The 72,089-nt window shown below is 37.5% G+C and overlaps 2 protein-coding genes across 2 annotated transcripts in view; one reads left to right on the forward strand and one right to left on the reverse strand.

Moving 5' to 3' along the window:
- Positions 1 to 1,642, forward strand: part of LOC140138057 (calcyclin-binding protein-like) — a 19,737-nt gene extending 18,095 nt beyond the window's left edge. The window contains exon 6 of the mRNA XM_072159902.1: positions 1 to 1,642. This exon is cut by the window's left edge and continues 2,119 nt beyond it. The gene's annotated coding sequence lies outside the window, so the exon portion shown is untranslated.
- Positions 1,643 to 30,859: 29,217 nt separating this feature from the next.
- LOC140137327 (squalene monooxygenase-like) lies at positions 30,860 to 40,374 on the reverse strand. Its single transcript, XM_072158970.1, has 5 exons — positions 40,176 to 40,374; positions 39,714 to 39,932; positions 34,977 to 35,093; positions 34,478 to 34,583; positions 30,860 to 32,429 (listed from the first exon to the last, which is right to left on the reverse strand). Exons 1-5 carry the CDS (start codon positions 40,372 to 40,374, stop codon positions 32,258 to 32,260), a joined length of 813 nt encoding a protein of 270 aa, XP_072015071.1. The 3' UTR covers positions 30,860 to 32,257.
- Positions 40,375 to 72,089: the final 31,715 nt, after the last annotated feature.

A 72,089-nucleotide genomic window follows, 5' to 3' on the forward strand; every position in this document is an offset into this window, starting at 1 on the left:
GTCACTCGTCAGTATGTGTAGGGTTATGTGTATGTGCTAATGTGGTTAAAGTTTGAGTAAAATAGATGACATTCCAAAAGTTTTACCACTAGTGAACTCAAACCTGGGAACAATGATCATTGGGTAGGGGACTTACAGTGATGTGAAAGATGTTGCGTCAAGGGTCATTGTGGGGTAGAATAAGGTATGTACAGAAACTAAAATGCAATTTGTACCCCTAGAAGTAATATTTAGATCATTACCAAAGTTGGTCAAAATACTTGGGAAATAATGGGAAGGGTCAAGTGGGGCATCAAGGACACTAAAATCAAACATTTTAGGGGTTATATATGAAATTCAGAAAATGCTGGAAAATACTAGCTGGAAATAAATTTGAAGGTTTATAGATATGATATGATATAACCAGGGCTAGAGGTCCTCCAAGGTCAGTGTAGACTGATTTGTATGAGGCAAATTCTTTCTTTTGATTGGTTAAAATGCCTGAATGGGCAACTCCATTTGAAATTGGGGTTATCTGCATAGGCGAGTCCATTTGAAATCTATATCCTCTGTGTGGGTTCATGTCTTCCATAGGGGGTGTATGGATTTCAAATGAAATAGCCCATTTGCTGTAGCAGCTCCTGCTTTACTAAGAAAGTATCATGTTGTAATTCAATTGACCTGCTCCCTATTCTAGAAAAATACTGCACTATATTTTGGGGATTAAAACTATGTTGTCCTGTTTTGCCAAATGAAACGTCTAAATCCTAATCCTTTAGTTTGTTCTAACTGGCAGTAAAAGTCAAATCTGAATATTTTTACAATTTGAGAGGTCAAAAACCAGGCAATTTTGCTTGTTTTCTTACAACAAAATTCAAAGACTTTGCACAAGTCTAAGCATTCAAAATCTTGAGTATAGGCTTAGAGTTAGCTCAAAATTATAATGTTTGATGTTATTTTTGAATAATTAATTGGTTATGAAAAAGATTAGAAAATATTTTTTCCAAAAATTAGAATGCATAACTTGAAATTAGTCTTTGAAAAAGTCTTTCAGCTTGATTATCATAGCATACCAAAAACACCCTAAAATGTGTTTTTGGCCCTTTTTTCCAAAAATTGACCAAAAATTTAAATTTGACTTAATAATGCCAATTGATCAATACTGTAAAAGTCAATATTTTTGCGAGAAGATATTTTCGTGATTTTGAAGATTTTGTCAATTGCGCAAGAATTAAATTTCACGGTTTGGATATTGATACAATAGAAACCTAATGCAAAAGGTTATTTTCGCAAGTTTTTATTTTCGCGATTTTATGTCCACTCGCGAAATTCACGAAAATAAAAACCTCGCGAAAATGTCTACTTTTACAGTATGCGAAGCAGCTATTCTATGATCAGCTCATAATAGGTCCAAATTATTAATGCGTGCATCAATTAAATCCTGTAAAAGCGCACATCAGTCATACAATATGCAAAAGTGCAGTTCCCAAAAGTGCTGCAAGTCTGCACCCAGCTGCATGTGCACCATTCTATATAAAAATACATCAATGTAATGATAGCTTGATTTTATCAAGAAGTCAGGATTTTGTAACTCTGTGACTTTACATCTGTCAGGTTTGTCAACTTGGCAACTTATTTTATATAATAAACATTTCATGTAAAATTTTGTATGGATGTACTTTATTTAGAGGTTAATAAATGCGCATCGGTTATTTGGAGGGCATTGTGAAAAATCTAAACATTTTGCCTTTGGAACCGAGGAATATATACCGAGGTCCAAAGCAAAATGATTAGATTTTTCACAATACCCGACATATTACCGATGCAAAGTTATTAACCTCATTCATAACCGTCACTTTGATCTCTTCACTTACAAAATAATACAAAATATTTGCTCAAAAGTTTGTAAAAATAGATGATTTTTACATCTTCCCTTTCCAAAAATCGATCAGGCTTAAACAGGACGACCAATAACAGAAGTGCGTATCACAATCTGTGCGAATGTGGAAGCGCGCAATCCAAATACGGCAGCCAGTGTGCGTGCAGTTTGTTCGATGCACGCTCGCGGAGGTCACTAATATGCGCTTTTGAACTATTACACATTTTGTGGTCAATTGTGAGATATTAATGACCTCGATTTGTGTTCGCGTTTTCACAAATAACTGTGATTGGCTCGCACGCATCGCGTTTATTAATGAAGTTATGAATTGGTATTATGCACTTTTGACCACAACAAATTTTTGATTTATTATGGAGAGGTGAGGTGGGTCAGAGGGGAGCATGACCTTACAGCGTTTGCACTCAAATATTGAGACAAATAAAGCTGACACACAAGAGAAATGATATGGGTTCTTTAAAGGAGATCCTAATGCTTGTGGTGTCATTTCCACCCCATGGATGATTTTTCTTGGGAGGGGGAAAATGTCCAAAGCTTTTGTTTTCAATGTGATTATTGGCTTCCCTGACTCATTTCGTATAATATCAATGTACTAATATTAAGTAGTGCAGTACAATTTTTAGTTATATGACTAAAACTGGAAAAATAGGGCTCCTACCCTCAACCTTGCCCTAAGCAGGGATGTTAAAAAACTCCTAGTGGCTGGCAGAAATGTCAGCTATGTTGATCTAATAGGAAATGAGTCAAGAAAGCCAATAATTGCACTTATATTTATGGGTCTTTCAGCTCTTGAGTTAAGGCCAAATATATGAAAACAAAAGTTTTGGACATTTTCCCCTCCCATAGTAAATGTCAAGCCTTGTCATCTTCATAGAACAACCCATACCATTCCTTTGACCCTCCTTAAGGGAAGTTTTGCACTTAAAAATGTTATTAAATACAGCCATAGCTCCCTTGTGAGAAATAAACTGCACACAAAAAGTATCTTTAGACTTGGGAAAAGAGCCCATTATTTAACTAGAATTACGCAGTTTGTAATTAAGGTGGCCCCCCACACAAAGGTGTGTAAATAACAAAGGTTTGTAAATACAAATAATATGCAAATCAGCTCATTTATATTCAGAAATATGCAAGTAACATGACACAAAACTATGCAGCACATCAGGCCACCATATACTATTACAATACCAAGTTTGAAGTTGATGGGTTATTGTGTTCAAGCTGCTCAGTGGATTAATGAATTTGCTTAAGCCCAGACACACCAACAAACAACCAGGCAGACAGGCAACCAACCAAACAGACAGGCAACCGTCTGGATGATTACATAATGCGGCCCATACACGTTCAACTTATTGATCAATATCAAAGATACAAGAGTGGATACAAAATCTACCATTGTACACACACAATGGTAGATTTTGTATCCACTCCTGCATCTAGGGTCCGCAATATTGATCAATAACATTGATCATGCATGGGCCGCATTAAGCCCCGCATTATATGTGGGTTCAAAAACTAAACAATTTGACTGCTCAGTGCCAGAAGTGGTTAAGTACAATAGTTGCCCTGTGAACATTTGGCAACAGTATATTTTACTCATCCACCCATGGCAGCTACACATGGCAGCTATTGCATTTAACCACTTCTGGCACTGTGCAGTCGAATTATGTTTTCCAATAGGTGCACGATTCACATTTACAATTTAGAAAATAAATAGAACTTATTAAAGTATGTATTGATGTAAATAAATAACGATTGCACATTACATAATTTAAAAATGATAGAACTATTGGACAAGAAAATATGTTGTTCTTCATAACTGACACTACTCCCCATTCCAGGAAAATACAGAACTACTTTTTTTTTAAAAGATTAAAAAATATTATCCTGTTTTGCCAAATGAAACCGCACAATCCTAATCATTCATTTAGTCCTAACTGGAGATAAAAGAAAAAATTCATAATTTTACTAATTTCTTGGAAAAAAGAGCCAAAAACATGCATTTTCGGCATGTTTTCTGACAATCGAGTCACAAAAATCACAGACTTAGAACAAGTCTAAGCATTCAAAATATTGAGTATCTGCCGATTTTGTGCTCTACTTTTCACTTTTTTGTGTTGCTTTAATTAAATGGTTGGTTATAAGAATGATAATATGTCTTTTCCAAAAATTAGAATGCGTAAACTGAAATTAGTCTTTGTACAAGTCTTTGGGCTTGATTGTCACAGCATACGAAAAACACCCTAAAAACGCATGTTTTTGGCCCTTATTTCCACAAATTGGCCAAATATTAAAATTTGACTTTTATTGCTAGTTAGGTCTAACTAAAGGATTAGGATTTAGCTATGTTTCATTTGGCAAAACAGGATAATGTTTTTTTAATCCCCAAAAATTAGTTCTGTATTTTTCTGGAATATGGAGTAGTATCAAATATAGCACAATTCTAATATTAAAAACGACATTTCCATTGGGTAATTGAAAAAAGAATTTTGAACAAAAGCTAGAATTATAACAGGAAGGAAGGAAATGACCTTTGTCACGAATATAGCAAGGATCGATACCACTGAAATCAAAATATTTTACAAATTGTGAATTGATTGAATTTCACGGATAATATTTTGATTAAACATGCCAACAGTTACGATTTTCAAAAAGAATGGTTTTACCATGTTTACGATGAAAAAGTTGCCCAGTTCAGTGGCGTAACTTTGGTTCAGGGTGCCCGGGGCGAAAATAGATCGGTGCCCCTAACCAATGGTGTGCATGGTGCAAAGCCCCCCCACCCGGACAAAAAAATTAAAGAGAAAAGTGCTCTTCCGACAAAAATTGAAAGAGTAAATCGGGAACGCAAAGGAAAAGAAAAGGGACAAGAAGCCCGTTTTCCACCAAAATTCATCCCGATCATGGGCCAAAATAGTGCAAAATACAAAGATTTGCGCGCTGCTCGCGCGCACAATGTCCCTATTCTTTGATCAGCTCGTAATAGGCGGGAAATGTTAGGCTTTTACCACTACGCCAAAAGTAGACCCACGTTAAGAGAGCCATTATTTGACCTGTCCGGCCTATATTTTGTGTGTTAAAGAAAGTAGACAAAGTATAGGACTTGCATTAGTAATTTGTGATGCTTCTGGAGAGGTGTGACAAAACAATTCTCAAAGTAAAATATTTTGATATTAATCCGCGATGTTATAAGGAGCTGATCAAAGTATAAGCCCTTTCCACCCAGATCATGGGCCCAAATAGCGTAAAATACAAACATTTTGCTCGCTACGCCCGCACATTGTCTCAATAAAGCCTTTTGGGGAAGATCAAAGACTTAAATGTACATACACTCTCTAAGAAAACCGGTATATGTATAATTCCCTCTGAAAACCGGGTCAAAATTATGCAAGCGCAAAATTGCTTTCGTTTTTGCCCTCAAATATTACCCCCCCCCCCCCGACCAAGAAAGCTTGCTATGCCATTGATTGAAAGCCATATATACCTACCGAATAACTTTTAAAAAAATAGTGTTTCCGATCAAATTAATTTCATCTTTCAATGAACTTCATGTAAACAAAAAATGTTTTCATCTTCTCCAATGGCTTTACTTTTCAAGATTTATCACTAGCTGCAGTGACGTAGCTAGAGGTTGTGGCGCCCGGGAGCAAGTGTACAAAATACCCCTTCTTCCTAAAACAATGTCAGGCTTAAATACCACTAATTTGGTATAATCAAGTTGAATTTCGGTCTTTCAAATGACAAGTTAAGGTGCACTGCGCGCGAAGCGCGCGAAAATTTTGTGTTGAGGGGGCACCAAATGAAGATTAATTCTCTCCATGGTAGGTAAAGGTGTCCACTTCGTTCCTATAACAAAGCATTATCGTGTCGAAATGCATGTGTATCCAGGCCTGGCCAGGGTGCCCCTTAGCCCGGGTGCCCGGGGGCGCGGCCCCCAGAGCCCATAGGAGTTACGCCACTGGCCCAGTTGTTGTGTATTTATTAGGAATAATTAATTCGGTTGTAAAAAAATCACACACGTATACACCACACCCACACAACCAACCACATTTCGTTGATTATTTCTTATTGGACTCGTGAAGCAAACTACATTATATTATTAAACCAGAGAAGATAAGAGAAGCTTTTCTGCATTAACCTATCTCCTACAAAGGAACATTATATTAAATGCATAAGAAGCAACAATAAGCGATTTTGGAAAACGTGACCATGACAATTACAATGCAACAGAAGAATACAGAAGAGATTTGAAAAGCTCCGGATATTGATTTTGGGCCCTGTATAATAAAGTTGCTAATATTATCATGACCTTTCTTTCAATTATATTTCCATTTCAACAACTGGCTCGCCGATAGATATTAGATTTTCAATGAAATCAAAATATTGCTGATTTTTGAAGTTCTTATGTTTCATAAGATTTCAAACTAGATTTCACACTGTCATTGTCAGTTCTCGATTTATTTTGCGTTATTTGGGTTTTTTTTGCTACGACCAAATACTATTATTGTTTTCCACAGCTTTGTTTTCCAAATCTGTTTCATATTATTTTTGGCCTGCTCAAGTTTGATAAAACACATAATTTCCTTTTCGATTTCCGTATCAAATATAAAAGGGATTTTATCATTTTGATCACTTCTTAATTGTGTCTATAAAGGGATTTTAGCATTTTAATCGCTTCTTGATTGTGCCTTTTTCTTACAGGATCTCCTCTTTTTTTTTACTTCTTCTTTGGGGAGATGGGGAAGGGGAGCCGAGGGGATGGGCAAGCGATTTTGAGCACACATTAATGCAGCGCTTTTTAAATAAAACACCCTAAAAGGCTTGGGAAAACAGTACGAAAATGCTTAAATATGCAAGTTTTCTTGCTCACTGCTCTTGCAATATAATTAATTAGGCCATTTTAGGTTTGCAAATTGGGATCCCAACAAAAATGGCATGTGCAAGGGGGGGGGGGGCAAAGAGTTTTTGGCAGACCGATGGTGGGCCGGGGGGGAGAGGGGAAGGGGCAAGCGATTTTGGCAGGCTGGTTGGAAATTTTGCGAGAGGATATTGTCATTAAGAATTACAATTAAGAAGGGTAGGTGCAATTTCAGTGTTTCATTTATTTTTTTAACCTTATGGTGCACCCCATTTTGAAAGTGTGGGGCAATTTCACCTGATGCAGCGCAATTTGAAGTGCATTCTTAGAACAATCAAAATAAATTTACAATTTTGTAGGACACTTACGTTCAACATGGGCCTAAATATTTAGCACTCCTGTATGAGTGACCCAATATCAGACAAACCCTCTCCAGGGTCTGAGCAGGGTTCATAATTAATGTTTGTAGTTAGTTGAATAAATGTAAGCCTTCAAGACATCCAAATGCTTTTTTAATGTAAATTAATATTCATATTTCAACATTATAACTTTAAAGTAGATTTTCTCCCATTTCTCCATAAAAACAGTCACCCTTTGAACACTGAATACATGCTAATGTTGACAAATTAGTTAAATAAACAATACATGTTAATGTGGTGTAATAGTTGATGCAGTGACCGGAGTATAAGACAAAAAAGTAGTATGCGAGTGAAAAATATGACAACCTTATTTTAGTCCGAAAGGTCCTTTCAGTGCTTCTGAAACTAATTAACTTCATTTGACCCCTTAACGTAAAAAAACCCACAAAATTCAACGTGTTATTGAAGTGCGCATCGCATCCTCGTACATCATTTGATAAATTCCCCTTCTTTTCACAATGTTTGACAGATTGAGGAAAATAGTAATGCACATTCATGGTTAATGGTTTTCATCTTCTAAATTTGTGTCCGTCAAACTTGTCAAACGCGACATATTGATGTAACATTCACATTAGTGTCGTGACTAGATATATAAAATGATAATTATGATCGATAGGGAAAGTTGACAGGGAACACTCCGTTTTAGAATTAGAGAATAAAGGTATTTTGTTTTTAGCTGCTGGAGTGCATCTATCGTTTCATATCATGTATAACACGGGCGACATCATTATTTTAAGTAAAACAACGAGGGAAGCCGAGTTGTTTTACGCCAAAAATAATGATGTGAGACGATAGATGCATGGCAGCAGCTAAAAACAACGCCTTTATTCTCATTCTTAAACACTTCGATTCAAATAAATTAATCATACCAGATTTTTATCAAATTAAATCCTACATTTTACAACGAATTACCTAGGGCTTAGAATCGATCAGTCCCGTTGTTGCTATGCACCTCCGATTGGTTCAAATAGCGCATACGAGTAAGGTGTGTGTGTCATATCACACAGGTAAGAACCAATAAGATTGCAAGAAGATTCTCAAGTGTTTAAGAATGGGGTGTAAAACGTGTTAATAACGTTCCAAAAACATTTTTGAAAACTAGATGAAAAACAGTTTTAAATAATGTTATTAAAGAGTTCACAAAATATTTTGCAAAAATATTTTATAATAACATTCTGACATTATGTTGTTGTAGTGGTTTTTTTTGATATAAAACGTTTAAAACAATTAATGTTATTATGATCTTTATATAAGCCGACATTTGAATGTTATTAAAACGTTTGGAATAACACCAAAACGTGTTTATAACAGGTCTAAGACGTTTATCTAGTAGCCATACTTTTAACCTGAACTCATCACCATTGCACCGTTCGCTTAGCGTACATTACAACAACAATGGCAGTTTGCGTGTTTCTAGCATGGGAAAATGCATTTCATTAATTCAATGCATATTAGTAAACAATGATAAAATCAAAACTAAGTCAATTGTGTTATTTATTCGAAGCACCTACTTTTAAACAAAACAAACGCAAAGTAAATCGAGCAAGACCCAAAATTGCAGCAATTTGAAATTCAAGACAATACCGGCGCCCCAAAAATCAGTGCAGTGAAAATTAAAAATCTGTGCTTATAATAACTTTCGGTATTTTTAGTAATGCTTAGTAGAGCCTTTCTTACGGTCACTTTCATGTATGTAAAAAAATGTCGCGCTTCGGAATCTGATCGCACTCACCACTTCAGAATTCCTTTTCTTGAAAACCTCCTTTCATAGAGCCCAAAGTTTGGGAACCGTTACGGTACCTTTGAGAAAGCGCGTACAAAATTAACTTTTTACACTGGAGATAAAGTTTAGAGTTTAATTCCTTTCTAAATAAAAAGCAAGTACAAATTTGCCACGAATGTTTTGTTTTATATTATCTGAATTTAAGTCCAGTTCAGAGCACATCTTTAGGTAGCTATAAAATTAATTATAATTTTGCAATTGTTACCCTACAGATAAAGCTGTTAGAGCTTGGCTCTTTTTTTGTGCTAAACATTGTCATGTATGAGTGACAATTAAAAACGTATCCGCAGATAATTGCTGCCATAGGAAGTTTTCAACTGATGCCCTACCTGCGTTGAGGCGGGTCAAAACTAATAAGGGACCGTTCACAAACACTTGTTAGGGGGGCTGATGCAAACAAATTTCATTTTCGGGCCTCCTTTTGAGATCTCAAAATTTCAGGGCCCCTTTTGACATGAAAATTATGGATCAACCCCATAGAAAAGTATATAAACTCAATTTTCCCAGGAAAATTTGTGGTCATTTTTTCAGGCCCCCCTTAGGAGGGTCAAAAATTTAAGGGCCCTTTTTGCATCAGGCCCCCATGACAAGTGTTTGTGAACGGTCCCTAATGTATGCCCAAAACCAAAATTAAAATCCTGTTTTGTGAGAGTATGTAAGAAATAATTTCTTACGAAATTTAAAACACGTTTTGCAAGTTAAAGTGGGAGGTAAATTTTTAATATAGGCCTACCGTTCTGAAAGAAACCAATTTGTTAGTATTTTAAAATGTGTCCGCAATGAAAATTCGATACTGATAGATTGTAATATGTCCCATAAAAAGCGTGTTCTAACAAATGTGGTGATATTTTAAAATGTGTTTCCAACCACCATTCGTTATTTACATTATGTGAAAGCCACATCTTTTGGATATAATTTAGATAAATCTAGGGCTCATTTGATAAAACTTTTGCAGATATGACCAGTCAAGGCTGCAAAAAAACATCAGCTGGAAATCGCAGAAGTTTGAGAGTTGTTGGCTAAAGTGAGCGCAACGTTAATGGTCAGTGTTAACGAATCATCTCACTATTACAATTAGCCCGAGCCACTTGGTAGTTTGTTTGTGTAATCGTTAGCCGATAAAACCAGAAGCGGGTTAAATTGACGGACGAATCCAACAATATTCACAGCGACTGTTGTTTGAAATTTGACGTACTTCAAAGTAATTCAAAGAAACAAAAAATTATCCCGTCTACACTTATTGCAATTAGCAGTAGATTACCGATAACGTAGCTATAACTACCAACATGCGATACCACATTTGAAATTGGGGTTGGAAGATACCTTCCCCTAAATAGCAGCTAATAACAGTATTGCGAACCTTCAGCATCCATGGTTCGATGTAGAGAGTCTTTCCTATTCAGAGGAAATATTGCAATTACACACCTTATTGCCTTTTAACATTAACCAATGACACTAGCACGTAATTCCAGTCAAGCACCACTCTTTAATCCTATTGTTGAAGAGGATAATAAGCTTATACTTATGTATAGCATTAGTAAAAAGCTTAAGTCTTTGTTTGCTTTGGCTAAATCCTGTTCAAGTGGTGGGCTAACCAACAATTGACAATGAGAGGACTTTCCTGAACCTCGTTCAGTTGGGGGTGATTTGAAGTGACCGCCAATTATGACCATGTGATATTAATACCAGCAATGTGGAAAAAAAAGAAAAAGTGCCAAAATAATGTACCCTTTTACGGAAGGAGCAAATTTTAAAAAGTTATAACTCCGCTTCTGCAGTACGAATGTCAGCGGCGATTGTCAGGTTATTATTTCCCAGTCTTTAAAAAATTGCAGGCAGAGGTGGGAATCGATCTCGGTACCTCCCGGTAAAAAAGCACTGTGCAAAACCACTAAGCCAACTAAATATCTGTTGTGAGATGCTTGACATTAATCTTTGATATTGCTTAATGGAACAAATCGCGGAATTAAATTCGTAATAAAAGAAGTATATAGATTCTTATTTAGCGGTCAAATTGGATAAAAGGGCAATATTTGTCCCTGCTCTAAAGAAAATATAGGTTAGAAAATTATCAAATAAATTTAAATTAAAAATTGGGATTTTATATTTATTTATTTCACGAGGCGGCATTATCACAGACAAACACTGTATAAGCTAAAAACTCGATCCTCATCACTACATGCTGTCATAGCTCAATGGTAGAGCATCAGACTGCTAATGTCAATATCGTTGGTTCGAGTCCTCCTGCCAGCAATGGTTATATTTATTATTTTAATGCTACGCTACAATTTGTTCATTTTTTTTCGTTTATTTATTTATTTATTTATTTATTTATTTATTTATTTTTGTTTATTTATGTTAATAATTTGATATATTTGAAAGAGGTATTTGAGCAATTGAAATTTTGATTTTATAATCCTATGGGGTCATTTGAACCCCCACCCTCCCAAATTGCCAAACGCACAACACCTATGATTTTGCATCATACATGTCATCATCATAAAAAAACCATTCTATGTATACCTGACGCTGGCAACTAGACTACTACACAAAAAAATAGTATCACATCTTTCCTGCTCAATCAGTATTATAATACTTGCAAATAGATCATAGTTTACTAATCTAATCCTGTAATATAGACCTGTTATATCACCTGTAATATACGCTGGCGAAGTTACGTAATAATCGGATTAACTACCATAGCAATAGGTGAAAACAATTTTTGAATATACCGCGCTGCACTGATATGTTCACGCGGTACCTCTTCATTGAACCATATCATGCTGATTACTTGCACCTGTAAGATTAGTATCTTTCAAAAGACCAGTATTGTATTCAATCTATGATTGGGTTGCAGACATACACAGGTGATGAGTGTAACCTGCTTGTAGTGCAGCGCGGTATGTTCAAAATTGTTTTCACCTATTGCTATGGTAATTAATCCGATTAATTACGTAACTTCGCCAGCGTATAGGTGATCATTGTTTATGGTTTGTTATTGCAGAGATTAGTGTCCCGGATTAGTGTCCGATCTCTGTACTGTAATGTAAATGAAGCATATTGATATGCAGGAAGAATCGACCAGGGCGCTATCTATTAGGGAAAGATAAACACTATTCAAAATATCAATAGACAAGAAGAAAGGGATGTAGAGATTTGTAATTGAGTCATGCATGATTTAACAGAAGGTTCTTTCCAAAACCCAAACGTAATGATACATTCTATTTCCCCATAGATGTAGTCAGATATTGTGCCAGGAATTCCAACAAAGGTAAAAATGTATACGCCAAAAACAAATTGGAAACAATTAAAGTTAGATAAAATACTTGGTTTTAATCGTAGACTGCTTCTTTAAAACAAATGCGATTATAGTCAACAAATTGGCAATGATCATTAGTTTTGACATGCAAAATGATTTTATACCGTGTATAAAAGTGGTCACAGCTTTTTGTGGAAATAGGCGTTTGGTTGTATCAAACAATCTTCTCCAATCAATGCTGGATGTAGATCAGAAAAAACCCAGCTATAGTGCATAACGAAATTTAGCTTTGCGATTTAAACATGAAATAAACCAATAAGACCAGCCAGAAGTGATGTACTGACATGTTGTTGTCACCGATAATGGTATTATTAAACATGCCAACATAGAGAATTGTCGAAATTTTCAACAGGGCGGATTTATTGATAATAAATTCAATAATTTAGCTAACGTAATGATAATGTTGTTGTGGTGCCCGGGTGTGGAGCATAAAAAAGTTCACTAAAACTCATTTGATATAAAAGATTCATATGGAATTTTGAAGAGCTATTTTATGATTCAGTTTTATTGAATTCGTCAAGTAAATTCTAAAGTAAGTTTTAGATTTTGGTCCCTCTACTTAAATCAAACTAACCAATAAAGGGAAAGACCTAGAAATGGTGAAGCGACGGTTATTTCCACCGATAATCAGATAATGATATCTTTGGATGTTATCTAACCAATGCTAATGAAAACTAAATAAATCATGTAAGAACTTGAACTCAATTAAGGAATTTTTACATGTGTGCGAAATCGCCTGCTAACAATCAATCCTTTCTTACAAGTTACAGCACTCAATTACACTGACATGAATTAGGTTCTTTGCAGCATCTTCATCAAGATCGTGTCAAATGTAACTCGATTTTGGTCAAATTCGACACTATTCGGGTTTGACTCGGTTTCTTGTCGCATTTGACTAGAAAGATCGTTTTGAGAATATACGGTCGATGTACTATTTTGCCAAACTACAATAGCTCACGTTAAAGCTAATTAATGCGTCACCCAAAAGTTTCTTTCTGTGATATTTCATAACTTTCTTCAACATATTCAAGAACTACCTACGTTGGTTTGGTGGTTGGCTTTTACATCTTAGCTGTATGGTATTTTTCTGTAGTGATTATGATCATAATGGTATGCCTGTATTTAGTTACAGGGGTTTTAATAAAAATGTTGTTGAAACAGATTCTAAATAAGATTAATGACTTTTCATAATCGAGATGACGGTTAACATGAACTTGTACAACCAAATCAATACCGGTATATGAACTGCTTAATCAACTTGATAACACTTATTATAATTCGTATAGTTTATAAGTGTTTGCGTATCAAACTATGGTTTATTGATTTCATCCGGGGATTTCATATTTTTACATTTTTGACATGTTTGAAGGCGTTCAATTATTTTGGATTTTGCAAGTACTTTTCAGGCCTATACGGGATGTCCCTAAAAGAGCTGTATCGTCGGAAACTTAATTGTTTGGCTATTTTAACGCCACAATTAAACATAACTAAACACATGATGTGGTTGAGCTTTTTGAATTTTGACAATTGACCACACCGTTCTTGAAATATAATTATCTATATATATTTATTATTGTCAACCTTTTTATTATTTTACTTTTAACATGAGCTGCAATTTTTGTAAAATCTAACAGGCAATTTGGCATCTAGGTATACCGATACACGGGTCAAATCTAGCGGACAATTTAGCCTCTAGGTATACCGATACATGGGTAAAATCTAGCGGACAATATGGCCTCTAAGTATACCGATACATGGGTAAAATCTGGCGGACAATTTGGCCTCTAGGTATACCGATACATGGGTAAAATCTAGCTGACAATTGGGCCTCTTGGTATACCTATTCATGGGTAAAATATAGTCGACAATTTGGCCTCTAGGTATACCGATACATGGGTAAAATCTAGCGGACAATTTGGCCTCTAAGTAAACCGATACATGGGTAAAACCTAGCGGACAATTTGGCCTCTATGTATACCGACACATGGGTAAAATCTAGCGGACAATTTGGCCTCTTGGTATACCGATACATGGGTAAAATCTAGCGGACGATTTGGCCTCTAGGTATACCGATAGATGGGTAAAATTTAGCGGACAATTTGGCTTCTAGGAATACCGATACATGGGTAGCGGACAATTTGGCCTCTAGGTATACCGATACATGAGTAAAATCTAGCGGACGATTTGGCATATAGGTATACCGATACATGGGTAATATCTAGTGAACAATTTGGCCTCTTGGTATACCGATACATGGGTAAAATCTAGCTTACAATTTGGCCTCTAGGTATACCTATACATGGGTAAAATCTGGCGGACAATTTGGCCTATAGGTATACCGATACATGGGTAAAATCTAGCTGACAATTTGGCCTCTAGGTATACCGATACATGGGTAAATTTAGCCGACAATTTGGCCTCTGGGTATACCGATACATGGGTAAAATCTAGCGGACTATATGGCCTCTTGGTATACCGATACATGGGTAAAATACCCGGGGTAAAATCTAGCCGACAATTTGGCCTCTACAGGTATACCGATACATGGGTAAAATCAAGCGGACAATTTGACCTCTAGGTATACCGATACATGGGTAAAATCTAGCGGACAATTTGGCCTCTGGGTATACCGATACATGGGTAAAATCTAGCGGATAATTTGGCCTCTAGGTATACCGATACATGGGTAAAATCTAGCGGACAATTTGGCCTCTAGGTATACCGATACATGGGTAAAATCTGGCGGACAATTTGGCCTCTAGGTATACCGATACATGGGTAAAATTTAGCGGACAATTTGGCCTCTAGGTATACCGATACATGTGTAAAATCTAGCGGACAATTTGGCCTCTAGGTATACCGATACATGGGTAAAATGTAGCGGACAATTTGGCATCTTAAGTAGTACCGATACATGGGTAAAATCTAGCGGACAATTTGTCCACTAGGTATACCGATACATGGGTAAAATCTAGCGGACAATTTGGCCTCTAGGTATACCGATACGTGGGTAAAATCTATATCTAGCGGACAATTTGGCCTCTATGTTTACCGACACATGGGTAAAATCTAGCAGAACATTAGGCCTCTTGGTATACCGATACATGGGTAAAATACCCGGGGTAAAATCTAGCCGACAATTTGGCCTCTACAGGTATACCGATACATGGGTAAAATCAAGCGGACAATTTGACCTCTAGGTATACCGATACATGGGTAAAATCTAGCGGACAATTTGGCCTCTGGGTATACCGATACATGGGTAAAATCTAGCGGATAATTTGGCCTCTAGGTATACCGATACATGGGTAAAATCTAGCGGACAATTTGGCCTCTAGGTATACCGATACATGGGTAAAATCTGGCGGACAATTTGGCCTCTAGGTATACCGATACATGGGTAAAATTTAGCGGACAATTTGGCCTCTAGGTATACCGATACATGTGTAAAATCTAGCGGACAATTTGGCCTCTAGGTATACCGATACATGGGTAAAATGTAGCGGACAATTTGGCATCTTAAGTAGTACCGATACATGGGTAAAATCTAGCGGACAATTTGTCCACTAGGTATACCGATACATGGGTAAAATCTAGCGGACAATTTGGCCTCTAGGTATACCGATACGTGGGTAAAATCTATATCTAGCGGACAATTTGGCCTCTATGTTTACCGACACATGGGTAAAATCTAGCAGAAAATTAGGCCTATAGGTATACGGATACATGGGTAAAATCTAGCGGACAATTTGGCCTCTAGGTATACCAATACATGAGTAAAATCTAGCCGACAATTTGGCCTCTAGGTATACCGATACATGTGTAAAATCTAGCGGACAATTTGGCCTCTAGGTATACCGATACATGGGTAAAATCTAGCGGACAATTTGGCCTCTAGGTATACCGATACATGGGTAAAATCTAGCCGACAATTTGGCCTCTAGGTATACCGATACATGGGTAAAATCTAGCGGACAATTTGGCCTCTAGGTATACCGATACATGGGTAAAATCTAGCGGACAATTTGGCCTCTAGGTATACCGATACATGGGTAAAATCTAGCGGACAATTTGGCCTCTAGGTATACCGATACATGGGTAATATCTAGCGGACAATTTGGCCTCTAGGTATACCGATACATGGGTAAAATCTGGCGGACAATTTGGCCTCTAGGTATACCGATACATCATACATGGGTCCTATTTTCTTGGAAAATTGGTATAGCGATGGATCCACCATAGATTTGCGGACGTACCACCCCTACTTAAACCAAACTGAGCTCCCACCCCCACCCCTGCTCTTGCGGGTCAATATGGATGCGGACGGTCAGTTAGAGTTTCATTACAAAATTGTGCCAGACCATCTTTTAAAAGTATGTACTTTTACATTGGACCGTCCTTAATGTTCAAAATCATTGCAGCGTAAGGGAAATTGAATAAAACATCAACTTTTAAAATAATTCGCCATGTTGCGTCGTTTCAATTGAAGACCTCAGAACTAAAAGGGGGTTAGTCACAAAATCATGAAACATTTCATGGTAATAACGTTGTAGAGCATTGAAACTACTCGAAAAGAACAACAACTGGCATAACAACTTTCTTTGCCATTGATCTCGATATGCACTTAATAACTAACCCCTTTTAAGTTCTGAGGTCTTCAATCAATTATATTTTGTTTATATATAAGGTTGGGAAATGTACAGCTTTGGGCTTAGTCTGGCGATCATGACGAAAATTATGCGTTATGAGAAAAAAATACACGCACGCCATACAGTAAGAACTTTAAAAAACAAACATATTCAATGTCAATCAGAAAAACTGTTTTAAGCAATGTCATTACCGCTACACAGCTGTACACACCACCAAACTACGCTGAATATACTACGAAAGCTCCATAAATAAAAAAAAGAAGTTTTTGTTTTTGTTTTGTAGATTTGTATGGCGCTTTCAACTCCTATGGTTATTTGCGCCGCGCCAGTACTCACTCCTTTGTCAAATTGCACCTGTATATCTTCATTCAGTCACAAAAGGTTGTATGGTTCACTGCATTTTAGCTATTTCCTTTCAGCTGCCACGTTGCACATGTTTCTTCGTCATGTTCGTGTAAACTCGTACGGTGATTTCAATGTAATTTCTCAGTCTTGTAATCTTCTTAAAAATCAAACGGTATCTCTTCAGAGCCACACAGGCTGAGTCAGCCGAGGAAGGGCCAGGGCTGTCAACTCTCACGCATTGGCCGTGAGTCTCGCGCATTCGGTCATTTTCTCACGGTCTCACGCCAAGGTAGTATAATCTCACGCCTAGGTAGTAAATCTCACGCAAAGAGCCGTCAAATGAGTAAAATCTCACGCATCGTAAAAATAATTTCGGGTACTCAACTGCTATGTCGTCCCTGTACTAATGTATAGAAGTGAAGCATGGTCAATAACAACAGACATTAAAAGAAGATTGGAGAACTGTGAGATGTGGTTCCTTAGAAGAATGATGAAGATCCCGTGGACTGATAAAGTGTTTAATGACGATGTCTTAAGTAGAGCAAATGTGAACAGGAAGCTGTTACGTGAAATGAGAGTTAAGCAGCTCAAATTCCTTGGTCATATCCTCCGAAAGGATGGTTTCGAGAACCTAGATTTGACAGGAAGGATAGAAGGCACAAGGAGCAGAGGCAGGAAGAGAGTGATGTGGTTATCAAATCTGAAAGAATAGCTAAAAGAAAGGGGAGCTAAACATAAAGCGACAGAGCTTCTGGAGATGGTTTATAACAGAGAATTGTGGCATGACATGATCGCCAACGTCTTAGGATATGGCACCTAGAGAGAGATATGTTTTATATTTTAATATTTAACTTTATAAACCAAATGATATGTACTTAAAGTGTATATAGCTGGGATGAAAAACAAACATCAATTGAAAATTTTGACCATTCAGATTGAAGATATACATTTTTCCCCAAAATACCTACATTCTTTTGGTGTTTTGGGGGAAAATCTATATCTTCAATACGAAGGTCAAAATGTTCATATGATGGACGGCTTTTCATCCCAGCTACATACACCGTAAGTAACAAATAGCATTAGATTTTTAAAACTTACTTCGAGTTACTGTTAAATATGTGAAAACGTCGCTATCCGAGCCCTTAAATGATTGGATTAAAGGCAAATATATAATTAATAATAATAAGTTAGTTACCACTGCTTTTTCCTATATCATTCACAAACTCAGCTTTTATCTGGATTTCCCAAACAAGAATATCCTACAAAAGTATGGATCCCCCATCAACATTCTGCACTGTTACATAACTCCCCTTCCTTCAAGATGATGTCCTCATCATTCGCATAACATTGGGTTGTATGTAACAAGCATTATGCTGTAAAATATTTAAAAAATTACATATTTGTTAAATGATTTAATTTCATTAAGTGAAAAGTTGTGCTTTTCTACTTAATACATTTAAAATACAATTCATTACGTTTGGGTTTTGGAAAGAACCTTCTGTTAAATCTGTTAAATCATGCATGACTCAATTACAAATCTCTACATCCCTTTCTTCTTGTCTATTGATATTTTGAATAGTGTTTATCTTTCCCTAATAGATAGCGCTCTGATCGATTCTTCCTGCATATCAATATGCTTCATTTACATTATATTACAGAGATCGGACACTAATCCCTACCATAACAAACCATGCATAGACTCTACATGCAAATACAGGTGATATAACAGGTCTATATTACAGGATTAGATTAGTAAACTATGATCTATTTGCAAGTATTATATTGATTGAGCAGGAAAGATTTGATACTATTTTTTGTATAGTAGTCTAGTTGCCGGCGTGCGTTATTTCTTTCTGCAACCATAATGGGCCGCAATGCGATAACACATAGTACATACATGTAATTAATAGGCCTATGAGGCTAGATATAACACGAGTTTATTACCATTATTATTTCCTCTTACTTAATAAAATAAAAAGAAATCGATAGAATTAAAATTCTATAACGGTTTACCTGGGGTTCGAACCCACAACCTTTGTATCCATAGTCTAATGCCTACACGACTGTGCTATGATTCGTTGTGCCAGAAAGTTGTTTGTTTATGATACTTATTGATTACGGAATAAACTGCATACACTATTACTACAGTGTGGGCCAAAAACAACTTTACCCAATTTGAAAGGATTATATCTCAAAATTGAAAAGTCTGCTTCAAATTGTTTTCACATATTCGTAAACAACATCTTCTTAAGAGTATTTGGTGAAAAAACTATTCCAAAATGTATTAAAATAAAAACGTGACGCTAGTTTTAAATCAAAGGGTCAAAATTAACTTTGTCCACGCGAAGGCCTACTGGCTGTCGCGTCGCATCACTTGCAATAGCGAGTTAGAGAATGAGAACCACTCAGTATACACACACAAATTTTGTTCAGCAATTTTATATAACACAATCAAATAAATCAAAAATAATGATTTAAATGTCAAGCTACGGTATTTCGTCATGATATGCAGCTTTCATGCTGGAAAGATAATTCTCTTATTATTATGCGTAAAGCAATTGTAAACTCAGACCTCGTTTTTTGTCATTACGAAATGTTATGTACAAGAAAGTTTGACGTTATTGCACTTAATTGTTGGTCAATGACAGGATTGAAGTTCGAGTACATGACAAGTATATGGGGATTAAAATCGATTGTATTTCGTTCATGCATGTAAAGCAATTATCACTTTTCAAAGACAAGCCAAACGTGTTTACCAATTACATGTACTAGCGGTCACCCGTATTTCGCGGTCACTGTGTTTATCGGTTACTGCCTTTTGCAGTACTTATATTTTATATTCTTTTTAATGTACTGGTCAGGTGTAATGGGCAGGTTCAATTGCAGTGTTAGAGTTAATTTTTACACCCCATTTTGAAAGTTAAGGTGTAATTTCACTTGGTGCAGGGCAATTTGAGGTGCAGTCTCGGAATAATCAAAATAAATGTACAATTTTGTAGAACAATACTTTCAACATTGGCAAAGTATTTTGTACAGACACTGATTATGCTGCTAACCTGTGAGTTACGTTGCTAAAAAGTCACCCATTTAACCATCTGTCTCTATGGGACAGGAAATTGTCAAAGTTGGGGATCTTCAAAAGTCACCCATTTGGGCTACTAAATCACAGTTTGGCAACCCTGTTTAATTTGGGTGATTTGGAGACTTTGACCTAATTCAATAAACAAACATTTAACTGTTGACAATAGGTTCTAGTTTGAACACTGACATGATAATGTTGACAAATTAGTTGAATAAACAATGCATGTTAATTACTCAAGTCAGATTCTCCTGTGTAATGGTATGAGTGACCCAATTGATCAGATCAGACATGGGATTTGCGGGTTTCATGTTAAACAGCGTGACTGTATTGTAGTGTATTGTGACTGTTTACTCAGTGTTTACTCAGTGCTTAGCTCGCAGGTTGCTTGCTAGTGCATTTTAAACTAATTAACATTATTTGACACCATTAACGTAAACAAAAACAAAATTGGACGTTTTATTGGGGTGCGGACAACCTTACTCTACGCAGCGCAAAAATCCGTTTTCCGAAATAATGTAAAACGTAGAAGTTTTTAGCCTTACCAATTCGCCAAACTCAGTAATTTATTATAGATGCCTAATGCATCATGCCTTACTCTTATCAATCGGACACATCCCATTGAATTACGTGTGGACAAAGTGATTTTTGACCCTCGGGAGTAAAACTAGCATCATTTTGTTAATTTAGCTTCTTTTGCTTTCATTTCTTCATCATATACTTTTAGAAAGATATACATTTAGAATATGTAACAATATCATGAATAGCTCTTCTACAATTCGAGTAACCACCCTCTGAAACTGGGTAAAGTTGTTTTTGGCCCACACTGTAGTATAATAAATACGAATATAATCCTAACCCTAACCCTAATCCCTAACCCTAACCCTTACCCTAACCCTAACCCTAACCCCCCTAACCCTAACCCTAACCCTAACCCTAAACCCTAACCCCTAACCCCTAACCCTAACCATAAGACCCTAACCCTAAGACCCTAACCCTGACAATAATGAACCTTGCCTCGGACTATGCGGTTAGTGATATATTGCGGCCCATTATGGTTGCAGAAAGAAATTACGCTGCCGGCGTCAGGTATAGATAGAATTTTTTTTATGATGATGACATGTATGATGCAAACTCATAGGTGTTGTGCGTTTGGCAAGTTGGGAAGGGTGGGGGTTCAAAATGACCCCATAGGATTATACAATTGCTCAAATACCTCTTTCAAATATATCAAATTATTTACATAAACAAACAAAAATAAATAAATAAATAAATAAATAAATAAACGAAAAAAATAGAACAAATTGCAGCGTAACATTAAAATCATAAATATCACCATTGCTGGCAGGATGACTCGAACCAACGATATTGACATTAGCAGCCATGACAGCATCTAGTGATGAGGGTCGAGTTTTTAGCTTATACAGTGTTTGTCTGTGATAATACCGCCTCGTGAAAGAAATAAATATAAAATCTCAATTTTTAATTTAAATGTATTTGATAATTTTCTAACCTATATTTTCTTTAGAGCAGGGACAACTATTTCCCCTTTTATCCAATTTGACCGCTAAATAAGAATCTATATACTTCTTTTATTACTAATTTAATTCCGCGATTAAGCAATATCAAAGATTAATGTCAAGCATCGCACAACAGATATTTAGTTAGCTTAGTAGTCTTGCACAGTGCTTTTTAACCGCGAGGTACCGAGATCGATTCCCACCGCTGCCTGCAATTTTTTTAAAGACTGGGAAATAATAACTTGACATTCGCCGCTGACATTCGTACTGCAGAAGCGGAGTTATAACTTGTTAAACTTTGCTCCTTCCATAAAAGGGTACATTATTTTGGCACTACATTATTTCTTTTTTTCCACATTACTGGTATTAAATATCAAATGTCCTCTCTTGAACAGGATTTAGCCAAAGCAAACAAAGACTTATACATACATAAGTATAAGCTTATTATCCTCTTCAATAATAGGATTAAAGATTGGTGCTTGACTGGAATTACGTGCTAGTATCATTGGTTATTGTTAAAAGGTAATAAGGTGTGTAATTGCAATATCTCCTCTGAATAGGAAAGACTCTCTACATCGAACCATGGATGCTGATGGTTCGCAATACTGTTATTAGCTGTTATTTAGGGGAAGGTATCTTCCAACCCCAAATTCAAATGTAAAATAAAGTTAGTTACAATAATACATTTATTTTTATTATAAGGTTTAAATCTTTTTAAAAACATTTTTCAATTTTAACAATCTTTATCAATCTAAAACAGTTTTCATAACTTGTTTCTTTGTTACAATGATTTTTCTACAATGAGTTGTACCAATGTACAATGAGTTGTACCATACCAATAATCCTTCCAGCTGTTATATAATTTCAAGCTGTTGCAATATTTAAAAAAAATGATTTCAACGTTGTCAATGTTGAAGACATTGACAATAAAATACTGAGCATAAAGTCGAAAACCTTTTGAAATCTTGAATTTAAAATCACACTAATCATGTATAGGGGAGAGCGGGGAGTGTTCGCCCTATTTTTTTCTGACCAGCCTAGCGATGTCAATTTTAAGGTTAGGGATGACCTGATTAGCCCATGTGAAAGCTCTATGTCTTAGCTATATACGACCACAATCCCAGAACTATAGGCCTTACAATAGCAACAGGATAGAGCAAACAAAAAAGTTTTGCAAAGTGGCGAACTTGCCCCATATTGGGGCAGGTTCGCCCATATGGTGGGGTAAGTTCACCCTAATCACAAAAAAAGGTTTAAACATTGCATAACAATAACATATTCAATGCAAACATTTAGCAAGAGTATACAGGGCATTCATTCTCTTCTGGGGAGTCACTCAATTTGTTGCAGGGGTCAGGTGAGGGTAAAATGTAGGGGTCCAAAGTGAGCTTAAACTATCATGTTTACAACTTCGGGGAGATTATGGATTAGGACATAAACGGTGGTATGGGTAATATTGATACCACATAACTTTAAAAAACATGCTTTTCAGTAGCTTTACCTTGTTTAATGGTATAATTATCAAAATGTTGCATAATACGCTGACGGGGCAGGTCCGCCCTCCAGTTTGGGGTAAGTCCGCCCGGGGAAGATAGAGGGCGAACATGCCCCATCCTCAAAGGACGAACGTGCCCCTTGTGCACATTTTTGTATTTTCTTCAGGGTATGCAAAATACGAATCGAATAAGGAGTTTATAACTGCATTAAATCTTTGACAAATCCCATATGTTCCAAATACAGATTTCCATTAAAACCATCTGTATTTATGTATCAATGATAATACAACATTATGAATGCAAGAAAAAATTACGTTTTGGTGTAATTTTTTTGTTTTGGCTACAGTTTGATGAACGCGTCCCTATATGTCGCGTAGCTAATATGAGAAGTTTATAATGACCTATGTCACCTAATTTTGCCATCACCAAATTCCCCGATAGCCGTAGTGCTGAGAAACAAGGGGTGGGCGAACCTGCCCCTAGGGCGAACACTCCCCGCTCTCCCCTACCAATTATACCGGTACATAAAATAATCACAATAATTTGGATGTGATTTTGTTTTTAAATAAATAAAAATGTGAAATATCAGAAAAGTACAACTTTTCAAGGCAAGAATGTTGACAAATTTAATATCGAAAATAGATTGAATAATAAATTGAATTGAATAAATATATAAAAAATACTGACATTTTACTAGCATATCGAAATATTGCAACTTCCATTTCTTTAAACCTTTTAAAGCCTTAATGTACGATTTCCGTCAAATTTTGATTTTGTTATTCTTTATTCAAAATGTCGAAATATTATAATTAAAATAATATTAGTTATAACTGACAGGAAGGGTTGCTGTCCATTTTAGGTTGAAATAACAAGGTAAAGTGAAAGAAACCCCACTGGTTATTTTGGGCATTTAACACGTAGTTCTATGGGAGGACATATTATCATAATTTCAAAATTATGATAATATGTCGAACTTTGCTCTGTTGACCTACAAACACCGCAAATTTGGCCGATTCCATTTAGGTACAAGTTGGGACATGTGTAAACATTACAAATATGCAAAAAAATCAGGTTTGAAAAAAATTAACCAAGTTCATATTATAAGATCGTACATTACGGCTTTAACATATCAATGTTCATTTTAATTTCCTTTCAAGTGTACATTGTATATCAAAAACCTTTGTTTTACATATATTTTTTTTATTAGTCAACATCACATTTACATTTACATATAAATTATATTTCACTTTAACACATATACATCACTAGTTTTAAAATTTATTGTTCATTATAATTAAATTCATTAACATTTTCCTCTTTAATGCACACAACATTTTTATGTCAATAAGACATGAATAATTTTTACTACACAGAACATTTGATGTCAAAGACATGAAATAATTTTTATTTTTATTTATTGCATACATTTAATGTCAAAGACATGAAATAATTAATATCGAACAATAAAAAAACATCTATATTTTTGTTTTGTTTTCCCTACATGCTTGAGTTGTGCTTGACTATATAAAGCTTTAGTTATTCTTGAACATAAACTTGAGTTATTCTTGAACATAAACTTTTTTTAAAACATTTGATTCTCATGGATACAACTTAACTTCTACAACATGATTTATTTGAAAGCCTAAAACATAATTTTATTGTATCAATGTATACAAATAAAACTTCACCTCTACACCTTGCATACCAAACACTCTCCAAAAGGAGCAACATCTTCTACCACACCTGCATACAATGAGTACAATATATCTTCCACCTTACACCTCACAACTCACCCAAAAATGAGAAGCGACAAGATAATTTAAAACTCTTGCATGTAGTGATTATCTACCTCAAAACACTCCTCAAAATGAGTAACATAATAATCAAAACCACTCATCAAAATAAGTAACATATTTGGATAAATGACAAAATAATACTCTTCTTATCGATGTATTTGTATTTCAATTCAAATAAATAACAATGTACATGTAACAAAACTTGTATGCTTTAAAACACTGCATCTATTTAACAAAATATCATAACATGTCACAAATATCAGAGCAATTTTTCAAAACTTTAATGTACTTCAAAAATGAGCAAAACTTCCAACTTCACTCACAATAAATTAGCAGATTCAAGATTATAAAAGTGGTACCCATATGGTAACAAACTATTTTAGGCTCTGTCTCATGCAGTGCTGAAGTAAACAGTAATACATTCTAGACACTAAATATAAATTTACAGAGTAATAAACTGTTCAGCTTTTACCATAACATTCACCAGCTTTTTCATCAGCTTTTGCCACAAGATTTATCATTAAAAGCATTTAACAATTGTGAGGTTATTATATTGTCATCGTCTTTGGAATAAAAATTCCTTTAAAAGGAATAGGGTGGGCAAATGAAAAATTGTCAAGAGAAATGAAAGAATGAGTAAGTCAAGTTCACAATAAATAAAAATTCCTTTAAAAGGAATAGGGCGAGCAAATGAATTGTCAAGATAAAGGTGTAGTTCCATATTGATAAGTCCAAGTAAAATAAAAACATGTTTCACGTCCAGGTTTTTGAAAAAAAGGAGCAGGAGGGCCTTTTTATTTTGTATCGCAGAATCGATGTAAATACCCATATTTAGAGCTATTTTAGCGTGCACAATAATGCCTGCAAAAAGGAGGAGGCCTCTTTTTATTTGTTGTTCTGAGGGTAGGCCCCTCTAATGATCTCGAAACCTTCCAAATTGTTTCTTGTATATTGAGAAGGCTATAGAAAGCATCTCAACTCCCTAGACATAATTTTTAAAAGTTATAACTGAATTGCAAAATATAAAAATATAATTGAAGAAACCTCCAAAAAGGAGGGAGGGACGTGAAACATGTTTATTTTTGTATTTGGCCTAATGCAGTATTACTTCGATTATCACTTGTCATCATTAGCAGAGGAGTGAAATTTTGATTGAAAGAATTAAACTAAGGGACGCACCATTTGATACTGAGAGGGGGGAGGAAGTTGGGGTCGGGGAAAGTTTTTATTTTTTATAGTTGGTGGGGAAAGTTTTTTTTTTGCTCAAGAAGTGGGTGAAGTTTTTTTTGTTTGAAAAACTTCCTACCCCACCCTGAGAATCTAATGGTGCATCCCTAAGAAGGTTTGTGTTTGAAGTTATATAAATAACGAACTAAGAGCATTGAATTAGGACAACAAAATAAAAAATAAAAACCCACACCATAGGACTGTACGGTAAAACATGTACCAACAGGCTACTTTTTAGTCACCCACCTTTGTAGGACTACACAACAAAATAGCCCTCCACCATAGGACTTTGCGGTAAAATATTTAGAGGAGTATGCCAATTAAGGCCAAGTAAAAAAAAATGTATATGTCCGGACTTTTTCAAAAATTGGTGAGGGAGGTCCTTATTATTTGTTATCGTGTTATTGTTTTAACATTCATTTCTGTGTAAAATTGCAATGGCAAATGTTTGTCAACACATCATAAAATCGGGGAGGCCCCTAATATTTTTGTTATTTCCCCAAAGCCCTACCCCTAGCTTGAAGAAAGTGTTTGCAATGTGTTTATAAATGATAACCAAGAACTTCTAAACATGTCATTTCATCACAACAATTTTATAAACAAAGTAAGGAAGCAAATAGGAAAAATAACTAAAATATTTGAAAATCTCCAAAAATCGGAGAGGGCGGGGACGATATACACGTTATTTATTTTACTTGGCCTAAACAATGAATCACCACTCATGACTCGAGGTCAAAACCATTATGTAAATAAGATAATGTTTGCATGCGATGTCAAACAAGGAAATGTTGACATAAATTAATTGACTGTTTGGTTTTCACGATGCTATTAATTTAGCCCAAAGATTAGGAAAACTAGCAAAACTGGTGAACTGGTACTGTTCAAATAAAAACATCTGCAAATCTTGCTGCAATTTCCAAATAGTATTTCTATTACTTAAATAATTATTTTTGTTATTTCTTTTAATACAAACACATTACTGCCTATGACGACTTTATCGTATTACTTACATATCAAAATCAAGTAATAATTACAAAACTCGCCGTAAACTATCACCTCTGTGGGTGTTTGGGATATAACCGGCACGAATATTTTCTCAACACTGCGGCATGTGAAAAAGTAGGTCAATAGTCAGAGAATACAGGGTGGGTGCGGCACGCCGCACCCACCCAAAAACACACTATCCGGGTAACCTTTATCATGTTAACCCGGAGAACAAGGTGCTAGCTACGTGACAGATTTGGCTAAAGTGAGCGCAACGTTAATGGTCACTGTTAAAGAATTAGCTCACTGTCACAGAATATAATTAGCCCGAGCCATCTGGTAGTTTGTTTGTGTATTCAAACCGTTAGTCGATAAAAACAAAGAGGCGAAGTTTCATTACAATTCACAGTTGAGAATTCACAATATCAATGATTTTGGTGACACCAATGATATATCTTCGAGCATTTCTTGGTATAAAATTCTCTTATAGTTTTCTGCGTTGCCGAATAAAATACTGGATCAAGAAGCGGGTTAAATTGACCGATAAATCCGACAATCCGTAACCATTGTAATTCGGTAACTGCAGTAAAACAGGAGGGACAGAAGACCCTCGTGAGGAGATAAACACAATAAGGTAACATACTGATACACATTGCCACCACAAGGACTCCAAGAGTAACCGCTGGTTTGATGTATCGATTTCTGGTGACAGAACCCTGTGAGTCTTCCCTGTTATCAGACGCAGATGAGTTTTGATCTACGTTAGTACTCCGTGTACTGTTGACGCGACTGTTTTCTCCGATTTGACCACTTTTCTTCATCCTTCGTCGAAGAAGAGCAAAAAATACCGCACTCAAGATGACAACGACAAACACAGGAAGGCACAAGACGCCCAAAGATAAACCTGTCGTAAACCATTTGATACTTATACGCACAGGAGATACGCAGTAATAATCGTAATTGATTAAAGATGCTATAAAGTTGGTCTTCTTTGCAAATTGCCACAAACCGATTTCCAACATTCCTGGTAAAAATCCTAAACCGTAACATAGACTTATAGTTACATTGACAGCAACTGTCGTTTGAAACTTGACATACTTTGAATAATTCAAAGAAACAAGAAGAACCCTATCTACACTTATTGCAATTAGCAGTAGATTACCGACGACGTAGCTATAACTACCAACATGCGATATCATACATCCTATTTCTCCATAGATGTAGCCAGATATAATGCCAGGAATTCCAATAAAGGTAAAGACGTAAATGCCAAAAAACAGATCAGAAACAGTTAAAGCTAAGATAAAATTGTTGCTAGGTTTTAAACGTAAACTGCGTTCTTTAACAAATGCGATTATAGTTAAAGAATTTGCAATTATCGTTAGAGTTGACATGCAAAACGATTGTATACCGTATATAAAAGCGGTTACAGCCATGGTGGAAATAAACGTTTGGTTGTTCCCTGTTCTATCAAACAATCCTTCTCGATCAGTGCTACATCTTGATTCGAAAAAACCTCGCGCGAGAGGAAATTTATCATTACCTAACGATGACAATATAAACATCAAAACTAACCAATAATGGAAAGGAAAGAGCGGCTAGATATGGTGTAGCGGTTGTTACTCAGCATGATGTGAACGTTATCTAACCAATGCTAACGAGCAATGTCAAATAGAAACGTTCAAAATTTGAACTCAATTAAAGATTTTTACATGTGTGCGCAATCGATCTGGTAACAATAAAAATTTTGCAATACTCAATCACAATAGCATATATGAATTAGGTTGTCTCCGGAACATCTTCATTGCAATCCATCCAATCGTTACAAATTGACCGAAACATATAAATAGTAGAAATATTCATAACCCACATGACATTTGGACTGCCGCACAGTAATTATTAACTCACTTTTGAAATATGAATAAAACACAATATTTACACAAAATAATGTAAACTAGTCAAGCAGAATTTCACTTTTAAGTGACAAAGTGAAGGTTGAACATGTTGAATGATTAAAATCATGTTAAAAATATGTGGTCGATATTACTAGAGTCCTAACAAAATAACATCACATACGATTTTGGACGTTTTGAAAAAAAAAAAGCAAACAGTCGATAATGTTTCGCCCAACTAAAATAGCTGTAACATTAATGATAGGTAATTAACGTGTCCTTGAATGGTTTCAAGGTAGTACAATTGATTGCGTCTTGCGAGGAAGTTAAACTGAGATTTTTCCAACCTCCATGCCATCTCACATAAGAGGGTACTTACATTTTTGTTAATTCGGACATTTAATTTGCCAGTTACGCATTATTACATGTATTACAGTGCCCAATTGTTTTGTAATTTCTGGATTTCGATAGCCGGAATATACAAATTGGGCGATGTAAGAAAGGTTACGCACACAAACATAATGTAGTCATAGGTCAATTCTGATGTTTGTAACTTATTAATTTTGTAAGTGGGGGATGAGGCTATAGATCAAGAAGTGCTTCTTTTTACACCCATGGCTTCACTTTCACAATATATCTTGATGTTCGGTATTAAAGGCTATTGTAGCCAAAAGGCTGGCATCATCTGGATACCTCAAGTTGCGTAGCTGCCATCCTTCGAATGAGAGTCCCCATCGCAGTTGTTAAAGGCACAACCCGTGATCAAATGATGTATTCCGCTTACATATTGAGCAGTGGAGAGAATTCAACCCTGTCAGAAACCCTGCCCAAGACATTACAACAAGTTATCATCATACACTGCCACGAGAGGTTGGTCATGTAAATGAGGATGTACACAATGAGGCTATAGAGGTTGTGCATTTGTCGTATCATACCATAAATATGGCGGACTGCTCAAATGCATTCAGCAAAGGCATGATTGCAATCTACCGCGACAGTTCGTCTCACACACATAACAAAATGCACTACCATTAAATAGGTTGATGACAACATTTGATTGAATGGACTATACTGCGCTGATTAAGGACTTCAAGAGTAATTAACGCTCTTCGCTAATATGTCACTGTGGCTCCTAAGTCCCTAAGGTTGAATAATTATTGAATAATGTTCTTATGACTACGTTTAGAGGGCCGGAGGATTCACTTGATCATAAATAAAGTCGCTTGATAAAGATGGTACGGTCTAGCGTGTTAAACGCCGCCAAAAAGTTGAGCACACATCGTCCACACCAGGTAAATAGTTCTTTTGTGTAGGTAGTAAACGAAATTCGACTTGCATCAAACCACGTGTCTTTATAAACTGCCCACCAGCCGCTGAGAGTAGCTACTAGCCTGCTTTTAAATAAGCTGAACTTATTACTCGCGCTCGGTGATGCACATTCTTGCACATTATGGCATCCCATTAAATCCAATGTTACCTCAAAAGTGAAGTTACAAGCATTCGATTAGACGCAGGTCCAGTCCAGACGAAAAAGTTCCAACAAGCGTAACAAAAAAGGGACAATTGATTTGATTGATTGATTGATTTTTTTTTCACAACTTTATTCCCTGTACTTGTGTCCGGTGGGAGGAGAAAAACATACAAAATGACCACCGGACCCCTCATACAATATGCTTATATATATGCTATATCTAGTTTTACAATGATATTTTTTTGAATAATTAACACTTTTCTTTTCACAGTTATTTTCAATGTGAAAATATCTCAATTTTGAAACTGATTTTTGTATTATAATGCAGTTTATTAATTGTTTTAATATATTATATTAATATAACAACCTCTCCGACAAATCTCCGCTTCAAGATGACGATTTAAATTGTGGGATAGGCTTTTACGACGGGAATTCATAACAATTAGTGGGTTTTTAGCGGGTTCGCCGTCGGACAAGTTTAGAACTGTCAAGCTTTCGTCAGGAGTAGCTCTGACTTCTTCAGGACAAAGTACCTAAGATTGAGACATGTAGACCGCCCTTGTCTACTGATGACTCTGAAAAGAGTCGTTCACTGAAGACTGCCCTTGTCAACAGAGAACAAGCAGATCTCGCCTATCTGCTAATATAAAGGTTTTGGTGGCTCTGAAAAGAGCCGTTTGCTGAAGACTGCCCCTTGTCTACAGAAACAAGCGGATCTCGCCTATCTGCTGATTTTGTAAGTTTTGGTGGCTCTGAAAAGAGCCGTTCACTGAAGACTGTCCCTTGTCTACAGAAAACAAGCAGACCTCGCCTATCTGCTAAATTAAAGGTTTGTTAGCTCTGAGAATTAAAGGTTTGTTAGCTCAGAGCCACCGATCTTTTATAATTCAGTTTCAATTTTCTTTATTTACTTGCCGTAAATCCCTTAAAACCCTTACAATGAATTACCTAATAAACAATGTACTCATCACAATAATATACACCATTATTTACTATTTCTGTTCCACATTAATAAAAATGTAATAAAATATAATTAATGTAATGCATGTGTTCTCCTTACATTTCCATAATATATATTATTTCCTTCTTCATAACCCCACATTCCCCAGTCACCATCCTGACTGCGACCATACAGGGTTCTGAAAAGAAACTCACATAATACAAACACGACCAAGCGAGGTTTTCACCCACTACCATACCATACCATCCATCACCCAACAACCTTACACACCAATCGCGTATGCCGAAAACCGCGCAATCCGAGAACCACTCTAGTTTAGAAAATATCATTGTTAAGGTTTGGTGGAAGCATGGAAATAGTACTATTTCCATGGTGGAAGGAAAGAGGAGGCAAGGTTGATGGAAAGAGGAGGCAAAGTTGATGGATTGATGAAGTATGGCAATTCTTCGAAAATCCCATGCTCTTGCTTGCTGAATGGTATCGCTTCTCAATATAAAAACTTATGGTTTTACTACAAATAAAATACACCACTTGTTCAGAAATTTAAGGTGGGAAATCTTCACCCAGAATAGTACAAAGTTACTAGGTCATTGCTTCCAATTGCACGAAATCACATATGGCCTTCCATTTTCTTCGTACTTGCATAGACTCCCACACCGCATAGAAATATGGTCGGGTCTTATAGATTTCCTTCACAGTACCCTCAATAATACTATCTAGTACACTATGCAACACTTTGGGATCCGTTTGAGTCCTGTACAAACACAACAAAGTACAAATCGATGGTATATGATTAGAAATTCTTAGGTAACATCCAGTGGAATTTCTTTTGAACAAACTTATACGAGAGTGACAGCTGAAAATCACTATGTTGCGAAATAATTCAGGTTGAATAAAAATGCCTTGAACATTTTGATCATCCTTGTATTATAGGGTACCCACCAAGCCAAAAGTGGTCTAAAAAAGGTTGGTTGAACTATACGTAAGATATGGTACATTAAAGATCTGAACGATGTTGTGTGTCAATTTAGAGATGGGTGACCTTATCGACAGCCTCATCTCCCAACTTTTTCCTATCGAAATGGAGATTTTGGCATCTGAAGTTCATATTTTTCTCATTATTCCGGTGAAATTTAAGGCCTAAAATATATTCCATTTAGATGTTATGAATAGCCTCATCCCCAATTGTAGTATATTACACATACCGATCTATGGGCCGTTGTGAAACACGTTTTTTACTTCTAATCAAAACGGCCAGCGCAATAACCTCAAAACTTGGGAATCAGATTATTTTGGTACAAGCCTCAATTTGAGGTACAAAACACAATACAAAAAATCTGACAACCCACCCTTAAGCGCACCTAGTTTTATCAGCTGCATGGAATTTTTAATTTGGGGGAAAGTGGCCAAATCCCAGTTGACCATGTAGCGGAGGACAATCATGTGATCAACTGGGATGACGCGAACATAAAGGACAGAGAGCAAAACATAATTAGAAGACGCATAAAAGAAGCGATTTGGATTCGGAAAAGGGGGCCAACACACTACACACATGAGAGCTTTTGTTACACGCCATTTCAAAAGATCACAGCGTGAAAAACCAAAACATATGCAAAATATATACAAGAAACAATTGAAAAACAAAAGAAAAATGAAGCAAAATGAAGCATGAAGCAAGCAAAATTATGTTTGCGGAAACAGGTGAGTTTTGAGGCCTTTTTTTTTTTAAAGGCAGAGACTGTTTGAACACTTCGCACAGATGACGGTAAATTGTTCCAGATCAGAGGTGCGTATGATCGGCACATTTAAACGTGTGCGATCTGAGGCGGATCTAAGGCCCTCGCGAGGATTCTTAAGTTCCAGACATGATGACAGGTATTCTGGTCCAATGCCGGCAAGGCATTTAAAAACATACAGCATGGATTTGAATGTTATTCTATCCTCTACAGACAACCAGTGGAGCTGATGTAAAAGCGGTGATACACGGTCCGTTTTGCACAAAAGATGATTTTTGCAGCCCAGTTTTGGAGGGTCTGAAGGCGAGCGATATCAGTAGTGTTGGCACCCATGAGGAGAACATTAAACCGGGATGAAGGAAATCACTTCCTGCCGCACATCTATGACCAGTTCCTAAAACCCCAAAAAAGCGCCACCAGCGTCAAGCTCCAACAGGAAGCAGACGAGGTGGACTGGGAGAATTGGTCAATCGATTTGAGGAAACGTCATTGTTAGGTATTTTTGTTTAACAACATTTTACGAAATAATTAATTGGATTTGTTTACATGAAATTTTACAAATGACACGTTTTACATGTTTTGTTTTTTGTCACCGTTAAATGTTAAAACACTTGAAAAAACCTGGACACAATGACCCTTGGGTACAATCACATGTGTGATGGAAAGAGGTCAAAGCCCGCTAGTAAAAATTATAATGCCATAAACGAAAATGCAATTGTATTTGCCGTTGAAATGATGATGCATCAGGATTAACTACCATAGCAATAGGTTTACACAATTTTTGAATATATCGCCCTGCACTACAAGCAGGATGCACTCATCACCTCTGTATGTCTGCAATCATAGATTGAACACAATACCGCTCTTTTCAAAAATACTAATCCTGCAGTGCGATATATGCAAAATTGTTTAAACCTATTGCTATGGTAGTTAGTCCTGTTATATGATCACTTCTACGGCGACATCCTATATGAGCGAACAAAGAGAATTGAAGAAATCGTGTAGGGTGTTTTTGCATGTTCCTAAGGGTGGTACAAACAAACTCTTATATGCATGCATTGCTTACCCCCCATAAATGTTGAACACAGCATCTCTCATCTGTTGTGGTGCCTCTGGATTGGCTAATTCATGAAAAACTTTGATCATTTGTTGCTCAAGAGCCACTGTACGTGCTGTAGAAATATTTCAAATGAAGTAGACTATGTTAATTCAAATAATTTGATTTTTGCATAAACTTGAGAACATAAAGACGCGGTGATGCATCAAAAACATTAAGCAGCTGATAAGGGTGAAATTAAAACTCGTCCGGCGGTCGACCACCGGTGCCGAGCGGTTCCGTCCGGTTTGTGCCGGTTTCTTTTGTTCTAAACAATGGAACGCGGTTATACCGCCGGTTAACCGCCGCGGCGGTCGAGTTTAATTTCATCACTAAGCCAGAAGTTGCGATTTGAGAACATTCTAAAGTTGAGTGCCACCCGGGGGTAGGCCTATATAATATATGGGGGGAGATGTAACAGTTACAGTTAATTGGTTTGTCACGCCAGCTACTGGACGGGAGCACTTACGGTCATGATCACTTATCAGGCGTATGTTAAGTTCAGCGAAAACGTTGATGACATAAGAATACTTCAGTCGTTCTTTTCGAAAAATGAGTTTCTGATGCAGAATGGCTTCATCGTCAGCTACACGAAGAAAAATTAAAATGTACAATTTTTTCATTATTATTTATATCAGACTTATATCGATACAACAAAAGTGTGTATTGTACAGCTTTTGCAAAGTACCCGGATATAATACAATATTGTTTTGAATATGTGATGCGATCAAAAACAATCAGTCTGAAGTAGGCCCATGTCAATTTTGGGATTCTTACACTTCCATTTTTAGCAAAGATCCACATTAGTGAAAACCCCATGTCAATACACTTTTTGGTTACAATTTGTACACCGGTACATTAAAGAGTAAGAAACGGAGAAGTTAGAATACACCTAAAATACATGTAAATACATAGTCAATGCAGCAAATGGTACCTTTGGTTTAAGATATGGATACGAAATGTGGCATAAGAAAACGCTAACTCCGAGCTTCGTTTGGAATAATTTTACGATTTTTGACCATTATTGAAGTTGAATGGAGGTCAAAAAGTCCTTTTTTTAAAACATTTCCCCTCAAATAATATTTTCATGTGAAAGATAAATGTTTCCCTTCCATTTTGCAAAAAAGGAAATTGTGATTTTCCACCCCAACATACATTATTTGGCCCATATCTCAAAACTAGGATTGCCGAGTTCTGGAGTGCCGAGTAACTGATTTTACTTGATCGCATCACATGGGCTATTTTAACGTGCCTCCTGGCATGTTCGTGCAGTGAGATTAAAAATCCGTGCAGTGAGAATTAAAAATCCGTACTTCAAATATTTCTATGTTTCAACCGGTCAAACAGGAAATAGCTGGAAATGAAGTTCTTTCTAATGGAAGAAAAAAATCAATCAATATTAGCCCTGTGTATTTTCCTTTTAAGCTCGAAAAACACCTTGTAACAGACTAAAATTGCAAACTTGCTCGCTTTGCGCGCACTGGCCCATCAAACAACAAAGTTCACCTCATTTGGGGATAAAATAGTCAGAAATTCCTAATTGTTCTTGCGCTTCAAGCGAAAATGTCCCAGTAAAACCGGTACAAAATACGCTCGTTCCCCCTAAATGTTAATGCTTCAGCCGCCACTGGTGTACATCGTCCTATTTTCCGGTTTGATGCCAGAATTTCATATCTCATTTTATAGTTAAAATGGAAATTTTTCGCGCACTTTGGTCACATATGTCCCGCTGAAGTAATTTTACTGTACCCCTGGACCATGTGGACGAGTGTTAAAAGCAATGACGCAGCTTGCAATGCCAGCTGTGCCTGATAATGAGGCAGCTTGATAACTCCTCTGGCCCAATATCGGGATACAATCGACATGATCGACAAAATATGCAGTGCAATAGATCTGAACCTCTTCTTGTAGACCCATTATGACAAAAAACCTTGGTGTGAAAAAGCATTAACCATGGCAAAAACGCGCAAACAATTTCCTTGTAAGACCATATTATAATTATTGAAAAAGTAAGTCTAGACCTGTTAATTTTAGTGCGCGAAATATACTTTATTGCCAAATTGTGGGAAGTTTCGCGTGCTACATGTGCAATTTGTTCAGCATGATTTGTTCAGGAGCAGATTTCGCTGGGCGTGACTTTGCAAGGGGATAGCTTAGCGCATTGAAAAATTGCAGGGTATGAGCTTCCGCCACATGTTTAGACCGGGCTCTAAATACCAGGACAAAAACCAATGTACATCTCCGACGGTCCTTCGGCCCGGTTCTAGACCACAATAATAACCTCATTTCGCCCATTTTAGCATTTTAGCATATTTTCGCGCGCTTCGCTTGCATTTCTCGGGCGCATTTGTCCAGGTAAAGTAATTTTAGATGAAGAATAGCTGGACGATTTGAAAATTTCGCCCCCACACAGTGTCATCGCCCCGATATCTTCATGGCAGAAATCGCCATGGTAGGTTGAATCCACAGCCACGCATGGCTATTTTGTTCCGACCTTTGAGACGCATAATGAGCCGAGGGACATCTGACTAAGGCTACTGACAATAACCTGGTAATTGACCTCTCTGTGTGTGAGTGAGCATAATGGTCATATGCTTTTAGACTGCTTGCACGAGTGAGTGCAGCTAGCCTACGCTGCACTATAGTTCGGCACATATAAAATCAGAATATTTTTGTCAGTTTTTGAGTTCAAGACTCACGCTCTTTTCTCAAGACGCTAGCTAACGACTATCATATCCATTGAACACGTATATTCAAGTGCAAGGAACCAAATCTGGCTTCTTTAGACTAAATCAATTACGGGAGATATTCATCATTTTCTACCCCGGTATCCAAAGATTTATCGTCTAATATCAAATCGTGCATAACACATTCACGTGTATCAATCCCGGGTATTCATTTCAGTGTCAGTGCTGTATAATGTAATTATTAACCGGGCGATGTCGGTGTGCCCCATGCTCACTGCGACAAACGTAACCTACACTTGCCAACGTGCAGTGACCTTTTTCGCCTAAAATAGCCACATATTGTATCATCATCGCGGGTCACATTACCATTATACCTGATCCCTGATAGTACTACATGAGAGGCGCCACTACGCGCCGATCGCAAAACTGAGGACAGTGTGAGCTCGGGACCTTGTGTAAGAGCTGGAGCTCTAAGTGCATCTCCTCTTTCAAATTACCTGTTAAAAATGAATGTGTAGAGTTACCATGTGAGTTTGTTTTTATATTTTTATTACCGATTTAAGCCAGTAATTGACTCGTTGTGCATGGTGAAACTGAAACTGATTGACAGCTGCATGGCGGTGGTACAAAAAGGTGACTCTCAGGCCTGATCACCTTGAGGGCATCCTGTATACACAGTTCACTCATAAGCGCCAATCCGGCTTGAAATGTAGAGGGGGTAGAACAATCGGCGTAAATATTATTATCAAAAAGTGGCTCATGAAAGAAAAAATGGGTATTTTTGCCGAAAGGTGGGAGCGGGGGACACGTTCCCCCTGCACACCCCACCACTCCCTCCCATGAGTACACTGACCTGCACTGTTCGTCGCGTAACAGACGTGACCGCTGTACACTGATCTGCATGCGCACGGTTGTTTGATGGGATCATTTATTAGTTTTTCAAACAAAACTTCATGTACAACCAAATTTTAGACTTAAACAGCTAAATGTGATATCATGCTAATGTATGCAGATGCTTTTGAGTCATTCTCAACTTTAATTTCCCATCTTTTACAAAGTTATTCACTTTTATAGCATTTTTATAGCTTTTTCGGATATAAAATGTATCTATTAATGATAAAATTGGTGGCGCTATTTAATTACTGGAAATTACTCTTTCAAGCTCTTAATACACTTAATTCCTTTTATTGTTTGATAAAATATGTTTATAAAATTTCTCTGTTACTGGTTTCACCTATTCCAGCTATTTTAATGGCAGTATTAATCACCTATCCCTTACAAATAAAGAAATATGATTTACGATAAATAGCGCCATATATAGTTTGCATTTAGTTAATAATGAAGCCAATTCTATATACATCAAACAACCGTGATGCACTGTTCGTCCTCCGTATGCTAGTTGGAGGATAACATGGCGGTACGCAGTTAATATGACGCCATTTTGTGACGGTATTTTGCAGCCCGAATATTTAGGAATATCAGAAAATGCCATTAAAAGATCTATTAAAGTATCTTTTTAATTTAAGTTAATAAAACGTATATGTCTCAATGTATTTGATAATAAACACAGCCCACAAAGAAAGTCCGCACTTATTCATCTTACACCAAAAAACACCGTGTTCTTTCATTCTGGACAAAATTAAGTCCATTTTTTGAAATCTTCAAAGAAAATTTACATTGTGTGGCAAATATGATTTTGAATTTCCAAATCATTGTCCATTCAAAAGGAGCACATTCTACCCCCTTATAGTTAGACTGTATGATTAGGGTTAGGACTAAGGGTAGGATAGGAATTGAGTTAGGATTAGGGTTTGCATGTTAAGGGTATGATTCTAGCCATGTTGTTGTATCTGAATTCCCTCTTTCAAGGGAGAGTCTCCCGCCGGGTGAGCGTATTCTGTGTCCTCCAAGTTCTATACGCTGGCGAAGTGACGCAATAAATCGGATTAACTACCATAGCAATAGGTGAAAACAATTTTTGATATACCGCGCTGCACTACAAGCAGGTTACACATATCACCTGTTCATGTCTGAAATCATAGATTGAATGCAATACCGGTCTTTTCAAAGATACTAATCTTACAGGTGCGAGTGATCAACCTGATATGGATCAATGCAGAGGTACCGCGTGAATGTACCAGCGCAGCGCGGTATATTCCAAAATTGTTTTCACCTATTGTTATGGTAGTTAATCCGATTATTACATCACTTCGCCAGCGTATGGGTATTTTATAGTACAGAGTGTCTTATTGTACCGGCTCACGGGATATTTTTGAAAAAGTAAAACGACGGGGCAATTATTCTGTTTATTTTTGGGTGATACAAGATTATATTATTGTACTTGCTAAAAATATCTTGCGATCCCTCAAAGCTATTAAAAAACCATTTGTTATGGATAAAACATTTCTTTAAGGGGCTTTCACTTTCAGTGTTACAAGTGCTGGTTTTGACTAAGTGAACAATATCTGCGCAAAATGACCAAAAAAAGTATTATATAGTTCTACGATTCAAGCACTTACTGAAATTACGGACTTTTTGGGTGAATACTTTCCACCAAAAAAGGACATCATTCAGAGCTACTGTCTGGCCGGATGCTGTACAAGGGTGACGGGTATTCAGGGCGTCACCTAGGACCAACAGTCCTGGTGTTACGTCAAAATTTGCTGCCATTCTCTGAGCCCTCACAGCACGAGGACTCCCATCGGGGACACTCTCCATCACCGGCTTCTTCATGTGCTCTAAATCAAAATACAATTTCAAACTTTTAAACAAATTGTGTGTTTTTAAATCTTTTTTTTTTTTACAATTATGTGATCTTACACCATTCATGCCCTTTACTGTTTGCAGTATTACAACATGATTCGATACATGGGGTAAAATCTCAACATTAGAAAACATGCCAATCATAGAAGAGGGGCCACGGCTAGTACTACATGGTATCCACAGGCGTGGTATACGAAGTAAAACTATCAATGACATACCTGGCAAATTCGGCCCAACCATTTTCTCGCAGAATTCCTTCAGATTTGACGGTGTTTTCCCGTGAACAAATACAAATGTTCTATCTTCATGGACATTGAGCTTGTAGTTAAGGACTTGTGCTGCAGGATGACCGATGCCATACTCTAGATATTCACCCTCACCCTTCCCAGATTTGAACTTGTAGTTTTTCACAGACATTCCAATGCAGACGTCCGAACTAACAGGTTGATGTGTGGTTCGATACTCGGCAGTCAATTTGGAGTAGTACCCGTCACCTACCACGACGAGGGGAGCGCGGATTTCCTGTAAGTTTGTACCAGAATAATGAGTCTCATTCAGCGTGGTTCAGAGTAAAATTTTACTAAACGCTAGATCAAAATTATAATCCTGGTACCATTCATTTTGTTTGGTTGAGTACTTGACACTTGATAATCTATTATCATGATTCATATTGGTAGTCTGTGAACCTGTCTGTCTGTCCTCTTCTCGAAACTGACAGGTCGTATGGCCCTCAAACTTGGTGGGTAGGTGCGACGTGGTCCCAAGAGTTAGGTCATCCAAGGTCAAAGGTCAGGTCAAATTTAAAGTTGCTCCGATTCGGCTGTAAATCGAGGAAATTAATCCATAACACTCGGGGAGTATGAAACTGCAAAGGTCATCTGAGGTCAAAGGTCAGGTCAAATTTACGGAAAATGATCCTTGACGGAAAATGATCCTTGACAATTGGAGAGTATGAAACCGTAAAGGTCATCCGAGGTCAAAGGCCATGACAAATTTAAAGTTGCTCCGACCAGGCTGCAACTTGCGGAAAATGATCCCTGACACTTGGGGAGTATGACACCGTAAAGGTCATCCCAGGTCAAAGGCTAGGTAGGGCTCAAACTCGGTGACAACAAACCTCATGACCATGGGAACATTTTAGAACATTTTTCAGGGCTCAGACACCTCCAAAACACCAACACGCCCCGGATAGGTTTTGGTCTATGACCACAATTTGGGTCTAGTCCTTAATAATGTTGAGCAATTTGTCAACCTATCCCGGCAACCTATATCCAAAAGGACTTTTTTGCCACCTGCTAAGCCCCAGCACCCCCACGTGTGTTCGTCTCCGAACGTGGACAGTTTATTAACACATTATTACCTGTATGACGTCATCATCCTTTTTCTTATATCTGACACCAACGACACGCTCGTTCTCTTTAATCAGCTCCTTCCCAACAGCTTCAATAGCTGTTACTCTGTAAAGATTTTGAGAAAATAATGTGACTATGAAGCTATTTTTAACTTAGGGATCCTAAATGCTCTATTACGAGCGTGGTACCGGGACAAGTATAAGCCGCTGGGCTTAGACCAAAGTCTTTTTGGTCAATTTTGTACAAAATATGTTGATTTTGGCCCCCTGAAATTCACTTTGACTTTGCCCCACCCCATCGTCCCCGACAAAAATCCTGGTGCCGCTACTGCGCCTGATTTTCAGAAACAGTTCAAGTTGGCTGTTAATGCCAGTGACATAGGTTGTGGCGGTGTTGTGATCAAATCGATCACCCTATAATTATGTTACTTTTCAAGGACGTTTAACAATCACAAAATTATCCCCACAATATTGAAGAGAAGGAGCTACATTTTGACGACTGAATAATTGGGTTCCACAGTGGGGGAGGGGTTGGCTGGGGGTCTGGAGAAAATGTGAATTTAAATAAAAGATGGCGGAGCTACAACAAGAAGCAAAAGCCTAAATTAAGCGTCACACCACCTTAAAAGAAATGTTTTAGGGTAATTAATATAATGCTAGTTATACACAAACACATTTACATACATTTACACCCCCACCCCCCTCCCCCCAAAAAAAACCCCAAAACAAAAACAAAACAGAACTTCCTCCCACATGAGGCGTTATATACATTGTATTGTTCGTTGATATTACCGTATATCAACTATGGTATTTTAGCTTGGGGATGTGCATGTTCATCATACATAAATGATCTTTTTTTTTTCAAAAGAGGGCTCTTCGTATTATAAGTGCAAGTGATTATAGAAGTAGCACTAATCCCTTACTGATTAGGTATAATACTTTAAGTGTCAGGGATATGTATACATTTGAACTTGGTTTATTTATGTACAAGCATGAAAATGGATTTTTACCAAGTGTTTTTGATGATTTGTTTGTAAAACAGTCTACGATCCATGACTTAAACACCAGAAATAAAGATCGTCTGAGGCTTCCTTTTATCAAACAAGATATTCCTTAAAAAAAATTGGTGTCAGTTCCAATTTACAATGTAATTATTATTTGAATGTAATGTTAAAGATGGAATTGCATGAGAAGTTTTGCACTGCAGCACTGACAGGAACATTTAGTGGTAGTTCATTTATCATTAAATAATTATACACTTACATACGTGTTTTGGCGCAGGCGCGCAGCGTCAGCCTTCTATTCTAGCTAAAAACGTTTTTAAAATAAAAAATTATGCAAATCACATGGGATCTTAAGACTGTCCCTTACCACCATCCCACCAAGTTAAATCTCTATACGGCCCACCAGTTCCAAAAAATGGCAAAAAGCCTTTTTAAAAATAAACAAATATGCAAATGAGGTGGCTAATTTGAATATTTTGCAACAAAACTCACGTGTGATCTTAAGACTGCCCCTTTACCACCACCCTACCAAGTTACATCTATATATCCCCTACCAGTTCCGAAAAATGGCAAAAAGCGTTTTTAAAAATAGAAAAAAAGGAAACGAGGTGGCTGGTTTGCATATTTTGTGACAAAAATAGCATCTGATCTTAAGACTGCTCTTAACCATCACCCCACCAAATTACATTTCTATATGCCTCACCAGTTCCGAAAAATGGCCAAAAGCATTTCGACAAATAAAAAAATAGAAAAAGTTTGCCATATTGAAGCTAAACTGGTGAAATATGGTAGAGAAAGTGAATAAATTCGCGCTTTTTAGGTTAAAATGGCAAAATATAATGTAAATTTGGTCAGAAACACAAAAAAGTCTTTTAAAATGTCGGTACGGTCACCATCCCACAGGGGGGGCAAGACTTTTCACACCTAATCAAGTTACATCCCTATACGCCTCACCAGTTCTTCGAAATGGCAAAAAAAAAAAAATTATCTACCTAATTTGCATATTTTGCGCCACAAATTGCATCAAATCTTAGGGCAGCCACTTACCACCACCCTACCAAGTTACACCCCAATACACCTCACCAGCTCCGAGAAACTAACGTGGAAGCCAAAGGCATTTAAAAACAAAGTTCACATAATGCAAATGTATAAGACCCCATTATAGCATAAGGCAATTTATAAGTCATTTTTAATGATTTTAAATGTGACGTATAAAATTTGTCTATAACACAGGGAGATATAAAATGAAGGGATTTGGGTACTTTTTATTCAATTTTCACAGAAATTGAAGGATTTTGACCTATGTTTTTGTTTGTCTGTTTACCCCAGGGTCGCTGAAACAAAGAATTATATTAATTAAATCACCTAATTTAAGGACAAAGAAAGATAAAAGCAAAAGTATGCTTCATTTAGTTAAACAATAGTAACATCCCTGTTGTGTACAAAAAATAACTCTATACGACAATGCAAATCAGGATTAATTAATAGGCTAAACAGTGCACAGGGAAATATTGATTTTTTAGCGGATGGAACAGCCATTTTTTTCAGAGGGAGTATGCCAATGGGTATGTAATTTAACTAGAACAGCCTTAAATTGATATCGATATTGATATTGACGTCACAGATTCGATTTGTCACGTGATCGTCAAACCTGTACTAGAAGGTGTCAGTTCTTCAGGAACTGACACAAAAAGCTTTCTGTGAAAAATCTATTAAATATGCAGCTACTAAGTTGTGGAATAAAGCAGTATACAGACTTTTTATTGTACGTACAATATTGTATGTACAATATGTACGTTATTTAATCTATTGCCATTCTATTTCCAGTAATGTTTAAGTTCTAACGAATGTTTGATGACGTAAAATCGATAATATATTTCTGCTAGTTATTGTATGTAACATATTATCGATTTTTCGTCATCAAACATTCGTTAGAACTTAAACATTACTGGAAATAGAATGGCAATAGATTAAATAACGTACATATTGTACATACAATACTGTACGTACAATACTCGGAGTCTGAAGCGCGCTTAATGTTGATAACAGCATTAAAAGTTCATCATCGATTAATCAATTCCGCCATGTATTTAAGAAACATCTTATGCAAAGTTATTATTAACTCTTATTGTATCTGGTCTATATAACAAAATTGGATATTATTTATATTTTATATTACTTATTTGTGTTGTGCATTTTCTTATTTACTATTGATAACTGTTATTTTCATGTATTTAGGTTAATTCATATCAAGATATGACAGCTTACTGTTACTTCATTGAAGTGACAGTCTGCTGCCATGTCAAATGATGAATTAACCAATCAAGGGATCACAGATTTTCAGGCCTCTCCTTGGCCTTTCCTGTGATTCCTTCACTCTCACTTATATTATTATTTTGTATGTATTCTAGCTTTTTGTAATTTGATGAGTGAAAATAATAAATGAAATGAAAAAATGAAATAAAAAAAAAAGCAAAATACTGCAGGAATGTAAATCACAAAAATAAATCATTTGATCAATAAGTCAGATGTATCAAATACTGGTACATAATATTTACAACCTGTTTTCGCAATTGACCACTTCCTTGCCGTTGGCGGCGTTTGGCTCTGCTAACTCCAATTAGGCCGAAGTTAGCGAAGTGGAAAACTGAAAGTGAGGCCTAAGATGTAAATTACATACGCCCAATTATGCAATGTTAATTTGTCAAGTAACTAGCTGAACTATCTAGCTGAGACTTGGTACATGTAGTACACGCACAATAGAAGTATATTGTGTTTAGCCTTTTGCCAATTTTAATCTGCATAATTAATTAGAGTTAATTTCTTGAAAATTAAAATGAACTCTAAAACCCTCTGGTGCAAATAATGACCCCTGCCTTATTGATAAAAACAATAAGATGAAAAGAAAACATGATTTTTTTTAAATGTATTATAAAAACTGTATGTCCGATTGCTTCAAATAATAGGCATATTGATCAGTATGCTCTACCCGATTAATCATGTTCAGAGCATTGACTAATTTCCAGAAACATCCCCTTGTAAAACGTTCGGACCAAAACCAAAACATATGTAACCAGTGTAAAACGTTTTAAACACATTGTTGTTTTTGCTGGGTTACAATGGGTAAATAAAGGGTCTTACGATTTTTGTGCGACAGCCTTCTTTCTCAGAGCATCAACAAAATATCCATGTCGCATCGCTTTTGCTCCTGGTTCAGGGTATTGTACATAACCCGGTTCTCCTCCCAGTCGAATGTCGAAAAATGCTATGCCTTTCAAACGATTTCCATCGACGTCGTCTAGAATATCTAACATTTAAGTATTTGACACAAAAAAAATGACGCGTGAGTTGAAGTTATGCCAAGCAAACAGATCTGTCTTAATAATTTGATCATCTATAAATTACACTGGTAATATTTTTTAATGTTAACCTTTCATGTCCATTTAATCCAAAGCGTTGATCCCGCCTGGTAAAAGCACCTCGCCTCGCATTGTTTCCTCAATACCCATATTTCTCTCTATAATAACGACCTTTTTGCCTTCCATACCAAGCGCTGCGGCAAAAGTCGCCCCCGTAACACCGCCACCAATGATCACTATATCAGGGTCTTCACTTCGGAATTCTGGCGGCGGACAGAGCTGGAGAAAAGAAAATAGAATTATTAATAAAAATGGATACAAGAGATATTGCATAACATTATTAGACGTTTTCAAAATGTCTTTAGTCATAACAAAATAAATACAGACAAATATTTGTACGCCTATGCATCGTGATTTGTATTTAAGTTTAAGCCATTGGATATATGCGCTTTGACCTCTGGAGGAATACCAGAAAGCAACTAGAAACCACAGTTGTGTTTGCCCAAACACGAATATCTATGCCCGTGACCACACCTAACCCCCTTCCCCTATTCCCTTTTAAGGCAGTTTTTGTCAAGTGATCAGTTTCCTTGACGTAGGCCTACAATTCGGGCCGTTATCATTGGAAAAACAGGTAGCTAACAAAATATTACCTATTGCGTTAATAGGTCGTACCTACTTTGCTTTTTAACGCCTTTGAACTTTGACCTCTGGGGTTGCGGCTACCACAGAATACATCTAGGGTCATGGGCTATCATTGTTTCAAGTATGAACCCTGAGTGCGCTCTAGTTTTTACGCTCGAGCTGTTTGAAATTTTACACATATTACTCACTGTAGCCCAAGACATTTGACCTCTGGGGTCGATGTTGCTGCAGTAAATAACTAAAGGTCATGGGCCATCATTGTACTAAGTATGAACCCTGAGGGCGCTATAGTTCTTGAGCTAAAGCTGTTTTAAAAGTTTGCACATATTGCTCCCTGTAGCCTATGGCCTTTGACCTCTGGGGTCGTGGCTATCATAGGGTACTTCTAGGGGTCATGGGTCATCATTATACTAAGTATGAACCCGGAGGGCACTATAGATCCTGAGCTAGAGCTGTTTGAATTTTTTCACATGTTGCCCCCTGTAGCCCATGGCCTTTGACCTCTGGGGTCGCGGCTACCCCAGGAAATTTTTAGAGGTCACGGGCCATCACTATACCAAGTTTGGGCCCCGAGGCTACTTTGGTTCTTGAGCTAGAGGGGTGCAAAGGAAGCGTGAGAAGAAGAAGGAGAACTAGATGCCACAGTAATGTGTTTTACCAAACACGAATATCTATGCCCGTGACCACACCTAAACCCCTTCCCCTATTCACAAACGAAAACTTGGTGAGCACCATGTGAAAGCACTTGTTTTAAGCTTTCATTTGATATACACGTAATGCTCATAACACTGGACTGGCCCACACTCTCTCTTATAACCTACCAAGCCTTCACTCTCTTTTATACCCCCATCAGACCATCACACTCTGTAAAACATCACCAGACTGGACCACACTCTCTCTTATACCCCAGCAGACCCTCACTCTCTCTCTTATACTCCACCAGACCATCACTCCATCAGACACTCACTCGCTCTAAAACATCACCAGACTGACCCATACTCTCTCTAATACCCCACCAAGCCTTCACTCTCTCTTATACTCCACCAGACACTCACTCGCTCTAAAACACCACTAGACTGGCACGCACTCTCTCTTATACCCTACCAAGCCTTCACTCTCTCTTATACCCCATCAGACCCTCACTCTCTCTAAAACACCACCAGACTGAACCACACTCTCTCTAATACCCCACCCCTTAACCAACCACACCCCTTGTCCCATCATGACAACCTTTTGAGGGGTCCAAGGAACCAAAATCAAAATGCCTAAACATTCCCTTTTAAGGGAGTTTTTGTCAAGTGATCAGTTTCCTTGACGTACGATTCAGACCTTTATCATTGCAAACACAGGGAGCTAACAAAGTACTAACTATTAAGCTACATTGTGTTAATAGGTCGTACCTATTTTGCTTTTTAAAGCCTTTAGACTTTGACCTCTGGGGATGCGGCTAATATGGAATACATCAAGGGTCATGGGTCATCATTGTATCAAGTGAGAACCCTGAGGAAGCTGTAGTTCATGAGCTAGAGCTGTTTGAAATTTTACACATATTGCTCATTGTAGCCCATAACCTTTGATCTCTGGGGTCGATGTTACTGCAGGAAATATCTAAAGGTCATGGGTCATCATTGTACCAAGCAAGTACCCTGAGGGCGTTATATTTCTTGAGCTAAAGTGGTTTTAAAAATATACACATATTGCCCCCTGTAGCCTGTGACCTTTGACCTCTGGGGTCGTGGCTACCATAAGTTACTTCTTGGGGTCATGGGCCATCATTATACTAAGTATGAACCCTGAGGGCGCTATAGTTCTTGGACTAGAGGTGCTTCAAATTTTACACATATTGCCCCCTGTAGCCCATGACCTTTGACCTCTGGGGTCGGGGCTACCCTAGGAAATTTTTAGGGGTCATGGGCCATCATTATACCAAGTATGGGCCCCGAGGCTACTTTAGTTCTTGAGCTAGAGGAGTGCAAAGGAAGCGTGAGAAGAAGGAGAAGAAGGAGAAGGAGAAGTCGAAGACTAAACACAACAAATACAATATCTATGCCCCGTTACACGGGCATAGATAAGTAGATGCCACAGTAATGTGTTTTACCAAACACGAATATCTATGCCCTTGACCACACCTAACCCCCTTCCCCTATTCACAAACGAAAATTTAGTGAGCACCATGTGAAAGCACTTGTTTTAAGTTTTTATTTGATATACATGTAATGCTCATAACACTGGACTGGCCCACACTCTCTCTAACCCCCTACCAAGCCTTCACTCTCTCTTATACTCCACCAGATCATCACTCTCTCTGAAACACCACAAGACTGGACCACACTCTCTCTAATACCCCATCAGACCCTCACTCTCTCTTATACTCCACCAGACCATCACTCTCTCTGAAACACCACAAGACTGGACCACATTCTCTCTCTAATACCCCACCAGACCCTCACTCTCTCTAATACCCCACCAGACCCTCACTCTCTCTATTACCCCACCAGACCCTCACTCTCTCTTATACTCCATCAGACACTCACTCGCTCTAATACATCACCAGACTGACCCATACTCTCTCTAATACCCCACCAAGCCTTCACTCTCTCTTATACTCCATCAGACACTCACTCGCTCTAAAACATCACCAGACTGATCCATACTCTCTCTAATACCCACCAAGCCTTCTCTCTCTTATACTCCACTATACACATACTCTCTCTAAAACACCACCAGACTGGACCACACTCTCTCTAATACCCCACCAGACCCTCACTCTCTCTTATACTCCACCAGACACTCACTCGCTCTAAAACACCACCAGACTGCCCCACACTCTCTGTAATACCCTACCAAGCCTTCACTCTCTCTTATACCCCATCAGACTCACTCTCTCTAAAACACCACAAGACTGGACCGAATTATCTCTAATACCCCACCCTTAACCAACCACATCGCTTATTTTATCATGACAACCTTTTGAGGTGGTCCAATCATGGTATGGTCCAATGAACCAAAATCAAAATGCCTACACATTCCCTTTTAAGGGAATTTTTGTCAAGTGATCAGTTTCCTTGACGTACGATTCAGACCTTTATCATTGCAAACACAGGTAGCTAACAAAATACTACCTATTGCGCTACACTGTGTCGTACCTATTTTGCTTTTAAAAGCCTTTAGATTGTGACCTCTGGGGATGCGGCTAATATAGAATACATCATGGGTCATGGGTCATCATTGTACCAAGTATGAACCCTGAGGGCGCTGTAGTTCTTGAGCTAGAGCTGTTTGAAATTTTACACATATTGCTCACTGTAACCTTTGACCTCTGGGGTCGATGTTACTGCAGAAAATATCTAAGGGTCATGGGCCATCGTTGTACCAAGTATGAACCCTGAGGGAGCTATAGTTCTTGAGCATAAGCTGTTTTAAAAATTTACACATATTCCTCCCTGTAGCCTATGACCTTTGACCTCTGGGGTCGTGGCTACAATAGGTTACATTTAGGGGTCATGGGTCATTATTATACTAAGTATGAACCCTGAGGGCGCTATAGTTCTTGAGCTAGAGCTGTTTGAAATTTTACACATATTGCCCTCTGTAGCCCATGACCTTTGACCTCTGGGGTCATGGGTACCCTAGGAAATTTTTTTAGGGGTCATGGGCCATCATTGTACCAAGTATGGACCCCGAGGCTACTTTAGTTCCTGAGCTAGAGGCGTGCAAAGGAAGCGTGAGAAGAAGGAGGAGAAGGAGAACTAGATGCCACAGTAATGTGTTTTACCAAACACGAATATCTATGCCCGTGACCACACCTAACCCCCTTCCCCTATTCACAAACGAAAACTTGGTGAGCACCATGTGAAAGCACTTGTTTTAAGCTTTCATTTGATATACATGTAATGCTCATAACACTGGACTGGCCCACACTCTCTCTATACCCTACCAAGCCTTCACTCTCTTTTATACCCCCATCAGACATCACTCTCTCTAAAACACCACCAGACTGGACCACACTCTCTCTTATACCCCATCAGACCCTCACTCTCTCTTATACTCCACCAGACCATCACTCTCTCTGAAACACCACAAGACTGGACCACACTCTCTCTAATACCCCACCAGACCCTCACTCTCTCTAATACCCAACCAGACCCTCACTCTCTCTTATACTCCATCAGACACTCACTCGCTCTAAAACATCACCAGACTGATCCATACTCTCTCTAATACCCCACCAAGCCTTCACTCTCTCTTATACTCACTATCCACTCACTCTCTCTAGAACACCACCAGACTGGCCGCACTCTCTCTAATACCCTACCAAGCCTTCACTCTCTCTTACCCACCAGACCAATCTCTCTAAAACACCACCAGACTAGCACACACTCTCTCTAATACCCTACCAAGCTTTCACTCTCTCTTATACCCCATCAGACCCTCGCTCTCTCTACAACACTAGCCTGGACCACACTCTCTCTAATACCCCATCCCTTAACCAAACACACCCCTTGTCCAATCATGACAACCTTTTGAGGAGGTCCAAGGAACCAAAATCAAAATACCTACACATTCCCTTTTCAGGGAGTTTTTGTCAAGTGATGAGTTTCCTTGACGTACGATTCAGACCTTTTTCATTGCAAACACAGGTATCTAACAAAATACTACCTATTGCGCTACACTGTGTTAATATGTCGTAACTAGTTTGCTTTTTAAAGCCTTTAGACTTTGACCTCTGGGGATGCGGCTAACATAGAATACATCTAGGGTCATGGGTCATCATTGTACCAAGTATGAACCCTGAGGGCGCTGTAGTTCCTGAGCTAAAGCTGTCTTAAAAGTTTACATATATTGCTCCCTGTAGCCTATGACCTTTGACCTCTGGGGTCGTGGCTACCATAGGTTACATTCAGGGTTCATGGGTCATCATTATACTAAGTATGAACCCTGAGGGCGCTATAATTTTATAGCCCCCTGTAGCCCATGACCTTTGACCTCTGGGGTCGGGGGTACCATAGGAAATTTTTAGGGGTCATGGGCCATCATTATACCAAGTATGGGCCCCGAGGCTACTTTAGTTCTTGAGCTAGAGGAGTGCAAAGAAGTGGTCTTAAGGAGAAGAAGGCGAAGACGAAGGAGAAGACTAAACACAACAAATACAATATCTATGCCCCGTTGCACGGGCATAGATAAGGAGAAGGAAAAGGAGAAAACTAAACAGAACAAATACAATATCTATGCCCCGTTGCACGGGCATAGATAAAGATGGCTTAGAACTGGTTCCAGATCCCGGTTCCAGATCCTCGAGGAGGGGTGCGTGCCTCCCGCGTGCTCGGCCGCGAAGTGGTCGATTCGTGGAGTGAATTTTGTTATATCATAGAGGGCTTAACCCTAACCGAACCAAACATCAAAAAACCTCAATTTACAAAGTATGCACTGGCATTTATCCTACGTGATGCGATTGCTTCATTAGGCTGCGTTCACATAGAAGTATACGGTATACGGTATTCGCTATACGAAATACGCTCATTCGTTCAGGCTGAGTTCATATAGGAGTATACTATGTGAACTCAGCCTGATCGAATGAGTATGTCAGTTTACCCATTTTCTTCGTCTTATCAAATGCTTGTAACTTTACTTCTTGAGGTCACATTGCATTCAATGAGGTGTCATAATGTGCAGAATTAGAATTTGCCCACATATGGTTTAGGTTTTTAAAATTTGGACGGTATACGCTGCACTAAAATCGAACACGCGCGATTCCCACTATACTATACTATACGCAGGTATACGGCCTTTTCGAATAGCTCTTATGTGACCCGGTACTATGAAATTACCTTGCTCGAATCTATACGCGTGCACCTCCAAAACGTGCATCGTATACCCGAATAGTATACTTCTATGCGATCGTAGCCTTATGTGACCCGGTACTATGAAATTGCCTTGCTCGATTTAACTATATACGCGTGCACCTGTAAAACGTGCACCGTATACCCGAATAGTATACTTCTATGTGATCGCAGCCTCATGCGAACAATCATATGGCCACGAAAATCTTGATCGGCCAAGCTAAGACAGAGATAAAAAGACTAAATCGCGTCTGACGTCACTGTCAATCAATTAATAGCGCGTAAAAGGAAAGTCGATTTATTTGGTGCCGGTCGGAGAAAAGTAATAGCAGAAAATGGAGTAAAATTACGTACTTTTACAAGGCAAAAAGCAACTTTTCTAGGCACTGTTGACATGGTGCCTTCAGAAAAGAAAGTTTCCTACTATAAAGACCTAACTTTTGAGATCGTTTGTATGTTTGAAGGTTCAAAAGTAACAATAATGCGCCCGGTTATACCTCTGTCTCTGTCTTTCATTATAGACCCCCGTGGCAAGGTTGGCTCGTGCACGTGTCTGGCACCCGAAGGGGTCGGTTGTTCAAATCCGCACCCGAGAAAAAGTTCATTGTCTCTTTTTCTGTCTTCCTTTCTTCTTTCCTTTTCCCTCGCAAAAAAGCAACTGGGGCTTGACATCTTAATTTTTTCCTATGTGTATATTAAGGACGGCAAGAGTAGATGGTATTTGACATGAGGTGATCAAGAGATGCAATATTGACATAATACATTGTTTTTTCAATCCAACACTACTAAACCGACAAAAACCAGTGGTCCATCTTGATCTCAGCCGAACAGCCAACTAACCAGTGGTCCATCTTGAACCTCATCCTAGTACCTAAGAGCGGCGATCTCAGCCTAAAAGCCAACTACAGGGGAATCAGCCTAAGCTCAACAGTTGCCAAAACATTCAACATGTTCAATGGTATGCTCTTAAATAGGATCAGACCACATCCACCACTGATCGACCAGATTCTTGAGAAGGATCATTGAGGGCATTGAAGAAATATACCTCTCCTCAGTGGGAACGTTTATCGATTTCAAAAAGGCTTTCGATACAGTACACAGAGTCAAAATCATAAAGATTAAGCTTGTGGCATCCCAGGTATCTCCGTGAATGCAATTGAAGACACTACCAGGGTACAGAGGCTAACGTGGTAACCCCAGATGGTGACACAGATGAATTTGACATTTTAGCAGGTGTGCTACAAGGTGATACGCTGGCAGCATATCTGTTCATCATCGCCCTAGACTTTTTGCCACTGATCTGCAATAGGCGACAGGGAGGAGAGATTAGGTTTCACAATAAAACCAGAGAAAAGTCGACGTCTTGGTCCTCTGAACATAACTGATCTTGACTTCGCAGACGACATTGCGCTACTATCTGTCATCTGATACTGCCAGCCTGTTACGAGTCGTACTTGACTCAAGGCCAAAATCACCTTTTACCCGAACTCACACGAATGCACAACACAAATACACTGTTTGATTAAGCTAACAAAATCTAAGTTTTTAATTGAAAGCAAGTTATGATTGGTACAATATATGACAACAAATGCACACACACAATAATCAAAATATAATCACTCTTTACACTCTTTAACTATTTAGTACTTAGCCAGCATTCTTCTTCTTGGTGATCATAAAGAGTTCTTGCAATGTTCTGGACGGCTGATGTATATCCTTATTCTCTTACCCTGCGAAAATCAGCGAAGTCCTTTGTACACTTGCATTGATAAATATCCTTGCGAATAAAATCCTCACACAAAAATGGCGTTGCTTTCTCCAAACTCTTATCTCCTTGCGCCGTTCTCCAAATGCCTAAATCCTTGCGCTGCTTTCTCCAAACTTAACTCCTTGCACTGCTTTCTCCAAAATCAACTCCTTGCGCGGCTTTCTCCAAAATTGGTGCTATTTCTACCTTTCACACAATATCTTCAGGAAGCAGGACTGCGATGCAGTTGTCCCCACTTATATTGACAGTTGCGTTGAATCAAACAAAACCATAGATCATCATATTTAGATATGCATAAACCAGACTTAAGTCGACAGACTTAAGTCGACAGAAGAATTTATATTCCTTTCTTGGAAGAAGTACGTCCTTTGACGTATTCTAGATCTTCTCCGACAACACTGGCAGGTAGTAGTGCTTTGACTGCATAAATTAATTCTGGTTCGCAATTTCCTTTCTTTGAAGGAATTGGACTGTAAGCATATTAGCTAGCTAGCCCAGATCAACACTATAAACTGTGAATAACTGTGTTTACATTTTCTTATATCAAGCACTGGGAAATCCCAAGTATTAATAACCAAATGTGATCTTGGGAATTCCCAAGCCTTAATCATAACATTAACCTTTCTCATTACATCACTTCCTTAGGGGAATTCCATGACATCATTTCCACTTTACAATCTCAGGGGACTTTCCAATTGTGCAAACCACTGAAAAGGGGAATTCCCAGCTATCCATTCAATTTGCTGAGAGGGGAATCCCTAAAATGTCTCATGAAATAGATTTTAATTGTAAACAAAGATAATCAAATTAAATTACTCAGGGCACATCACAAGCCAAACAAGCCAAACACAGAAGCACAGGAAATGTAGAAAATGTTGCACTTTAGAGTGTACAACCATTCAACAGAGGTGAAATCCAAACCGAGGATGGTAGCTTACTGGAAGAAGTTAAACTTCAAGTAAGTACTTGAGGGCGTAGGTTAGGAGTATTGAGCAAGACAACAAAGTAAAAAAGGCAATGGCATGGAAGGCTGGTAACAAGCTCAATAATATTTGGAAATGTTCTTTACCGAGACACCTCAAAATACACCTGTTCCAAACTACCATGACCAGTGTAGAACGCGTCCTTGTTTGGTTTGAAACCTTTACCATCACTAAGAAAATTAGTAAAGCAATGGATGGGTGCTTAACTAGATTGTTAAGATCAGCACTAAATGTGAGCTGCAAAATGCATATGACCAATAACAAATTGTATGGGTATATTCCACCTGTAACTTGGAAAATCATCTCAAGACGACTAAGGGAGCCGATGGGAACCCCACACAGGAAAAAGAACCTTTGCGGACCAGCTTCAAGAAGACACAGGATATACAGTAGCAGAAATTGAGACCAGCATGCAGGCCAGGCGGTTTTGTCGAGCCATCATTGATGCCCGACAGCAAGAGTCGACGTAGTATTAGAGTAATAAGTAAGCAAGTTGAAAGTACTTTTATTTACCAAATAGTGTACCTACTTGCCCGCCTACTTGTCCATCCCGGGTTGTCCATGGACTCTTATCAAGGATTACTGCGCCAGGTTTAAACCAAATCAGATACATTTCACAATTGACCCATGACCTTTAACCTCATATTAGGGCCTTATAACGAAGGTAACCACAAGCCTTTCGCATTTTGCCCCAATCACTGCAAAAGTTCACTATATGACTTTTGACCTTGGATGACCTCAGATTGATTTTTCCATATTCCCCTCATCTCAAGGTTGATTTGCATCAAGTTTAAGCCCAATCGGGTAAACTTCAGACCCCTATATGACATGTTCTCCTCATACTCATAATATCGATGATCATTTGCCCCAAGTTTAAGCAGAGCCAATAGGCCTTATAGTTAATAAATGTTAGCAATCGTTGTTGTGTCGTGTACATACATTATAGTAAAAGCAGGCAACCTCAAAGGTAAATACCCTGTTCTACGGGCGGGCGAAGCTTTTAAGTAGGGTCGGACATTCGGGGGGTCTTTTCTGGAGGCTAAAATTACCCTAAAATTTCACCAAAATCTCAAAAATATTTTTTTTAAAGCTGACAATTATTTGTAAACATATTTTCTAAAAAATTTCAGCCTAATCAACTTTGGGCAAAAACGACTGAATTTACATGATTTTAGCTGGGTTTTTTTCGTCGCCTTACCTTGGGTAATACAACAGTGGATTTTCCGTGGAATTTGCCATTGGATTTCGAGAAGTATTTCAAAAGTGCTGCAAAACTGACCACACCAACAACTCCTGCCACAATAGCCGGATTGGTCAAAAGGACTGAAGCCTGTAGCCCCATGTTTTGCTGCCAACCTGTGTAGGCAACATTAGTCAGTTAATATTCAAAACAAATAATGTAAATTCTAAATTCAGTGAAAATATGAAATGCAGAAATTACGATACTGAACAATGATCATCAGTCTTATTTTCTTACCTGTCAATTTTATATTATGCATCGTCAATGGCCAACTGCATCAGTTGATTTCATATCTTTCCTCTAATACCGTAATTTCTGGATGATCTGGGGCCAGTTGGCAAATCGTGAGTCGCAACTTTTTGCATAACTTGTTTTGAAAGCGAGTTATGACTTTGGCACTAGGAATGAAACGCTATCTTACGATCAAGTACCATCAAGTACCATCAAGTAAATAATGTGTACAAACCAAGGTTTATGTGCTGCTTTCTGATATTATCTGTAAAAATTTGTTGATTTTGAAGTACGAATGCATATACTTTGAAATTGTCAAAAATCCCAGTTTTTGATCGAATGCGGCAGCTGAGAGCGGGAGGTGGTGTCCTCCTTCTGAAGCGCATAAGTTTTTGATGTGCATGCATTTTACATTATTTGTACGATCCTTTAATTATGAATTAGCTTTTATCTTATAATTACAGAGAAAACTAATCTAGAATGAGTCTGCATAACCACACGGGCTAAATATTAATTGGGGCGTGTCGGGAGATGGTGTAAAATAATATTCTTTGATAGAAAATGTGCTTTCCGTGAGTTTACATTATGGTGCTCATAATGTAATGCACCCGGGGTAATGCATTTGCCTAAAATGGCGAATTTATGGAGGTTGAATTTGAGCTTTGTGTGTGACAAAATTTCGGATTTTATTATCAAATTTATTGGGGTTTGAGGTGATATTAACTTGTACTTCGTCAGAAACTGGTATTCGTCAGAGCTGCCATGCACTTGCAGGGTGTTGTGTTTTTTTTTAATGGGAGGAGCTCAAAATATGGCTCTTGAAAGTGGTAAAGTACTCAGAAAGTCTGAATGTCCCCCACTGGGATCAAGTGTGATAAACATACAGTATAAAACAACTGCGAGGATTCCTGGTTGTCCAATGAACTCACGCTGCTTATTTGTGTACATTCAGTTTATAACACTTGGCCCCAGGGGGCCATTCAAATTTTCTTAGTACGTACCACTTTTAAGAGCCATTTCTTCAAAATCTCCTCCCACTCCCACATTAAAAATGGTACATTACAAGTGCATTTCAGTTCTGATCAACACCTATTTAGGTTTTTTAGGTATTTAGGTTCAGTACATATCACCTCAAACTTCAATAAATTTGATAATATCAGAACAATGTTCAGAAATTTTACCCCCGACCTCACAAAACTCATATTCAGTCTCCTTAAATCCGTCATTTTAGGCTAATTCACTCCATTATAAGCACCATAATGTGAACTTTAAATATGGAAAGCACATTTTCTGTCAAAATTATTTGTCAACATATCCCGACACACCCCAAACAATATTTTACCCGTGCAGTGTATGCAGACCCCTTCTAGATTAGTCTTGGCACTTCGTGAAGTATTATTCTATATTAAATGTCAAGTCTGTACCTTAAAATTGTGAATTTTGCCCTAAAATTATTAATTTTGCCCTAAAAGTATGAATTTTATCCTAAAATTATGAATTTTACCCTAAAATTATGCATTTTACCCTAAAATTATGAATTCTACCCTAAAATTATGAATTTTACCCTAAATTATTGGGGGCCCAAGGGTACTTATGCCCATTAAAATGATTGGGCTGCCCCCACCCAACCCACCCCACCCCAGTCCGGTTTCGGAGCCACTGTATAAGGCAGCACTGGTTTGGGAACTTATGTTCTGACCATTGACCATTAGTATAATCAAGAGATAAGGCAGTTACCAACTGATAAAGTTCATGCTAGTACATTGATTAGATTACTAATGCTTGCCCAATGCTTCCTAGATGTGGCACGATATAAGGCAAATAAAAATTCCTTTAAAAAGGAATGGGGCGACCAATGGGAACTTTGATGTATAAACAATTGTTATGGCCACGTGTTTTGCTCTCGCCACCCTTAGCGTTACATCACAAATATTATGAATTTTTACACCAATCAAGTTTCAAATTAGAATATCTCCCCAACTATCAACCCTAAACTAGCAAAAGTATACATTTTTGGAAAGCTGAAGGCAAAAGCAATTTAAATATACACATTTCAACTCACTGTACAGGGTGACCTTGAAGTTATACAAAAAAAAATAAAAAAAATTCAAATAAAAAATGGGTCATTTAATGCATTGCTTATTACTAACTTGCAGTTATAAACTGAAAGTAAACAACATTGATTTGGTTAGAGGTTAGGGGGAGCCTACTGACTCTGGAAGAAAAAAAATCACAGCTGTTTGGTAATCTCGGAATACAGGGTGTCCCAAAATATGTTCAAATTTTTTTACAATTCAACATATTTTGAACTGAAACATTTTACCCCTAACCCATACAAAAAAAGTAAGTCCATATTTAGATTCCTCATCAAATTTCCTCTCAGAAAATGTAAACTTTGACTATGATAGGATAAGTAATTAAAAATTTACAGCAACTTTTAGATTTTGAAGACATCCGCATTGTTTACTACAGTGTTTAATATGAAAACGGGTAGTTTTGTACATAAAAGTTTGCATTTTATAGACTAAACCAATCATAAAGAGTTAAAAATGATTAAAAACAATTAGCAGAATTAATAATCTTTCAAAAGAGCTCTTAACCATGTCTGTAGCCCATATGGATGCAAAGATATGATCAGTTGATTCAACGCACACACACAAAATCTTTATTTCCTATAGACTTTGCACATACCGCCACCGTCTCATCCGCTCCACTATCTTAGCTGATAAACAATTCTCCTTTGGAGGTCTGTTAGGGCACTTATATAGCTACAAAATGTTTAAGCAGAGATATAACAATTTGAACGAGTCTCGATTTGGAAAAGCGTAACAACACCACCATTTTTGGGTGGCGAGTTCAAAACGTGTGGCCATATCTAAGTGTAGACATTAACATCAAGTTCTATTGAACGAACAAAATAAGCATTTTACCATAGCTGGCAAACTACGTCATACACAGATCTCTTTTGTCCCGTATGGGACTCAATAGAACTTCTCATTCATATTGGGCATCAGTTTTACAGAAAAACATAAATTAGTCCAGTTGTCTGTAAGTTAAAGATGTTCATTATGAGTTTCATTATGAGTTTTATACAGGCAGTGCACACAGCCTGTATCTTGTGAAGCTCCAAAATATTTCTTCTTTCTCAGGTCGATAAAATGTTACTAGTGCCAGTTACTTACACCGATTTTGGCCAAACTTGGCGACAAGTACTAACCCAAGCTTAATATAAGTTACACACAGATAAGGGCCACTGGTCATAATAGGGGTTTATTAGAGATGATTTTGTGAAAATCTTTAAAATATTACTCCTCTTAAATTGCATACTATGACCACCAAACTTGATCAAACTCGATGCCCCGCTATCTTCATGGCAGAAATCGCCATGGTAGGTTGAATCCACAGCTACGCATGGCCATTTTGTTCCGACCTTATGAGACCGAGTGACCTGACTAAGGCTACTGATAATAGCCGGGGTAAATGATTTCTCCCTGTGTGAGTAAGCTTGTATACGACATTGCGGTCAATGGTCAACGACTTTTATACTGCCCCCACGGGAGTAGTGAGTGCAGCTATAGCCTGCGCGCTGTAGTCCATACAGGACCAACGCAATATAAAATCAAAATTTTGGTCAGATTTTGAGTTCAAGACGCACAGTTCTTTCTCAAGACGCAAGCTAACGACTATCATATCTGTTCAACACGTATATTCAAGTGTAAGGAACCAGATCTGGTTTCTTTAGACAAAATCATTTACGGGAAATATTCATCATTTTCTATCCCGGTATCCAAAGATTTTCGTCTGATATCAAAATCGTGCATAGCACATTCACGTGTATCGGTCCCGGGTATTTATTTTAGTATCTCGGCTGTACCAAGTAATTATTAGCCAGGCGATGTCGGTGTGCCCCACCCCCATTACATAATGGGAAATAAAGCCTAATGTACATTTCCAAGCTTTCCCATAATACATTTGATAAATCATGGTAAATCACATTTCATCTTATGTGTCCGGCTATGTGATGTGGCGGTTCGCCATGCTTTGACGTATCAAGCTGCAATTGGAGTCAGCTCGCGCATCGTCTGCTTCGGCTACGATGATTTTACAATTAAATACGGATAAATGTGCGATTATAGGCGAAATGAGAGTCCATATAAAAGATAATAGTGTTATTTAACATAATAAAGTATTAATTATCATGAAATTGTACAATTTAAAGCTACGATATTGAAAAGACGACATAGAGTAAGTTTGATCAGTACTACGGTGCCTGCCAAGGTATTGCAGCAAATTTTCCCATAGCTTTTTGGTGGCAGCAGCATTTTTCTTCACTTTTCTAAAATGGCGACGCCCAGGGTTTAATTACAAATTCTTCAATTTATCAATATTTCATGAAAATTTACTAAACAAACGGTTACAGTCATGACAGTTAATATTTAAAGTACATGTTTAAATGGTCATAGTTATAAAAGAAAGAATATAAGAAACATAAACAAATGAAAATGATATTCAATATTAATGGCAGCGGCCATGACTTATCAATGGCACTGGCGGGTAATACACGGGGGAAGCCGACGGTGTCGCCACCTTTTTGCATTGCGCTGGCATATGAGTTGCAACGGCCTGTTATAAGGGAGAATGCTAATATGCAAGTTTGATGATTTCCCATAAATTCAATGTTGAAATAATTTTAAATCATATTTAATCTTAAGTAAGTCTATTATGGATTAGCGCTATAGTATTCACTATGAGGTCAATGCTCCATATAGTTTGAACTGATGGTGCAATGATGGTGAATGCCTCTTGGTATCAAATATATTGTAATACTCTTTTTGTATCCGTTTCAATATGCCCGGCTATTCCTTTCTCCACGTATTTTCTGACGTATCGAGCTTAAATTATACACGGAGACATATTTGCGCAAGGGTTGTGCGGGAGGGAAGTGCAGGCGGAAAGCATGGTCAGTTAGGGGAGAGAGTAGGTGGGGGTTGTGAGTGGTCAAATTCTGAAATCAGTGTCCGATTGGGCTTAAACGTATTACAAATAACCCTTCATATGCGAGGATCATAAAAAATCAACTTGAAGTCATCAGAGGTCAAAGGTCAAATGGGGCATAATGTTAAAGGCCCATTCAGTGATTTGCTCATCCGGACGATCGTAAAAATCATCAAAATTCAGATTTTGGTACCTTTGTAATTGGCATAGATGTGCTAACATAGCCTGCTAGTGGTTCGGTCGAAAGCCGTGTATTTTAGACAAAATAAAGCATTTGCATGATTCTGGACTTTTGATACTGACAGTACAAAAAGTCCAACTCGAGATCGAAAGAAGCTCACTCTCCACGTACCAACACGCGTTGCGTATTGTTTCTACTACTTATTACATCAGTAGCTACTATTTTAAACAAAATACACAATTTTAACTGTTTTTCATATTTGAATTGACCGTTAGTTTGCCTCGGTGACCTTTAACATGTTTAATTGCTTATTTTGTTTTCTACTACAAAAATTAAGCGTCTGTTTTAAATCAATTTAGACTCTACTTCCCCGTGTTAGAAACACTGGACTAGGAAGTTTTTCCAGTCGATTGGTGGCGCACTGTACGAAAATCTCGATTTTCTCGAGTCGATCTGAGTTGAAGTAGAAAACCTTTCTAAAACTTCTGTTTTTGACTAATTTGTCGATGTATTCAGGGAAAAGTGGTTTAATGAAATTCTGTAGACTTATTCTTTATTTCTAAGCAACTCTGACAAATTTCCATTTTTTTTAATGTTCCTGTGAAATCACTGAAAGGGCCTTTAAACTTTACCCGATTTGGTCAAATGAGGTTAATCAGAATCCACCGCCTGTATTCTTGGCTCTTGAATCACAGTAGCTGTAGTTATTTTTGTAGCTAGCAGTTCAAAAATGTTGGCTAATGTTGGACTACAGATTGGTCTTGAAACTAAAGTTTATTCACCTGTAATATAGCAGTAATTTTAGTGGCATATATTTGTAGCCATATGAAATTCAGAAGTTTTAATAGTCTAAAAGGAGCAATTTAGCACTGCATGCAAAATGTCACGAATGTTGGTTAATAAAACAATATAGCACGCAATTAACTGTAGTTCATAAAGTGCAACAAATAATTTTCATTGTAAAATAAACTACGTAGTAATCTCCATATTATGCAGGATGTACTAATATTGTACCGTGAATATCCTTTTGTCCTCTGTCTGCCCATAGCAACGACATCGGAGCGCGAATCAAACAAATGAAACCCAGTGAAACCTTTGGAAATCTTGCTTATTGAAAAAAAAAGGTTTTTTGTACTCAGAATATGAAAATCCATAAATGAAACTTTGGAGGTGTTGACACACTTCAAAAATGTGCAACAAACCACAAATGACGTCACTAATTCCACGCAAATACAAATTCCTTTGAAAAAGGAATGGGGCGCCCAATGGAAACTTTGATAAAATAACACTTGTTCAGATTCTTGTCTTCTTTACCAATGTAGTCATTAGAAATAAATAACCCTGTTGAAAAAAAAAAACAATCCTGAATAATTAAATATGCAAAGCTATATTCTGGATAGAATAATTCTGCTCCAACAACAACCCCCAACATGATAAACCATGCCTAACAATAATAACCGAAATGGCAACCTGAGCATTATTCCTTTTATTCGACATCTTGTGGGTCTAGTAATAAGGAGCTTCCTGTCTGTGGGTATTATGTGGTTGATTGGGTTAGGTCAGATGAATGAAACTAAATACAAATGCAGGATTTATTTCTATAATTTTGTTACGGTAGAGATTTGTCATTTCTGTCGGTTGGTAAGTGTATGGTAAGTGTCTCTGAACAAATTCATCAGGATCGTTCATAAAAGTCAGTGGTAAATAGTGTTCTCCTGTGAGGAATCTTGTTCACTCTGGTTGTGGTGAGTGGTAGTGTTTCTAGATCTTATCGGCAATCTTTGTGACTGGTCTTGATGACGTCACATGGGTTGCTTGCCGATTGATGATCTGATCGTAGATCCGATCAGGTCTGTACGCCCCTCGTCCTTGTTCATGGTGATGTTGCCTCTGCTTCGAATCCAAATGGCCTCTTTGAGCCAGCGAGTTGTTTTTCTTGGCCTCTTGGGCGATGACTTTGGCCTCCTCCCACCCAATTACGTGTTTATTTGTGGCTGTATGTTCTGCTATAGCTGATTTGTATGTTTCTGTAGCGGACGCTTTTCTCTGTGCTCTGGTGAAAGTTTTTTCACAGGCCTTTTCAGATTCAGTCTTGTGTTCTTTTAAGCTGGTTGACAATAAGCAGCCTGTTTCCCCTATGTACGTTTTTGGACAGCTCGTGCATGGTATTTCGTAGACTGCTTTGGCTGTCTAGAGCAGGTCTCGTTTATCCTTGGGGTGCACGAGTGCTTAGCGGATGGTAGCATGTGGTTTCAGGGTTGTTGAAAACCATGCTTTTTGGGGCGCCCTCTACGGAGGCGTCCCACAATATTGGCATGTACTTGTGAGTAGCTTCTAATTTCAGTCTTACTAGATTTACTCCGCAATTGTTGTGCTATTTTGCTAAAATTATGCCCTTGCTCAGAAATAAATCCACAATATGCTTGGATTTTATTTTATTATTGTTTTCTGTTATGCACAGGATAAAATGGTGTGCGTATATTCTTTGTTTAAAAGACAAAATTAATGGATTTGTAAAAACACCAAATAAATCGAGACCTTTGACCTTTGTAACCACTTTGACCTTTGTAACCAGTTTACCGCCTCTTAGAACCCGATAGACGGTGACCAACACTTTGGATTACGTTAGCCTAATCTGAATGGCATAGTCCAATAAGCTCAAATAAACAATCATAGTGCAAAATTTGACCTAACTTGCAGAGTATGAGTTTTTGTACCCAAAGTTTCAAAGTCAGGCATCTTATCAAGATCAAGATAGTGATAGTGACATAACAATTAACACGCTTATCTTACCAAGGTCTTATCTATCTGCATGGGGTAATTGGAAATTATGGTGTAGCCTATTTGTTTTAAGGATGAAACAACTGGCTCCTTTTGCATGGAAATTAGAACAAATTACTATACAAGCTGTATCAAAAGTTTGGTACCCAGCAGTTTTGATAGTAATTGAAAAGCCTGGTTCTTCCAAATGCAATATCGGGTACCCCTTAAAATGATAAAATGATCAGACCATAAATCTTTTGTGACTGTTTATGACATTAATCAACAAATTATGCGGATCCTAGATGTGTCGAGGATGTTATGTTTATGAACAAAACGTTACGTTTGTATTTTCAACATTGTTAATCATTGCTACGTGTATGTTAACAAATGAAAGTTCTGTAATTATTTTAATTCTTCAATGCTAAGTTAGTAAGTATTCTTTTGGATATCATCAAATTGTAAATCTCTAGTCAGATTTTCAGTGTGTTAACAACTATGTATCAAAGATGTTACGTTCATGTACAAAACATTAACGTTCTTATCTTGTAAACATTGTATACCCATATAGCTACTTTTGAAGAATGAATGTTCTGTAATTGTCTTTTATCCTTCATCTCTATTAGATTTTCAGTGTATTAGCAAGTAGATGATGTATATGTATCACAGACGTTATGATGTATATGTATCACAGACGTTATACATTCATAAAAACTTTTCTTTTGGTCAACATAGGGGTAGATCCTCTTCTATACTATCCATCATATACCCCCCTGCATAACGAAATTCAACAATATTCAATATCCAAAGCAATATCATCACTACAATATGCCCCAAAATTGAACTCCCCACCCCACATAATCGCAAATTGACACGACAGCTTCATTCCAATTCAATTTATTTCATCCAAAACGGTCCTGTGATACACCTTCCCCAATCAAACACATTTGTCTTGCATTTGATCATCTTCTACTCTTCCCTAGAAAAAATCATTATGATACCAAATCCCCGGGACCAAATCTAAACACCATGCCATGGAATTCACCATATCACGTCCAAGCTCACATAATTTGGGCGCCCCATTCCTTTTTTAAAGGAATTTTTATTAATGATTCTAGACACTCGCTCAGATAAGCCTTCCACATACGGGATAACTACAAGGCCTTTGCTTTTGTCTGGGCTGTCGCTAGCTTTGATTTTGTTTTGCTTAGGGAGATCGTTTTCCTCTACGACTTTCTTAATTGACCACTGGGGATAGCCAAAGGTCAGGTCCAATTTTAAGCTACTCCGATTGGGCTGTAACTTGCGGAAAATATTCCATGACCCTTGGGTAGTATGAAACCATAAAGGTCATCCGAGGTCAAAGGTCAGGTCAAATTTAAAGTTCCTCCGATAGGCCTTTAACTCGCAAAAAAACACCAACACGACCCGGTTAGGTTTGTAGACTTTGACCACAGTTTGGGTCTATATTATATAACGATGGCCTTAGTTTGAGGCGTTGAATAGTTTGTACTATTTAACGGCTGGAAAAGAATTAGTTTCGTATCGTTATAATCAAACAAATGTTACCTGGTTATGTTTGTGCAACGGTATACATGAATCACTCTGTCAAATTTGGACTTTTCATTTCACGAGGAGGCTGGTATGTAACAGTCAAAATTTTACATGACCATTTCACGTTCAGGCATTCAATATTTGCATACTATTGTATTTAATTAAGATGTACTTCTACTATAATGTTGCTGCTGTAGAACATAAATACAGGTGCCGTTGGTTGTTAATCTGTGTAATATATTACGCCTGTACTTTTCATCCGATAAATAAATAAGTAATAAATAAATAAATAAATAAATAAATAAATAAATAAATAAATAAATAAATAAATAAATAAATAAATAAATAAATAAATAAATAAATAAATAAATAAATAAATAAATAAATAAATAAATAAATAAATAAATAAATAAATAAATAAATAAATAAATAAATAAATAAATAAATAAATAAATGTACACGTAACAAGGTGTGCTATAAATAGTTTCATAAACCAGGTTACCTTGCGGGCGTATGCTTACATATATTACTTAAAATACACCTTAAATTTGTTCTTTTTTTGCAGACAAAAGAACCATGACAATACACATAGCGTTACAGGTGAGCAAACATATAATTTGGGATGAAGTTCAACTTATTAGTTGACTGTCAGCAAATAGCTGCCGTGGATCACTTTGATCGTAATTACACAGGCAGTTGCAAGATACTTTCCCTACCATGATTTATCACCCATCCACCCCCACCACATTATAGCAATCTCAATGCCACCACTTTAAAACTACATTATACAAAAGATAATTAGGAAACTAAAAATAACTGTGTTCCAGTGAAACAGTAGGTTAAATAATATCGAAAAAATAAACGTTAAATATGGGTTAAAAGTGCAAATTATACATTTTGCACCGTGCAGCTATTCCATTTTGATCTTCCTTATTTGTGACAAATTTAATAACCTACTTGTATATGTAGCTATATTTTTACAGAGGAAAATGTACGAAATTTATACGGTTCAGTTGTAGATTGACATTGACTTGACATTTAGTATGGAATATTTGTTTTCCGCGATTTAAAACACCGAATTCCGCGATTTTCCGTGCGTGGTTTTAAATACTAAATTCCGTGATTTAATTTCAATTCCGTGTTCACATTCGGGGTAAAAATAAGTTATTTGCAGTATCCTTTTAGTTGTTTTAAGCCTGATGTCTTTGAAGACGGACTTAATTTTCATTATTTCAACCTCACATCTCATTATTTTTTCTTCATTTTTATTTTTCTCAAGGAAAGAACATGTTTTCCGCGAATTTGTGACTCCTCGCCACAACTGAGCCCGGATGTCGCCAGTGCCACTATTGAGATATGCTCCATCGAACCTTAACAATAAACAATAGGAAAGAAAGGATTTATTGACTGTTTTATTGATTTTTCACTACTTAAATGTCAAGTACTATAGACATGATATACATCATTTTAAAGCTAATTTCAAGCAGAATATTTTGGTTGAATATCTCAAAAATGATGATTGGCGACATGCGGGCTCAGTTGTGGCGAGGAGTCACATTTTCATGTTTTCCGTTTTTTTCTTAAATTCCGTGAATTTGTCCGTTTTTTCCGTGACAATAGAGAGCTTGCGAAATGGAGTTACTTTAACTTTAACTTTAACGTCTAGAGGATTATAGAGGATTATGTATTCAAAACCACTCTGCCATTAAAGCCGCTTGAAGTTAAAGTTAACGCCAGAATCTACAGTGTGCCGTAAATTATGATGAAAATACGTCATAATTAAAACAATGGTTTGCATATTTCCTCATAGACTACATAATTACCACTTATGTATTGTCTAGTTAATAGACCAATTATTGGAAATCTAATTTGGTTTGGGTAAAAACATGCCACATGATGCTAAAATTACTGATTGAATTAGATCAAAATAAATTTTGTTCCAAACGTCACACTTGATATATACATTTGTGTGTGCTCATGACGTACACCAAATCAGCTTGCGGAACCAAGTTTTTGGCTTGACTTCAACGCCAAGGGGATTAAGTTCAGTAAAATGGACTGATTTTACGGGACCCAGCAGTGTAGTGAACTTCTGAGAATTGCAGCTACTGTGAACATTTTTTACAACGTTGCGTGTCTTATAATTACACCTCTATATACCCAAATATGTTTGTACTGTTCAGGTATTTTATTTAATTATTATTTTATTCATTTAGGCCTACATTATGTACCCCAATTCAGCAGAAAGTTGGTCTAACATGTGCCACGCTATTATACGCATACTATAGGCCTATATGGGTATTGTATGTCAACCAAATTATTCATTATTAAAAGAGGAGGCCTATTTGTTACAAAAAATAAGAATGTCAGAAAAGGAGCATCCAGAAATATGTTGGTTGAAATTCAAAATACTGGGAGTTTTAAAGAACAAAATGAGGATAATTCGGGGAGATATATTTAATTCGATCAGAATGCAAAGAGGAGTCCTTGCCCTCTAAAAAAGAAAACTCCTGGCAACGCCACTGGGGAGTGGGAAAGTGAGGATAGATGAATAGATGGAGGGAGGGATGATATGGAGAGGTGGTGATGGTGGTGGGGGGGGGCTAGGGAGAGCAAACAGATAAAATGGGCTTGTGTCCTGATGGAAATATAAAATTGACAAAGCTGACGTTTACTGGAATAATAATTGAGCTTTTATTATAATAATCCGCGACAATAATATAGGCATATGTGACCGTAAACCACGAATGAGCCGTAAATGTCCTCAATTGTATTCTGAGTTACAGTGTAAAATGGGCATGAAGGTCATATTCATAGGTATTTCAATTTGGTGCTACGTGTATCTCATTAAATGAGGTACACGTAGCACCAAATTGAGGTACCTATGAATACGACCTTCATGCCCATTTTACACTGTAACTCAGAATACAATTGAGGACATTTACGGCTCATTCGTGGTGTACAATCACATATCACAAGAATATTTAATTGAAACATGTTTAGAAGTATAATATTAGCGTATAGCTCATAACATAGGCCTAATTCCCATTGCATTGGTCATCGCCAAGAGATGTAATCCATGTTTATTCAAACTAAGCGCATATTGTAATAAGGGGAGTATATAAAACGGGGACCCCGAAAACGGGGACCCCAAAAACGGGGACCCCGAAAACGGGGACCCCTTAAAATCACCCCATAAAGTTACTGACAAATTTCTAGGGGTCCCCGTTTTTCAACTTTGGGGTCCCCGTTTTACAGATTGACCCAGGGTAATCTGTAAAACGGGGACCCCAAAAACGGGGACCCCTATTTTTTCACTCTATTTTAGGACTGATGAGTCTCCAAATCTCGACAAAATATTCACCATGGATATACTATTATTACAAATGTAATTTATGAAAGTAGTAAGCACTTCTTATATAATTGTCCAATATACACAATTTTGGGGTCCCCGTTTTAGGGCCCCCGTTTTACAGATTGACCTAGGGTAATCTGTAAAACGGGGACCCCCCAAAAAAAAAAATATGATATCACGATTTAGGCCTACACTGGTCTATCGAAACCCAGCTACTTCAAAAGTGTGAAGTGTTTTGATCCATGTAATCTCAAAGTCAATCGATTGAGATGACTAGCGTACTAGTCCCAGTTACATAACAGATGCAGTTAAATGATGGGAGGGTTATCAACCATATTTGGAGTTATTACGTTGTCATTAAGGGGGCGCAGCACTAATTCAGCGTCCCATAGGATAACGTGTGAATTCGGCCTACTTCAAGCGCCATTCCTGGCGTCCCTGCAATACTTGGCAAAATAAATTTGGTATCAAATTAAAGCTCTGTTTCTCTAGATTCCAAAACTTTTGTCGACACATATCGATGACCATTGACTTTTTTCGCTATTTTGCGGTGCAAAAAAATAGCTTAAAATATATTAAACTCACCACTCACATTTCAAGATGGGGTTTTCTCCTAATCCGCCACAGAGAATTGCTTTTGAGATCAATTGTCCAGTTTTTTTCTGCATGTTATCATTAAAGACACTTGTCGAATTCATATGAGCCAATATTGAGTGATTTAAAGTGAACATGTCGGTAGATATGGTCGCTACAATCTCATATTCACTATGGACTATATTAGCCGAATTTCGTTGTTACATAAAATGCGGAGTGATTTAGTGTTGCGCCCTCTTAACTGAATTGGTTCATCAGGTCACTGCTTATGGTAATTCGAGTGCGCTGCTGGGGGTAGAGCACGAAGTTATAAGGACCAACGCCTGACGGCGTTGATTATAGTGCTAAATATTGCGTTGGTCCTGTATGGACTACGTTGAAGTGAAGTTGAGCAAGAAATCGAATCGATATTTTTGAAGTTGCCGTTAAAGTTCCAGTAACTTCATTCCGCAAGCTCTCTAATGTGTTTAATGTCTTAAAATAATTATGTGGTATGAGAGTTTCTTTTGAAAACATGTCCGGTTTGTTTGTTTGTTTTGGGGCGCCCTCAGGTATTTGGGTTCCAAGATGGGCTCTAGTGTTGGAGACCTAAAAAGAAGAAAAGCACTAGCCTGGGCAGCTTTCTGGAAACTGGAACGCCTTTGGAAAAGCCGTCCCTGCCAATCGAAACAAAAATCAAGCTGTTTCAGACAACGTGTGTTACTGTCTTTCTGTACGGGTGCGAGTCATGGGTAATTACCAAGGACATGGAAAACAAGATCAATGCATTTGCAACACCTTGCTACAGAGTCATGTTAAACATCAAGCGTGTGGATCGGATTCCAAACGAAACCATCTACAACCTGACCAACACCACTCCACTGGTTGCCAGAGTCAAGATTCATCAACTCAAATTTCTCGGCCATATAATGCGTCTTGAAGATGGCGAGCCTGTGAAAGAATATGCGCTTTATATTCCACCACATGGGAAGAGGAAACCGGGACGACCGCGCACACTGTACTTACAGTATGTCCAGCACCTCCTGGGCGATACTGAAGGGATGCTGCAGCCAAACAAAATTGTTTCGCTTGCCCAAGATCGCATTAGTTGGAGAAAGCTTGTAGTCGCCTGCTCCGCAGCCGACTGATGATGATGATGATGGGGCGCCCTCAACGGAGGGTGCCCCTTTATTTGTCTTGGAGTTGCAAATTGCTTAAATTGTTGGTTTTGCCAGATTTACTTTGCATTCTGTTTTGTTGAAAAATACATGCTTCGAATGAACAAAGAACAAATATATTGCAGCTTTTTAGTGATTTAAAGAGCAGACCAGAAGGAACTGACACCATAGCTTAAAATTAAGTTATAAATTAGACAATTTGAACGATTTATGAAAATACATCGAGAACCTGATCAAATACCCTTATCTGCCATGTACGCTTGTTCTGGTTTGAATTGAACATTTGCGCGGGCAGCGCACGAATTTTTTTTACCCACCCCTTCTATGTGGCAAATAATTTTTAACCCCCCTGTTCACACACCCATAACTTTTTTTACCCCCCCCCCCCCCATTCAGAACTCCAAAATTTTATGACCCCCTACATATTTTCCAGCCCCCCCCCCCACCAAGTTATTTTTGAACACTTCCTTATCAGTAGGCTTCGATTTATAAATACACACGTGACCCATACGCACGACATACGAAGACCAGCAAGCGTGAAAAAATCCTCATCCATTGACCACTATACAGAAAAGGATAGGAACTCTGTACATAGATAAATATCATCCCTGAAGTATTAGTAATTGAATAGCAAAATTATTACACATGGGTGGATTCCGAATTTGTAATATGTTATCAAAAACAACATTTTGAAAGTATTTGACGACGGAAAAATATTCAACGACAGAATCGTTTACAATATAATAACAAAGTTGAACAAAATAGATAATTTTGCTGCACAGTAGTCTAATGTTGTTCCGCCTTTGCAATCAAATGTATAGGAAGACCACACGCTCTGTAGAAGGTCACTTCGAGACTTTTTTTGTCTGGAAGCGGTTATGGCAGTGCGGAGGTGGTCACGAGAATAATAATAAAAACGTATTTATAAATATAGTCGCAGCATACTGTTTATGCAAGGGTGTATTGATACCGAAACATTTTGACTGCTGTTGTAATTGTAAATAAATCACAGTTTCAGAGAACAAGTCTAATCAGTTTTCCGTATGCCTTTATGTATTTGGCTTTATGTTGGCTAAAATATTGCTAATTTTGGAGATCAAATATAATTTGATCAT

Source organism: Amphiura filiformis, chromosome 17, assembly GCF_039555335.1.
Source record: "Amphiura filiformis chromosome 17, Afil_fr2py, whole genome shotgun sequence".
Lineage (NCBI taxonomy): Eukaryota > Metazoa > Echinodermata > Ophiuroidea > Amphilepidida > Amphiuridae > Amphiura > Amphiura filiformis.

Bases quoted from the DNA above. Each gene is read 5' to 3' on its own strand.
- LOC140137327 (XM_072158970.1), bottom strand. From the start codon at position 40,374: ATGTCTGTGAAAAACTACAAGTTCAAATCTGGGAAGGGTGAGGGTGAA. The intron at 39,933-40,175 runs GTATGTCATTGA...ATTTTGATTTAG, and splicing joins GGTTGGGCCGAATTTGCCAG to AGCACATGAAGAAGCCGGTG. The intron at 35,094-39,713 runs GTAAGTGCTTGA...TTCTTCGTGTAG, and splicing joins CCAAAAAGTCCGTAATTTCA to CTGACGATGAAGCCATTCTG.